The sequence below is a fragment of the Apodemus sylvaticus genome, chromosome 17 (assembly GCF_947179515.1).
Source record: "Apodemus sylvaticus chromosome 17, mApoSyl1.1, whole genome shotgun sequence".
Lineage (NCBI taxonomy): Eukaryota > Metazoa > Chordata > Mammalia > Rodentia > Muridae > Apodemus > Apodemus sylvaticus.
In genome coordinates, this window is record NC_067488.1 from 29,519,701 (window position 1) to 29,591,789 (window position 72,089).

Here is a 72,089-nt window from a genome sequence, read left to right on the forward strand (position 1 = left end):
TCATCAGTGCCAGGTTGTAAGCATTCTGACCATGTGAAATGAGACACTGATTAACTTGTGGACATTTAGTAAAAAATGAGTGTTGGTAAGCTGAATTAGGTGAAAGGGCAAGTGGGAAAATCTCCTTTGAAGGCAGAAGCTTGCCCTGCTCTGCCCCGCCCTTCCTTTCCCTTCCCATCTCTTCCTCTCATTTCTCCCTTTTTCCTTCCCCTTCCTTCCCTTCTTTTGTCCTTATTTTCTCCCTTCATTCCTTTTCTTCCCCCTCCCCTCTTCTCTCCATCTCTCCCTCTTTTCCTTTCTTTTTCCCTTTCTGATTTTTTGTTTTTTTCCTTTTGAGAAAAATCTCAGTCTTTTTCCTTCTGTCCATGTTTCTCTCATTAGTTCCTTTCTTTATTTCTGTGATAGTATATCTGATAAACATAGTTTAGGCAAGAAGTTTGTGGCTCACAATGAAATAATCCACTCCATTGTGGTAGAAAGAAATTTGGTGTTAAGGGCAAACTCTTGACAAGGGCAAGAGTATGGAGTCAGCTTGTCACATTCTATCCACAGTTTAAAAGTAAAGATGGTTGAAAATAGTAAAGAGGTGTTCCTTTGTCTTTTTCTGCTTTCCCCCTTTTATATTTAATGTGAGCAACCAAGCCTTGCTTAGGAAGAGTCTTCCCTCTCAGTTAAATCTCTCCAGAAACCACTTCCCAGTCAAACACAGAAGTGTATCTCCCAGGTGACTCTAAATTTCTGTCAAATTGACACTGACATTTACTTATTAAAGGAAGCTGGACTGATTTTTGACTAGGGGTTTGAGAGGACACAGTCTGTCATGGTATGGAAGGCATAGCACAATCCATGCGTGAGTGATGTAAAAGCTTTCATGCTAATAGGGAAGAATGGACCATGGAAGGAAAGACGCACCAATTCAAGACCTAAATACGCAAGAATGAACATCAAATCCTGAAGCTCTGTGCCCAGCACCTGAGCCTTGTGGAGCTGTCTGTGCTTCAGCAGGCTTTGATAGCTCCATTGCTCCGGCACTACTACCTAAGGCACACATGACATGTATCTTGGACTGACACCACTCTGTACCTGCAACTTCCTTTGGCAGATGTTCCATGTTCCTGGTACTTTCACCATCCTATGGCCTCCATTGCAGCTTAGACTTTACTTTTATAGTCTTATCCGCAGTCTTCTCCAAGGCTCTACTTGAGGTTGGACCATTTGGATAAAGATGTGTAGAATTGTATGAAACCTGGAATAATGTATATGTGTGAGAGTTTGCGAATAGAAATTAGAACTACATGTAGTGTGTGTGTGTATGTGTGTGTGTGTGTGTGTGTGTGTGTGTGATTTTATGAGTTACTGAGGACATATCTTTACTAGAGGATTTGTATGGGGAATATAGGAAGAAAGGCTAGAGGGCTTTGAAAATTGATGTGTTGAGATGTGGGGTCCTGTTCATAGATGCAGAAACTCAGTCATGCTTAGGTTCATACATGGAAGAAAGAGTGGGTGAATAAGATAATATAGAGTAGAACTTAACAAAGTTGTAAAGCTATAGGTACTGTGTAGATCATATACATAGCTCATTTAAGACGGATTCTTCAGAAAATCAGAAGAGGCAGGAATATATGGGTGAATGGCAGAAGGGCAAAAGAAGATAACAAAGAGAAAGAGCATTAGTTGCTAACATTTAGAATATGCATGGGCTTGTTCATGCATGGACATTTACATGTATATAGCATGCACATTTGAAATTTTCTGTCCATACAATGTACAAACTCTTCAACTTTTATTGGCTAATAGTACTTGATAACTAAAAATTTGAAGACCAGTGAACTGATATGCGGTCTTACAGAAATTATAGTTTTCTAGTTTGCTCATATACACCATTTCTCTCCACTTGGTAGATTGTGGTACAGTGGGAATTGATAATGGATCCATGGATGTATACCTTAATGAGTACTGAGGTGCAAAAATTGTACTTCTTATCTGTTTGACATCCCCTAGTCTCTCTTTTCCCTTCTTCCCATCTTCTCCTCATAATTTCTCACCTATCATATTTCTTTCTCTTTATTTTTGCCTATAACCTGATGAGATTAGCAGTACAGTAATGTTCTTCTGTCAGGGCACCCATATGTGGGATACAGTGAGCTGGGAAAAAATTATCACCCCAAGTCTCTCCAGATGCTTGCTCTATATTGTTTCTTTCAGTAATCAAAGGAAATTCCCAGTTCCATGGAGCCCTTTTAGTAGAGTAAATTCAATTCAGATCCATGAGGGACATAACTGTGATATCTGATCCTCTGCCCTTGTCCTTTAGAACCACTGACATTTCTCTGCATGTCAACCTAATTTCCAATGATTTTCCTGCCTGCCTATTTTAGGGTGACTGTCATACTGTTAGAGTCTCACTTGCCAAGTTCATGATGTGAGTTGACATCTATAAAGGCAGCAGTAACCAGTCACTTCCATGGGTAGAGTGTAAGCATCTCACCTTCTTCATCCCTTAAGTAGAACAGATCCAAGGTCTGTTTTGAACACAAAGATTCTCTTATCATACACTGTGGTAGCTGACTTTCTATTGTCCAGGTTTCTTCCAGCCTTGTCACTCTTCTTCCACGGTTTCTATCAAAATGAGCTACCTGCTCTAAGTTCTTTTCTGAAGACTTGCTTCTGTGAGCATTTACCTTTGAAAATGGGGATAGGGTGCTAAATGAATCTCCTTAGATTCCTGTAATATACACATGCCGGAGGAATGCTGTTAAAGGATATAGCCATTCTCATAGGGCAGGAAAACTGAGTTGTGAAATCAAAGTTCTATGTGCAGCAATAAAGACAGTCTATCTTCCTTTGTAATATTTCTCTTAGAATAAATAATGACGTGCATAAGCAACTAGTTGACTCCTTGGAGATTCAAATAGGAGTCAGCAAAGATTTTCAGTATCAAGCCAGGTGGGAAATAGTTCAGACATTAATGGGTCATGGTAGCCTGTTAAACTTCTCAATTCTGTTGCTCGTTTGTGAAACCAAGCATCAATATTGAAAAAGCAGTGATTCTGATAATGTTGTGGTAAGATTTATTGACAAAGAGTGGCAAATTTGGCATGGCCTGTGGTTTCCTCTGTTCCTCTTAGATCTAAACTACCTTCAGCTCTTAAAGTAAGCATTCACCTTACATTTATTTTCACACACCTCTCCCTTGCCTTCCCTTTTCCATCTTTTCCCTCCTTCCCATTCAGCTCCATCCATCCATCCATCCATCCATCCATCCATCCATCCATCCATCCCTCCATCCATCCATCCATCCCTCCATCTCATGTTTCCTGCTTGTACTCAAGGACATATGCCAGGGTTTCTTCCTTTGCCGAGTCTGTGTCAATGTTCCTGAGTGCTGCCATCCACACTCCATTTCCAACGCTTACTCTTTTATGTTAGTGATAACCTCTTATTATTCTTATATTTGCATATTACTTAGAGACAAGCCCCAGAGCCCTATCATTGTAGCATCAATGTAGACAAATTTTAAAGTGGACATTAATTGGCTCCATGACTGAATTTTAAATGTGAATCTGGTACACTTATTTTCCCAAAATATGTTAACAACTGTACTGCACCGAAGTTCTTTCCTGTGAGGGTGTGGTGACATATGTGCTAGTATTTTTGGGGACTGTTTAGGTCCTTATATCTTGTGCCCCCTTTAACTCTCATTAGTGCAATGGAATCTGTAATAAATTGCATGGCCACCTACTTAGTGAGATCCTGGTAAGATATTTATAACTTCTTGCCACTTTCAAGGACTATGATTTATTATCTCCCACTAAAGAAGCCTGGCCTCTTACTTTGCCTCAGTTACCAGCTGGTGAGCTGCTGACATGACTTTCACGTGCTCTCCCTGATGCCCTGCCTATATTTCCCTGGTTTTAAACATGGGAAAAGAAGAGACAGAAAATGGTATTTCTTACATGGTTGTTCAAGGTTCTTTCTTTCTTTCTTTCTTTCTTTCTTTCTTTCTTTCTTTCTTTCTTTCTTTCTTTCTTTCTTTCTTTCTTTCTTTCTTTCCTCTTCTTTTCTTTTTGTTTTTTGTAGTTTTTTGAGACAGGGTTTCTCTGTGTAGCCCTGGTTCTCACGCTGTAGACCAGGCTTGCCCCGAACTCAGAAATCCACCTACCTCTGCCTCCCAAGTGCTGGGATTAAAGGCGTGCGCCATCAAGGTAGTTTCTTATGTCACATTTACATTATTGCTGCTATTGTTCTGGCCTGCAGCTTGTAGGTTCATAACACAAGGTGTATTTGGTTATATTTTAAGTTTTATGTTTGGAGAGGATCCTGGCTGTGGCTTGGCCTCTTTCCTTTCCATTAGCATTGGGGGTTTTGATCATTCTCCCACCTCTTGCTTTCAGAATCTGCAAGCCCAACAGGATTCAAGCCCATACAATATAACACAACATAATAGAGTACAGTACATATAGTAGAGTACAGTACATACAATATGGTAGCTGGTATTCTGCTATATCTGCTCTACCCAGAAAGTGTCATTCCTTACTACCAAGCAAAGGTCTTGATCTGTCTTATATGTTGTGCTTCCTAGAGCTTCACTATTCTCTACATTCCAACATCCATGGATTCAGTCAGATCAGTAGTGCAGATAGTTCTCAGTTCCTAATTGGTAGAGGAGAATGGTGTTGAAGCTGGAGGACTCTGTTTTGTGTAACCTTAGCTCACAGGAAATAGGTTAGTGGCTATAAGTTGACTGTTCTCCTTCATTTTCAAAGTAGTAACAAGAAATAGCTTTTCTTTAAATTCTCTTCTTCCAAAGAAAGAAATTCCAGTTCTTGCGCATAGCTTCTGAATAGAATGATAATGACATGGAAAGGAAGACTGTTATTCTCTTTCCTTGTAACACGTGAGGAAGAACTTAGCAGCTCTTTGCTCTGATTCTTTACTATTGGCTATAAATTAAAAATAGATGAGTCAGCATAGGATGGGACTAGCCTTCTTCAAAAGTCTGTGGATGTTTATTGTCCTTGAAACTTTTTGTCTCACCTACCTATGATCTTTTTTGTTGCTTAATATAATTGAACATCAAGGCAGACTTATGATCAATCCTGGTTAAATTGTATAACTATCTTTTGGACAAGTACAAAGGAGAGAGAGAGAGAGAGAGAGAGAGAGAGAGAGAGAGAGAGAGAGAGAGAGAGAGAGAGAGAGAGAGAGAGAGAGAGAGATGTTTATATATCTGTTACAGCTATGGCTTTATTTTTGTGTCGACAGCAGGGATAATGTTTGTATATTTGAGATCCCTCAATCCCTGCAAGGAAATAAGGCTTTAAGAAGGAATAGGTAACAATATCTCAAAGAAGAAAGAGTAGAAGAAACAGTGACCCGAAGAAGATGGACGGAGAGAAAAGTAGTTCTAGCCATCTACTTGTTGGTACTTCACCTGGCTACAGAGTGGACCAGCAGAGACAAGAAGAGATACCCAGCTAAGCATATCTAAAATGTTTTACCCATAAAATTGTGAGCTAACTGTTGGCTATTGACTTGGCATGGCTTGTTACTTAACAGCAGCCAACTGGCATGTGCTGCTAAAAATAGATTGATATATAACTTATTTTTACTATCACTAACACAGGTGTTAACACACATGCATATACAATGTGACATATGGGCCACATGTTGCTACAGTAAAATATTCTGATACATGCTAGGGTATGTAGATTCTAAGAATAACTTGATTAAAAACTTGACACTGATGAAAAAAATCTGAAGTTCTGTAACGTTCACTGAACATTTGCTCATGGGTGGTAAAGAAAGCATGATCAGAAAATTAAATTCTATTGACACAATTATATGATCCTAAAGGATGATAAAACTGATATTGCTCAGGTTTGGAGTGCTTTAGAGTCACAAAGACTTGGGTGGCTCTCGGTCTTGTCCAACACCTGGATCACAGCACCGTGAGACTCTGAGCAGAAGGCAAAAGTTATAACCAGACTCCTGACTCAAGGAAAGCGTGAAATAAAAACCATGTGTTGTTTTAAGATGCTAATTCTCTGCAATTTATTATGCATCAATAAAAAATGAGTACAGGGAAATGAAAGCTAGTTCAGGGTCATGTGTTTCTGTATTTGAATTAAACTGTAAAGTCCATAGGGGAAAATGCTATTCCTGTCAAGCACAAGCACAATGGTTAATTTCTTGAGGCCTGTGAACAAATAGAGGTGTTGCCAATTATTAGCCCCATGACTTTGGGTCTTGGGTTACTAATATTTAAATAGGAATGGTGATATTTTAGGTATCAGAAGTATTAAATGTGGTTGTTCATGAAATGCTTAATATAGCACATGTCATCTAATAAGCACCCGATAAACATTAGCACTCAATCAGCTGACATCTCTTGTATTTCCCACACTTACAATGTGCACCTATGAAAATACTTCAGTCATGTATATAAAATACAAGGACTGAATGGCTGAGTGGCTTAAAAATGGCACAGAATTGGATAAATGTTGAATTGTTACTTAAGGGACTCCAACACATTTATTGAAAATGTGGCAGCTTTTAAAGTAATCCTGCTGTGGCTTGTGGGATAAACAGCCAGAAGAATGAAGAGCTTAGACAACACCCTTGTCACTCTCCAGCAACAGAGAAAACACATAATGTGCTGTGATGTGGTGACTAGTGCCTTCTGTAGGGACCACATCTGGAAACTGCCAATTCAGGAAGGGCTTTAGGACTCATCTTTGTGTAATATCTTTTCCTATATGTAAACTCTCCCTTTGCCTTTTGTCTGCGCTAACTCCACAGTTAACTACAAACTCATTTTTCTTTCTACCATCTTCTCATTAACACCATTGCCTTAAGAGTCACAGAAAAATATGACTAGAGAACAGCAGATATGCATTATTCACATGAAATATACTTAATTCTTCCTGTATGAGATTTAGGGAGAAGAGAGGGAGACACAAGGAATACTTATGGTCCTGGGTTTAAACTATGAGAAGGTGACTTAAATATGAACCAATGAAGTGATGTCTTTTTAAATAAATATTATGAACTGATGGGCAGCAGTTAGGGTTACTATGGCTTTGACGAAACATCATGACCAAAGCAACTTGTGAAGGAGAGAGTTTATATGGTTCACAGTTCCGTATAAGTGTTCATCATCAAAAGTAATGAGGATAGGAACTCATATACAGGGAAGGAAACTGGTGGCAGGAGCTGATACAAAGGCTATGGGAAAGTGCTTCTTCCTGGTTTTCTCTCATAGTTCTCTCAGGCTGTGTCCTTCTACCACTCAGAACCACTTGTTCAGAGATAGTACCACCCACAATGGGCTGGGCCCTCCCGCATCACTCACTAGTTAAGATAACGCCCTACAGCCAGATTTTATGGAGGCATTTTCTCAGTTTACGTTCCCTCCTCTCTGATGATTCTACTTTGTGCCAAGTTGACATAAAACTAGCCAGTACCATCAGGATATTTTAGAATTATACAGAATATCTCTGAAGCTACGTGAAATTTTTTTTTTAAATAAGGCATATCTTTTCTAATTCCTGACAGGCCTGAGCTTCAGATGTGGGATGATACAGAACCAGGAGTCAAAAGAGCTGAGGTAAAATCTAGTTCTTCCTCTTCAGGCTAAAATGGGCAATTCAGAATATTCCAGGATATAATTACACACATGACTAGTTTTTTTTTTTTTTTTTAACACACCTGAAGATACCAGATATTTTGAGAAATCAAGTAGGAACTGGACTGGAATTTTTTTCCCTATTGGGCAGATTTCATAGTTCTGGGAGATGCGATGTAGGATTATGGGACAGAAAAATAATCAATTATCCTATCTAGCTCTGAGCTTGGTGAGCTACAACAATGGCCCATTAGGCAAGATGTGCCCACTTGTGCAGTAGTGACATGACTGTTATTGGTGTAACCAATTGCTTTCTGATTGTTGTCTAAATCCAGGAACTCATACCTGGCACTGTAAACCTGTGGAAGAGCTGGAGCCTCAGGAAATAAGCCTTCTTGAGGAACTCACCAGTACTATTTTTCTAAAGGAAAATGTGATCAAATTGCCTTTTAAATATTCATGATTGATACTGCTTTCATCTTTTATCACAGAAACTTTTCACTGCAGCGATGGTAATGAGTTTTTCCAGTTAATACAGAGACTCACCACTGGTAAAATAGTTGAGAGTAAGGAACATAGTGAAGTGCTAGATGTAAGTAGTAATAATACCACCCACAATGGGCTAGGCCCTCTCACATCAATCACTAGTTAAGAGAATGCCCTATAGTCAGATTTTAAGGGTTATCTATATAAACCTTTCCATGGTTCAAGGAAAATCATGGAGGAGATAGAAAGAATGGAAGAGCTATAAGATGGGGTGGGAGGTATGTTGCAAAAAGACATCTTTTGGACTTTACAAGACATTATACTCATGAACTCACTGCAGTTGTTTGTCCCTGCATATGACCTGCTGAAGACTGGACTGATCAACATTTTATTGTGTAACAGAAGGATTAATGAGACTCCATCCCACCTTAAGAGACTATTGACAGTCATGGCTAGGGTCTTCAGTGTTATAGCCACTGATGAATTGTCCATGGTGTGGTGAAAACCCTTCCACCCATGCTAACATGTGAAACCTTAATTAAATACATTGATTCACACAGAAAGAAAAGAATGAAAGTAAAGCAGGGTCTTGGGAAGACAGTGTACAGTCTGAGCATGAGGGAAGAGAAAAAGATTGAGAGTGAAAATTAATGCCATTTATAATACACACATATGAAATTCCCAAAGAACAAAAACGTAAAAAAAGAAGATAAGGGATGGAGAAACGAGATTTCTGAAGACTTTATGAGGTTGTCTTTTGTCGGGGTCCAGCCTCGACACAGGATTGGAGTTCTCAACTGGAAGCAGAGCTATCTGGAAGGTGCATAATAAATATACACAGACTACTTTTGGGGTGCAAGCGGACAGGCAAATTTTCAAGGCTTAAAGTTTCTCTCATTCTCTGCTCTCTCTCTCTCTCTCTCGCTCTCTCTTGCTCTCTCTAGCTCTCTCTTGCTCATTCGCTCGCAGCTTAAGGCTGCGCTCTCTGCATTCTCCCGTGCACTCTGCTTTTCTCCTGTGTGCTTTTCTTTTCTTGCACTCTCACGCTCATACACACCCATGTGTTCCCCTTTCGCACGCACACACACACTCTTCACACACATCTCACACACACACCACATGCACTCTCCTCTCACTCACACAAACACTTCACAAACATCTCACACATGTACCACATACACTCTCCCTTCACTCACACACACACACACTCTTCACACACACCTCACATTCTTTCTTCACAAGCTCTTCTCATGCTCTCCGCATTTTCTCTCTCACTTGCTCTTCACATGCTCACCACTTGCTCTCTACATGTTCTCTACATGCTCTCTACATGCTCTCTGCATGCTCTCTGCATGCTCTTTACATGCTCTCTGCATGCTCTCTGCATGCTCTCTACATGCTCTCTACATGCCCTCTTGCCCCAGTCTTTTATTGATACTCCAAAAGTAGATAAAAAAGACATTGTATAATTGTTGCCAAATCAAATTCAAAAAAATAACCATGTCCCACAAAGAATCAAGAATTATAATTGTTCCCCAAAGCTTCAAGCTTCCCTATTCCTTGGCCTACAGCCAAAATAATAATAATTGCAAACTTATCATTATTTAAACTTTAAGTTTAACTTATCATACTTCAGAGCTCAGAGCTCTGAGGCCAGCTACTTGTATTTTCTTGTGAACCCTAATGATAAATGACATGGGCAAAGCTGCCAGGCAGTGGCCAGAAAGAACTACCCTTAACTCCATAGTTCCCTTAGCTTTCCGCTTCTGTACATTGCACACAGTGACTTTCCTAAGAGTCCCAGTGTTTGGACTTAGTTTTACTATTGTAAGGTTTTACATATTCTATATTTGCTTGTCCAGGAACCACTCTCAAATGTTGTACAAAACTTATTTCATAACTTTAATAGTTTTTCTTTCTTTGGGGTCCCAATGTTGGCTCTAATTCATTTTCTAATAATTTCATCAAACTTTCTTTGCAAGTCAAGCATTAATCTGGAACTACCATTGTGTAGCTATTACATTGTTTCTAAGATGAGAACACACAGCATGCACCTGGGCCATTAGGACTGTGCTGTGCCCCATGCCTCAATTTTTAATTGTTTAAGAATCATTACATCAGGGAACATCTAGTTTCATAGAATTCGCCAGAGCAGAAGGAGAAAGAAGTAAGAAAGTCAGATATAATAGAATAATTATGCACACCAAGGCCAGCTGAAAAGCAGTCACACACAAATGAAATCTATACAGGTTGTCCAAGGCTAAGGTTAGGAGAAATGGGAACAACTGTTGTTACAAAGACCTGCTACAGGCTACTGTAATATCTCCATTCAGGCCTATTGCTGGAAGTCCCTTATTTTAGATGGTGGGTCCCCTGGAGGGATGTGTCTCCTGCTTCTCAGGGTCCCAGACACCATCCTTTTGTACAAGGACTTGCCACAGGTTTCTGAGATGTCTCCATCCAGGCCTACTGCAGGCAGTTCCTGTCCTTGTCTGCTGCACCCAGCAGTCTTTTATTAGTTCCCTTCCTGCCTCTGGAATTACTTTTCCTCAATGATGAAATTCTGAGGCTGGTCTCTACAAGCAGTGGAGCACTTCATCATTCTGTGAGGAGGACTCAGGATTGTTTGGGAACACTTTCTAAATTTCACAGTTGGAGAAATTTGACTCACTGAATTTATTTTATAACACAGATTTCCTGATGAAATTTACTTTAGATTATGGTTTTACAAAAATGAACATGTTTAGGAGATTGCTTGGTGGCTGGATTTTCATAGTCTTGACACTTTCTGCTCTGGTTCACAGAAAGTTTACAAATCAGAGATTGTGACCCAGGTGGTATTGAAGGCCAAAGCAGACACACTTAACAGGAAGGCCATAGGATGTAGGATCAGAGGAAGTAGGTTGGAGGCTCTATTTTAGTCCTTAGCAGCCACATTGCCTTTGGTGGCTCCTCACCTTTTTGTTTCTGTTTCCGCAGAATTGGAGATGTTTCTATAACGTCTTCGTTTGTCTATGATCTTGGTTTACCCGCAATCTAATATTAGTTGTTTTCTCATGAGAATTTTAGGTGCCCTGAGGTGGACAGTCATGAATATGACTCACAAACTGCCTTGCATCTAGCCAGCACTGGAAACAGAATTATTAAGGATGCTGCTTCTTTTGGTAGGTGTGTTATTAAACACAAACTCCCAGTGGTCTTCATGGTATAAGTTTGGAGTTAAGAACACTTAGAGAGATGCTGAGATGTAGGATACTTCAAGTATATATATGTGTGTGTGTGTGTGTGTGTGTGTGTGTATTCCTGCTATTGCTTTGCTGACTTATGACATGCATCAAATGATATTCTGACTGTGTTGCCTGGTGAAAAATAAGAATAGATAAACTCCCTTGGGCATCAGAGACAGGACTCTAATAGCTCATGTTTTTGCTGCTATCCAGCTGGTTTGCTTTTAACATTTAGCCTCCTTTTTTTTTTTTTTTTTTTTTTTTTTTTTGCATGGCATTTATATCTTTGACTGAGAGGCAGAAACATTTTTAAAGCTTTGGATGAGGTGTTTCCTGGCCCTTGTTTTTGCATTTAGCAGTTGTAAACAAGCGTTGTGTCTTCTTGCTGATAGTGGCAAAGACACAGTTCTTTTGTCTTTGAAATAGTAAGCTAAAAGCCTGTGATGAAATGTGAATATCCCCATGGAAGGTTGCTGAAATTACTGACTTGTCTTTTCCTTGTTGTCCACTGGACAAAGACATAAAGGACTCTTTAGAATCGGGTCTATTAATTAACAATCACGCATCAAAGGCCTTCTGCCTGTATGTCACCCACTGTGCACTCTTAGTCCTCTGACCATTCCTACATGTGAGGGAATAACTTTGTCTCTATTTTATTTAAGTGAGCTACAGGTATTGGAATTAGACTCAAGCTTTGGTTATGATGTAAAAAATTCAGTCAAGATTGCATTTGTTGAGAGAAGTCAGGATTTGTAGGGTACTTAGGAGATGACACTTTGCAAGAAGAGAACATTCAACTGGTGTACGTGGCAATGTTTTTATGACAAAGAGTTGAAGAAAGGAGAAACTTCAAGTGAAGTGAGTGAATGAATAAACTTCAAGGGACATGGCAATAAGTGCGTGGACCACTGTGACACAGTGTTTCATGGAGTCAGAAAGATTTTCTATAAGTACCCCAATGTTTAGGAACCTTGTATTTGGTCCAGATTTTAAGCTGGCCTTCCCTCTCCTCTCCTCTCCTCTCCTCTCCTCTCCTCTCCTCTCCTCTCCTCTCCTCTCCCCCCCTCCTCTCCTCTCCTCTCCGCTCCCCTCCCCTCCTCTCCTCTACCCTCCCCTCCCCTTCTGTCCCCTCCCCTCCCCTCTTCTCCCCTCCCCTCCCCTGCCCTGCCCTCCCCTCCCCTCCTCTCTCCTGCCCTCCCCTGTCCTCTCCCCTCCCCTCCCCTCCCTTGTCCCCTTCTCCCCTCCCCTGTCCTCTCCCCTCCCCTCCTCTCCTTTCCTCTCCGATCCTCTCCTCTCCTCTCTTCTCCTTTCCTCTTCTATTCTTCTCTTTTTAAATTAATCCCACAGCCTTTGTCTACCCAAGTTAAAGAATACATCTATTCTCCATTTCTATCTGGATTTAACATATTATGATAAATTGATCACATGACATCAGTAAATATATTATCAGGAGTAGGAAGCATTCACTCTAAGCAGCAAACATTTAATCAGTCCTGGACATTTATTGGCATTGTGAATTGGGAGCCACATACAACATTCATAGTTCTGTTTAAAAAAAATATAAAAAGGAGCTCCATAATCTGGTGAGCTGGTGCAGGGGAGCAGGACAACGGAACTCACCTTGTTTGCTCTGTTCACAGGAGTGTGCCAGATACTGCAGGGCTGCTCTCCTGCCCTCGCCCATTGTCTCTCTGTCTCTGTCTCTCTGTCTCTGTCTCTGTCTCTCTCTCTCTCTCTCTCTCTCTCTCTCTCTCTCTCTCTCTCTCTCTCGCTGTGTGTGTGTGTGTGTGTGTGTGTAATTGCAGAGAATAGACAAAAGCATTTGAGGGAAAGGCATATACTTCTTTGACACTAAAACTCCAGGTTACCCCTCTTCTTTCTTCTCTATCTTCCATCCGTCTTTTATGATTCTCTCATGAACAGTTAGCATATTATCTACATATACACAAACATGCACATTATATATGTATTTTATTATATTATGTTACTATATGCATATTATTGAAAGCATAGCTCTCCATAGGGCCCAACAGATGATAGCTTCACTTCCATTGCTTGACAGTGAAGCTACCTTCAGTTCCTGAGCATTCTTTTCCCCATGACCACCCATAAGTGACTGAGCCAGGATGACCTGAAGCACAGCTCACGTCCCCTAAGTTCACCTCTAGCTCCTGTAGGAAGCTTTGTCTCCTTTGCTGATTTCTCTAGGGTTTCAGTCCACATTTCAGCATGTGCAGCAGCCACCTAGAAATGTCTTGTAGAAGCAACTATCAATATTGGAGAATGAGAGTCAGGGGCATAACTTTGGCCTCTTTTCTTTGGTGGCTTTGTTTTCAGTGGCTTCTATACCTCTTCTTTGTGCTTTAGACTGCCTTCATTTCTTGTCTTATTTTATTTATTCCCTTACATCCCCCCCCCATGAGTGATTGCTCCCAGGGTCTCACATACCCTAAGCAAGAATTTTACCTTTGAGCTACATCCCCAATCCTTTAAAAACACCTTTATTGTGAGGTAGGCTCCCTAAGTTGCCCAATCTGGTCTTGAGCTCATTCTGTAGCCCAGTCAGGACTTGCACTTGTAGCTTTCCTGCTTCAGCCTGTATGCAACCAGCCTTTTTCAAGGAGGCCCCTGGAGATCACATGGCTTATATTCTACCTGGGTTACCTCTGCCCTCTCCACCATCCCCTAATTTTCTGGAGACATAAGCAACTGTGGCCCCATCTTTCACTGCTATATCTGCTGCCTTCTATACCTCTTCTTTGCTATATCTGTTGTCCTCAGAAACCTAGATCCTTATACATCTTCTGATACATATATTGCAGAACTGAATTAAAAATTAAAAATAAAAAATGTTTTTCTCACCTGGATCACCAAAGTCATATATTACTTTCCCTCCTTCCCTTCTGTTCAGGCTGCTCAGACAGGGGACTAAAAGGACTTTTAAAGGGACTTTTGACTGGGTGACATTTTTAGCTTCTTGGATATTCTATACATCACACAATCCTATTTGTAGAGATCCCATTTCTTCAGCTTAATTCAGCTTAATTCTGTCATTTTGTGTGAGTGTGCATGCATGCACATACTGCACAAACAAGCAAATAAAAAGTAATTAGAGCAGAATTGATGAACTTGACAGTTTGTTAGCCATTTTCTTTCCTCCTTCAAATCCATTTCCATCTCTCTTTGTCTTTCTTTATGGATGGCATCGGTGGTTGAGTGTAGATATAGATATTGCATTACTCCAAATCCTTGGCTTTCTGGCATGCCTTATGATACACCTAGAATAGAAGAAGCCACTACTTCTTAAAGCATCATTTCTTAGGTACCTGATGATTTCCTAACTGTGATACATAAGATGTTCTATTAGTTACCTTCCCCTGCCAAGTTGACATTGTCTAGAGTTATCTGAGTCTCAGTGGGGGCATTGCTTCAACCAGATTGGCCTGAGGGCGTGTTTATGAGGATGTTTTCTTGATTGCTATCTAATTTAGGAAGATTTAGCCACTGACCCACTGTGGACAGATAGTACATTCCCAGGCACATGACTCTGGGCTATATACAATGCTAGCTGAGCAAGCCAGAAGAAGCAAATTACTTACATTTCAAACTTCCAGGTCTCTGCTTCAGTTCCTACCTCTAGATTCCTTCCTGAGCTCATGGCCTGGCTCCTCCTGATGATGGACTGTAACCTATAAGCTGAAGTCCTCTCTAAGCTGTTAAGGGCCAGAGTTTTATCACAGCAATAAGAAAGCAAACTTGAACAGATGCTTATATAATTCTTATTTAAAACTGTTTTGAGGGTGACATTTATTCCCTCCCATAACCTTGATTTATTCAAATATCAAATTTCCAGCAGTATGTCCTGAGAAAAGCTATGCAGACTTTACATATGTTAAATGGGGGTTTATGGCTTTCTCCATCATGGTTATTGCAATAGGACAAAATTAAAATCACTCTCCTTTTAGTTTCCTCTTTCCTGGTGCTCATGAAAAAAGACCATGGCCAAATGATTTTTAAAAATTAAGAATAAAAATATAATTTTGTACCTCAACTTAGATAAAGGCACCATTTTTGTATGTGTATTTGTAGTATATCTCTTCTTAGCAATTATTTAATGTTAACTTTCTCTTATCTCACTCCACATCAACATTTTCAAACAATGCATTTCTTGTGACCCATTTTCCTTCCAATTGAAAGCCTGTCTTTTTTCACCCTGACACAGAAGTTTGGGAAATCAGACACTTCCCAGTCAGTGTGGAAGGGGGGCCCACTGGGACTAGGTGTCTGCCGCTCCATTCACAATGAAGGTTTAATCATGTGTCTGTCTTTTGTAACAGCAGCCTGCTGACTATAACTTACACCCCAAACTCTGTCTCCATAAATAATCCCTGGCAGTTTCATTACAGCCTGGGGTACCCTGGCTAACACTGGTAGCTAACTTAACTCCAATCAATCTTTCTAATGTCTTGCATGATTTGGTTTCATTAGGAGCCAAGGCCGACACCCCCGTAGCCCCCAACCCCCCACCCCCGTGCCTGCTCAACCACCATGCTGTCTCTTTACTGTGTGAATGAATATGCATTTCAGAAGACCCGAGGCTTCTCTGGGAAGATGGTCCTTCCACGTGTGTCCACATTCTTGTTTTGTACAGAATAAGTGTTACATCTTATGAAAGGACCATTAGAGATTAAAATCTGGGGAGACGTTGCAAATTGTAGAACAAGTAACTATTTGTTAAATTGGGAACAGTGTGGAATATACTGTTGGTGGGATAATTACTGAGTTATCAAACAGGCCTTTCTTCTAGTGACACTGATTAATTCATGGCCCGTGTGAGTCCATTCCGCTCCCTCCACATCTCTCCCTCTGCCTTTCAGGCTTTGTTTAGCTCTTATTTATGCTCCCATGTCTGCTCAAGAGCTGGCCAATTTGAATGACAATGGAACTGCTTTAAACTTCTGCTAAAACCCTTATGAAACGAGCATCTTGGATCATTTTCTGGTGGGGTCTGCTGTGGAAACACAGGTGCCAAGGGAGAGAGGAGAAGAAACTAATATTTCTTGGTGAAGAAACCAAGAACCACTGGGTTCTGCTCAGCAGCATGACCTGCCTGCCCCCCCATCCACCCCAATGCCATTTCCTCATTAAAACAGAGTGAAAAAATGATAGTTAAGTGAAGGTTTCCAGCAAGCAGTTTTGTTTACGTGGCTAGCATTCCCCCAGCAGACACTATCTTGTCTTGTAGAAGTCTCTTGAATGGTCTTTTACTCTTGACTTATTCATGTATAATTACCACAGAAAATTAGGCATCAAGAGCTCCTTCTTTGATCTCAGTCATGCACATATATAAACACATACACATGCACATACACACATACATTCATATTCATATACACAGGTGACAGACACAGACATGCACATGCACGCACGCGCGCGCGCGCGCGCGCGCGCACACACACACACACACACACACACACAGGCACACAGGCACACAGCATTATCCCCAAGCTTTTGGGAGATTTTTGTCATGAAACTCACAGGTGGTACCACTCAGCCCTTTATCTTTTATGATCATGTATTTGGCTTTGCTTATATCATCTGTGTGCCCATGGTCAGCATCAATAAGTGGACTGATATGGAGTCCAAAGAGCCTTCCTTGCTCCAGGGATAACAGAGTGGTAGATGGAGCTTATCTTCCCACCTCCATTCCTTCTGCTCACCATTTGCTTCAGAATCTCAGCAGTGAACTTCTTACAAAGCACTTCCGCATTTGTTCATATCCCTAGTACCTGAGGGTGGCTAACAGGTCCATTGTTTTCTCTCACTTTGCTTATCCCTTTTGTCTGCCCACCGCAATCAAGCCTCTATGTGTATTAATGTTTACTGTATGACATAAATAAAATGTAAGTAAATAAACAACAGAACAACAAACCCTTTCTAGTCCCTCTTCAATCTTAATCAGTGAGCTGTGGCCCTGTGTGCTATATACACATAGGTACCTAGGGATGATAATGAAGAAATAAAGCCACAGACAGAAATAAAGTACACACAGAAAGAGAATACTCAGCACCGTGGATTTACATGGAGAAGATAAGGAGAAACTCCCTGTTAAATATTTACAATTTATATAAGAAGCCTTGGCAAAACTTGGAGATGATCCTAAGAAAATGTTCCTTTTCTACTTTCGCTAATAATCCACATTCTATAAACATGAAAGCAGGTGGAGTAAAGAATAACTCTGCTCTTCTTCAGGGCCAGAGATTCCTCACAAGAGATCAACATTATGGGGGGGAGATTATAAAATTTTTGATTGTTTTGTGGCTAGGACCCTCTTGGCTCTAGGGGAGCCTTCTATCATAGCTTATTTGTACAATCCTGTTATCTTTCTTCAACAAAGCCAGTTCTGGAGGCTGGAATACCAAAAAGTGATGACAATGAGGAACTGTTCCTGTTTTCCAGCGTGGAGCTTCAGGGTGTGAGGTTTTTTTTTTTTTTTTTTTTTTTTTTTTTTTATCACATTCTTGGAGGTGAGCAAGGTGTCAGAAGCATGTTTTCTTTCTCTTGACCTCAAATTTCTTGCCAAATTGGAGTTCTGTCTGGTAAGTCTTACTGCAGACTTGATTGAACTGCCTAAGAGCTAAAGAATGTGGAAGGGTTAGGGAGGGTACCAGGTCAAAGGTGCAGTACAACGGGTTGGTCAGGACATCCATACTGTACCTTCCTATTCTTATCTGCCTTGTAATATAATCTCTTTGGGCAAGGGAAACATTTCTTAATGATGCATTTGGCCATAATTTCTTAGGCACAATGCCAGCAGCCCTAGCAAAAGAAAAGTTTCACTGAATCAGCAGTCATAAAATGTAAAGTTTTGTATGTTAAAAGACACAGTTATCTGGTGAAAACATAGACTCTGAAGAGTTAGAAAATACTCATAAATCCTGTACTTGATAAAGAATAAATATTAGCATTATCTGAAGAATGGTCACCCAATCAAAAGGTAGACAAGTATCCAGTTAAAAACTTTGAAAAGGACTTGACCAGGGTACACAGATGTTGGAGAAGCACATGATGTATGCTAACATTATCAGCCTTGGGGAGTATAAACCAAGTACCTTTTCATATCTAGCAGGAGGCTGTTGTCAAAAAAACAGAAACAAAAATAAAATAAACGTAGAAGTTAAAATGTCTTGGCATTGATGTAGAGAAACTAAATCCTTATTTACTGCTAGGATACATTAAGATAGTATAAACTATGGAAGACAGTTTGTGGTTCTTCAGAAATCTAAATATTATTGTGTAATCCAATTATTTATTTCCTCAGTATTTAACTAAGTGAAGTAAAGCAGGTGTTCAGGCAGATATCTCACATTCATAGCAGCACTATCTGTTACAGCTAAAAGTTGGAAGTGACTAAAATATTTATGAATGGACATATAGATAAACAAAATGTGATATCTATATCACATGGACTATTACTCAGCCTTCAAAAAGGAAGAAGATGCTGCCACAATCCACTTAAATTGTGCGCCAGTTACAGAATGAGGAGGAAGTGAGAGCCAGGCGAGTCTAGACTGTGAGAAGTCTTAGATGCTTTTGCTTTATGTTTTTAACCCCCTACCCTTGACCTGAGTGGCTACCACAATGACACCAATGACAATCAGCCTGGGCCTGAATGAATCTACAGACAGGGAGCAGGCTTGGGCCCAAACCCAGCAAAAAAGCCACAATCTGCACCCAGAGTTCCAGAAAGAAGCATGAAGGTGAACTCTGCTTGTGTCACATGATTTTCAGTAACACACAGTTGACTGACTGGGCTCCATCATTATGGCTAAAACCATAATCTGGGGGCCAGCTGTTCTGAAGCAGTGTTGTGTGGAAGGCTAATCCTGTAAGACTGGAAGGTATGCTAATGGTCAGTGAACTGTGCCGCCCTAGAGGCAGGTATACCTCTTCCTGTCTGCTGCATTTGATCTATAGCGACTCTGATCTCAGACTTTCCACACTGTGTCCACTTCCCTGCCTCTCCCCCCCTTTCTCCACTTTTTATTTTGTGTGTGTGAGTTTCAACTGTGTTTACATGGCTCTGGAACACTGGCAACCCCGAACCAGAGATTTTATTACGTTTCTTTAAACAAGTCTACTGTTAAGCCCCTAGGTAAGAGAAAATGGCACTTGTCTGAGTGCCCACTGTCCTTCACAGTGTCCTGTGTCTAGTCTTATGTAAACTCATCTCCCTTGTCCTCAACATGAATGTATTATTGACTACTTTCTCAACTTAGAAGTTATCAGAACTATAGTGTGGAGAAAAATCACATTGTTTAAGACAAGATTGGACCATGATGATAAAGGTTGATGCTTCCAGACCACTGTGTATTCTCATTAAGATTCATTAATAGTAGTAAACTCTTAGTAGTTAAAGTTTTCTTGAAGCACATAAAATGATCAATCAAATCAAAATTTAGTGATTGTGCAGTTTATATCCCAAATGAACAAACGTTTCCCCAAAAGTAGATTTCTGGGAGAAGTGTCTATGGATAAGCTAGCTCTAAACTGCGTACTTTTTTCTCATAGTTTGTTCATCGTTTCTCCTTTTGTGAATTACCCACCTCCCCATTCACCCAATTCTATGTTCTTTTTCTCTTTCTGTAGAAAGCGAACAATCTGGAAAACAAGCGAACAAAAACAAATCAGAATTTAAAAGAAAAAAAAACCCACGAGAAACATACTAAAAAACCTCATAAAAACACAAAGTTGGAAGCCATAATATAAAAGCAAAAGACCAATAAAAAAGAAAAAAATGATCAAAGTAACAGGAGACAAAAAAAATCTACAAAAAGGAAGACATTGAGTTCATTTTTTATATTGGCCATTTATTGCTAGTCATGGGGTCTACCTGAAGGGTGGCTAATATACACAATGAGAATCCTTTGGAGAAAAGTATTTTTTTATCTTTCCAAGCTGATGTCAACTGCAGTGAGCTTCTTAGTTAGGGGTGAGAGCTCATGTCCATTTACCCATCTCAGTACTGGGACTCTGTCTGGCTTGAACCTGTTCAGGCTCTGTGCATAACTAATGTGAAGTTGTCCCTAATCTTGAGTTTTACTAAATGGGTGTTTATTCTTAACCTTTGCCTTTTAAGGGAATTTTGCATGTCTAGGACTCAGAGAAGAGGGAATTTAGAGACCCATGAATCTTCATTTGCTGGCCTTGGGTATGCAATGTTGACCTCTTATTTTTCCACTCCTCAGGAAACCTGCTGAGACACTGCTAATAGCCCTTAGCTCTTCACTGCTGAGCTGTCTTTCCTATGCAGACATTAGTTCCCAGGAATGACTTTGCTCCTCAGTTGGCCACTTTCATCACTCATCCAGTGACCAGCAATTAATATTCATTGTGAAATCACAGGGCTCTTAGTCTCCTCAGTCCTTTATTAAGCAAGTATTTTTTGTCATCAAGAGCCTCAGACCTGGTATTCAACATCCACCATATATGCCATCTTATTTGAAATCACTTATTTTTAAGTCATTTATTTTTTACCTTTTAGAACACACACACACACACACACATACACACACACACACCCTTGAATCTAGTGTTCTCAGCTATAATACTGCTTCAATTATTTTTGTCTGTTTTAATTTTTGATGTTCCACTTTAATAATTTATTCTAGTACTAGGTTTTAATGCTGGTCAAGTAATTTTAATTGGCTTCAACTTACAGATTGAAAAATACTGTGGAACTTCAAAACAAAGTTAAACTTTATGTTTGCATGCAGCATTCTTAGAAGAGAGCTATGTAATCAATTCCTATGAAAATCTGCCACATTATAGTACACAGAAGTATCTTTTATTTTTTTTAAATCTGACTTGACTATTTACCGTGTGTATGGCCTTTCTAATGAACACTTTGTAGGCAGGAAATTCAAGTCTAGATAACTTTCCAGCCGAAAGTGAACAAGTGGCCGAGTGTGGGCGGAATCCAGGAGGACATTTTGTATATCTCACACCCTATTTTCCTATGATATGTGCATCCCTGGCTCTAAGGTGACCAAGTGCTCTGAAACAAAAACAAGACACATTCCCGGTAAGAAAAACAGAGTATGTGAAATGAAAATTGTTTGACAAATAAATAGTATGTGGGACACACATGTGCGTATCTTTTCTATGGGCTCTAGACTTGCATGGCTCTCTTAAAAGATGGATCTAAAGATGGTCTGTCCTTGACAAAGTTGATTATCTGGTCTTTTCCCTCCTCACATCTGAATCTCTGGTGGAGTGACCAAAACACTGAATGTGGTAACATTTCATAGTCTTCTGTAATAAAAACAGAATGCCAAGTTGTGTTAAATATTAAGAATGCTGATCATAATCCCAGTACTTGGTATTTGTTTGACCCCACAACCCTTTCTATCACCATGTGACAATAACTCTGAACTTCACTGAAAGACTTATAGCCAATCAAATGATGCTGCTCACTGATGCATCGCCGTATTAGATGTGCTACATTTGGTTTAACTAATTAATTTAATATCAGATAGGGAAATAGACATACTGAAAATGTTCACCGGAAGTCTTCATGAGAGTATAAAGCTATGTTAGGAAATCCCAAAGCTTAAGGAAGAGATCCTTCATGACAAAGAAGATCCTGTCATTCTCTCCTAAATCCTCTAGGGGAAACCCTGGTAAGACATTTCTCCACTTTCTATTCCCAATCGTCCTTTTACCTTAGTGTTTTATGTTGGTGACATGGGTTCAAGGCCTCCCCTATGTTGTATTCTTAGAGAAGGGAACTCTTCTCACAGATTGATAGTGTCTGAATCTATATAGGGACTGTGTCTAATTCATCTCACCATCCCCAAGCCGATTTCCCAGAGCTGACGATGAGAATCAACAAAGACAGTACTTCCTTTGCAGAAAGAGCACCATGCCCTCTCTCTGGCTATAGAATGATGGGTGAGAGTGATCTGTGTTGGTCATTGTCACATTGCAATGTGGGGCATTAGCGGCAGGGTGACTATGTGAGGCAAGGTGGAAGATGGTATTGCTCCTTATAATAGGTCACAGCAACCACAATCTCAGGGGGATGTTGAACTGTTCTGCTGTCATTGATCCTTAATCTCTAAACTGCTTTCAGACACATCTAGAGCTGTCAAGGCTGTGCATGTAAATGAACCAGTCTTCCTCCACTTGGAAAATCTCTAGTCCAACAAGGATAACATTCGCAGAAGGTTATTTATATAGAGTTTTTGAGAGAAGGTCTCTATGTATCCCTGACTTTCCTAGAACTTACTGTATAAACCAGTAATTTGCCTTCTAATTTATGATACTCCCCCTTCCTATGCATTCTAAATACTGGGATTATATGCAAGAGCCACACCATACCTGGTCCCAGAGGTCTTTAAAAGTTAAGATGAAAGAAACTTATGAAGTGACTTCTATATGAGTCAAAGATATGTCTGATGTGTTTATGAATATGAGCTTCTTAGTCAAGATATTCCAGAAATAAAGTGAGCAAGGCTCAGAAAAGAGATGAGGTGGGATTAAAATCTTATACCTATAGAATAGGGGCAACTCAGGTCTGTCTAATGGAGTCTTATGCTCTTTCCACTTCTTACTTCTAGAGAGCTATCCTGTAAAATTCCACTCCAGACTCTTGATTAAATCGCCATGGAAACTTACCCTTGACTTTTATGATCCAAGGGAACATGATAAATGGCTAGAAAGAAATAACAAATCATCTTTAATCATCTCTAAAGCTGTAAGCTGCTCCAATGACTTTCTTGGTGGAAGCAGCAATTGGAGGACAGGATAAAACCTGGCAGAGTAACATCAGTAAGGATAACAAAGCAGAAAAGTTAGTGACTATATGAGGAATGCCAGCAGAGCCTGGAGAGAGAGGCAGTGGTGTATGCTTAGTGAGAGGCATTAACATTTCATGTTGGGTCTCCTTATCAGTCTAGACACCTTGAGGCCATTTAGAGACATTTTCAGGTTATCAGCTTGGCGATCTTTTCCTGGAGGAAAGGCATTTGGGGATTCCCAAAGCAGGATGGAAGCTCCCCTCTAAATAACGGACTATCAAGTTTATTGCCCCTTATTGTTTCAGAGATGTCTCTGTGTGTGAGTGAGCATCTGCACAAGCATACATGTGTCTATGTCTGTCTGTCTGTCTCTCTTTCTGTCTTTCTTTTCTTCTTTCTTACCCCAGCTGTAGGTCAATTCCCTTATAGCTTCAGAGATTCTATACCTCCATCCTACCAGTGTGTGGCCGAGTGAGAATATCTCCTTTATGACATTTCTTTTACAACATGTCATGAAATCACACTTCATGATTATTTAAATTGAAGATGTATGCACTATTTTACAATATTTGTTTAATGATCATCTCCTTGTAAGTTTGTAACTACAGTACAGCATTGGACAAAAAAACTATTGAATAAATAAATGAGCGACATCCAACCTGATCTCTTACTCCTCCTATGAAGTGAGGTTATTTCCTCTGTGTTGTTCTTGCCTTCAGCTTTGCCCTTGACTTGCATAGATGGGAGGGATCTTAGGGAGCCTTTCTTCTAAAACACTCATGATTCAAAAGACAGTTGTGGCTCTATCTATCTGAGCAGCAGCATTTTAAAAAGCGTTATTATTATTATTATATTATTATTGTCATTTTTTCTGGGAGCTCTTTCAGAGTATTGTGATCTCTCTTTCCTCTGTGTCCTGGTATTCAACTTTTTACCTTCTCTTTTATAACAATCTTTTCCTTTTATTTACCCCTCTTTCCTCCCCTCATCCATTTTTGTCGTTTTTATTGCTGTTTTTCCCTAGCCACAGGGAACAAATTTCATGTCCTGCAGGAATCTCCTATGTATGTTTACAGTTGGAATATGTATGAAAATCCAGACTTTTTCTATCACATTAGCCTTCCATTTTAAGGTACAGCATTTGAAATGATTAATGAATATACTAGAAATTAAACTTATGTGCAGATCCTTGCTGTACCAATCTTAACTCACCCTGGTTCCCTAGGCCAGAACTTAATGCACAATAGTCTGGCAATGAATGAATTCTCAATCAGTGAATTTATATCTCCTCCATAAGAATAAAATGTCCTTGCTCCTGTTAGACTGATAAATATTCAAAAGTCTGACTGCAGATAAAGGTAGAACTTGCTTGATGTGGTAAATGTGTTTCTAAAGAATTAAATTGAATTACTTTTAAATGTGCTAAGAAGATTGCTATTTAAAGGCCTCATTTAGTGGATCTTTTCATGAAGCAGAGAATGTGATTACAAAAGTAAGCATTGCTTAGTCCTATCAGCCTCTAAGGCTGCTAAAGCCAACAGAGCTTGAGAGGGGTTGAGTATATCTGCTGGTGTTGAGGGACAAGTGCGGAGCAGTTCTCACTGGCTTTAGGGGAAGATGAAACGCAAGGTGGGGATATAAGCCTAACTTCTATGGAACTTAGAAGACAGATTCTGACTTCTGACTACAGAGCTATCTCATGGACATCACTCTTCTGAAACACCACCTTCTTTTGCTTGAGGAAATCTAGTATCGATACATTGTCCCTGAAATTACTGTGTGAAAGAATGTCAGGAGTGGGAGGGATTCTAATACAACTCTTATCGTATGACTAAGGAAAAGAAGGTCCAGGCAGTAAGGAACCTGGCCAAAGTAGAAAAAAAAAAACTATTGATAAACTAGACTACAAACAGACCTTAGGACTCAGATCAGGACTCTGTCTATTTGTGGACTGATTTTCTTGTAATGAAGTCAACCAATTCCAAGATTCAGATCCACTTATTATATAAGGCATCTGAGATGACAATGTAAGCTATAAAATCAAAAGATCTGTAATTCAGTATAAGGCCATATATTAAATTTTAGTGACTTTATATTACCTCTGGGTATCTCAGTTTCCTTAACTTAAAAACAAATATAAACATGGTAGAATCAACTTTAAAATGTGGGTATCTTTCTTATGAAAGGATGCCCATGGGAAACGTGCATGAGAGCCAGGGATTAAGAGACTCATTAGTAATGTCATTACATTCATGATGATGAAAATAATGAATGAGGTTGGGTTAGAATCCCCTTGAAATCTTGACTTTCTGTCACATAATAATTTTATCCATACTAGGTTTCTGCAAGGCAAAATAGCATGTAGTTTCAAAAAGGTGATTCCAAATAGATGTACTCAGAGGTCAGAATCTCCCTTCCAAGATGATGATGATGATGATGATGGTGGTGGTGGTGGTGGTCCTGCTGCTGCTGCTGAATATAATGGTAGATTCTTTTATATTTCCTTTGCTATTCCTCCCTTTCTTAGATAAAAGGGCTGCATGTTTTTTTCTCACCTCTGAAAATAGCCATGAGTAAATATTGTTTGGCACTTAATTCAAAATCAAAAAACAACACTGAAATAACTCTCTAGAAAGAGGCTGTTTTAACACTTGAATATACTAGAGAGGGAAAGTGCTACTTTTAAACTTCTTAAGACTTAAGTTGATGCTCATGTTCCCAATCCAATTGCGATGATGTCTAGCTTCTGCATTAGAAAAATTACTGAAGAGATTTGTTTGTTAGCACTCCCAGTTACCTTCTCACCTTTGTCTTAATAGTAAACAAACTTTAAGGCCCAGAATTTACAGCTGACAAAGAAGGAAAAGGAGGAGGAGGAAGAGAAGGAGGAGGGGAAGGAGAAGGAGGAGGAGAGTAGGAAGGGAAAGAGGAGAAGGAGAAGGAAGGAGAAGGAGGAAGAAGAGAAGGAGAGGGAAGAAGGGGAAAAGAGGAGGAGGAAAAAGAAGATAAAGGAGGAGGAGGATGAAGGAGGAGGAGGGGAAGAAGAAGAAGGAGAAGAAGAAGGAGAAGGAGGAGAAGGAGAAGGAAAAGGAGGAGAAGGAGAGGAGGAGGAGGAGGAGGAGGAGGAGGAGGAGGAGGAGGAGGAGGAGGAGGAGGAGGAAGCCATTTAACTTAAATCCAGTTCCCAGCAAAGGTGAAGGAAGCATTCCGTAAATTTCAGTGCTCCTAAGGCTGATTTCCAACTTATGTTTGGTTCTCTCTTTCTGCTACCCTTGAATAGATGTAGGACAGAGGACAGGAAGCCTTGAAATGAGCTAGCCCCTACATGCTATATAGTGAGCACACTTTTAAGACTGCTGTTTCTTATGTAAAAATTTCATTTGATTTCTATGAATTTGAAAAGATGTCTTCAGTTGGTTGTTTCCCTATAGAACATTACATCTCATAGTATGGACTGGATGGAAATGCCCTGCATCACAAGATCATATTTGATATATTTGATCATATTTCATATTTTATCTCGTCTATTGTCATTTTGAAGAGCACTAGAGTTCATTGACATCATCAATAATAACTGAGATACATTTTCTCCTGGTATCTGGAATATGGCATGAAGAATTAGATGATTCAGTGACTCATATGCTACCCATCAACAATGTGTCTGTCTTTATAACTGTTCTCTTGCTCTGGAGAAACACCATGACATGACAACTTATAAAAAAAAGCCTTTAATATGTGACTTGCTTAGAGTATCAGAGGCTGAGCCCATAACCATCATGATGGGGAATAATGGACCAAGCAGGCAAGCCTGGTGCTGAAAGCCCCTGTCTTATCTGTAAGTCAGATGCAGAGAGAGAAGGGGAGGGAAGGAGGGAGGGAGAAGGAAAGAGAAGGAGAGATGTAGAGAGAGTCTGAAGACTGGACCTAATGAGGGTTTTGAAACTTCAAAGCCACACCCACTGACATGCATCCTTCAACAACACCATACCTCTGAAACCTTTCTTATCAGCTCTACCAACTGGAGATACACTATGGAAATATGTGAGCCTATACGGGTATTCTCATTCAAACCACCACAGTGTCCTGGGATGAGGAAGGCTTAACTAACCATGTCCCTGCTCACTAAGTCCAGCCAATGGCACCACCCCTGCCTGACTTCAGGCACCTTCCATCTTTTTCCTGTGTTGTACTTCCTTCACTCTGCATCTGAGATCAGGGCTCATCCCTAGGCTGTCTTCTAGTTGGTGTTATGGATGCCACATTTTTGTGAATTGAGCATCCTCAAGGAAGCAGGGGGAGGGAAAATGGGATAGGGGGTCTCCGGAGGGGAAATTGGGAAAGGGGATATCATTTGAAATGTAAATAAAATATCCAATCAAAAAAGAAAAGAAAGCAAAATGGAATATGCAGAAATGCAGACATTCTAAGAGAGAGAAGTCTCCAAGGCATGGAACAAGAGGATGGCTACCACACACACACACACACACACACACACACACACACACACACACACACCAGGCAACCTCTCGATGCCTAGGCTTGTGCTAAGTTCCCAGGAAAGGAGCAACAGGAAATTTCCAGACTATTATCTTTCTCTACCCCTTCTCTTCTCTCCTTTCCTTGAGTGGACCTAGTAGGTCTCTTTCTCTTTAGACAGTCTTCTGAAATCCACATGTAAAACTCTCCTAAGGAGCATTTCTTTGGTAAGCCCATTTCATTGCCCGTCTTTCTTTATTTCCAGGAAAATCTGCAATCACTCCTTAAAGGATATGCTCACAAACTAGAACCACAGAGATTTGCTTGGCATCCTCAGGCTGGCTAAATCATTCACCAGTTTTGTCTTCTTTCTATTGCAGGTCATCCTGTGTTAGAACTTTCTATAAAGTCATCCTCAGGCCTTTCACGTGTGCACATGATTCACACTAATTGGGAAATAATTTTTGTCTTTTCATTGCACATTCTTCACACAAGGAAGTGATTGAGGAACAAGTATCTATCCCAATAATGAGATTTCAGCCCAGGTTAATGGATCTTGTCTTCTCAGGAAACTCTTCCTATCTGGTCCATTTTCATGGACCCATGTGCCCAACACCATATTAGCATACCTCAAAGTGCTTGCTAGATGCAATAAACAAGTGGACTCTGCTGAGGGGTTAAGAAGACTATACACAAGGGTTATTTTTTAGTAAACTTTACTTATTTGTAAAACAATTTTTTGTATATAGTCAGTAAAACAACATACTCAGCAAGAGGAAGTATATGACACATGGTACTATATCGCATCAGGACAATGAAACTTGTGAAACTGTTTACAAGACAATGGAGCTCCATCATTGCTGATATTGGGTGTGTCAGTAAGAATTAGATGTACTGGCATATATCCACTGTTTGTATAATTTTTCTGGCATCTTCTTTTTTGGTCATGTATGACTGCATAGCTATAGTGATATATCTGGAGAGACTATCTCAGTGGGTTGATGAAGGCAGGAAAAGTATTATAAGCCAAAGCATATAACATTTCTTCAGGTGGTATTACACTTTGACTACTGTCCTCTTTTGGACAAAGTTGGATCCCAGGAGAAAAGTTTTAAAAAGTACAAATTACAATTCCAGGCTAAAAGCTTGTCTCTGGAGCTCAGACTGATGGAGAGGTATCAGTCCTGGGAAGTAGTAGAACCATATCAAACAGTTCTGTCTCCGACAAAGCCGTGTTAGTGCTGCTTCCTGCTCATGAACTCTCTATGTGTGGCTTTCTCCATTCCCAGGTGCCCTTCAGACTATTTCCAAGTGATGTTTCTGAAATGTAATTCCAGTAGCCATGGCCTTTCTCACCACCAGTTGCTCGCTGCTTCTAAGCTGCAGCTTTGTGGCCTTAGCCTTGCCTATACCACTTCAGCTCATAAAGGGGCAGGGCTCTTCCCATCTCTGCACCTTTGGAAAAATCCGTCTTCTGGGTGGGAGCTATTCCTCCTCTCCTCACTCTCTTCTTTCATGTCTGTGTAATCCAACTGACTCACCTTCCAGTGTCGCTAAAACAGGAGCTTCCCCAAGCAGTCACCCCTCATGTCTCTCCTTGCAAGCATCTCTGCCTATGGATTTGTCCTTTCCCCAGTTTATAGACCTTGTTTATTTGTGTGTCTCTCTGCATGTTTGTCAGACACTCTGTAGCCTGGCTCATAGTGGGTGATGGTAATGCGTAATGACTGTGTCAGCTCAGGTAAGTAAATGTGTCTAGGCTGTAGAATGAGCTGATTTATCCTGTTGAAAAGTAAAGAAACACATTGGTTCCCCCAAGAGGAAATCTTTTTGAGGCATTCCTAAATACCAAGAATTTTGCATTCAGGTTATGAATAAGATCTAGGATATGTGGTAGGTTTGTTGCTGGTGTTATTTTTGTGCTTACAAAATGTGCGGCTTCATGGAGTTGATCTATTTGACTGGATTAGAATAATTACATCTTACTTAGCTAAAACCAGAAGGCAGCAAATAATTGTTTTACAGTGAATATTAGCATCCTCTTCCTTAAAAAGTCATGAGAAGAGAGCACATAAAGTATCAATGTCCTTCAGGCAACATTTTAGGGAAGATTCTGGTACTTTTACATCAATCACTCCAACTCAGAGTTTAGTGGTCCCTGCTCTCTCTCCCCCCCTTCCTATCTGATATATAGATAAAAATATGGATACAGGACAGACAATAATAAGACATTTCTGTCCCATGTCCTTTGCCTAAAGATGTCAACTTTCCTGATTCCAGCTTTCTCCTCACAGCTTGGGTTCCTTTAGCTGTGTGCTTGGGTTTTAGTATGGAACCTTTCCCCTCTTCTAGATGTGTCTTATTGGGTAAGGTTGATGTATTGACACAAATTAGTACCTACTGCTTTCTTCCTCTGAGGGGGAACATACAGTGTAGGGATTTGGACACACTGGTAAATCATGTATGGTCAGCATATGGTCAGTATACCTGACTCAGTGAAGCAGTACATGGAAGTCCTGATCATACCTGTATTAGTTTGGGTTCTCTAGAGTCACAGAATGTATGGATAGTCTTTATATAGTTAGGGAATTTGTCAATGACTTACAGTCTATAGTCCAACTCCCCAACAATGGTCAGCAGCATCTGTGGATGGAAGTCCAAGGATCTAGCAGTTTCTCAGTGCCATGCGGCAAGAAGGCAAGGAAGAGTGAGAGAGAGGGTCTTCCTTCTTCCAATGTCCTTATATATCTCCAGCAGAGGCTGTAGCCCAGATTAAAGGCTGTAGGTCTCCAACAGAGGGTGTGGCCCAGATTAAAGATGTGTGCATCCATGCCTTTAATCCCAAATGATCTTGAACTCGGAGATCTCCTTGTCTTAGCCACTATGCTTCAAGGTCTCCATGCCAAGATCCAGATCAGAAACTTATATCTCTGAGCCTCCAAATTAGGATCATAGGTGAGCCTTCCAAGACTAGACTGTAGTTCATTCCAGATATAGTCAAGTTGACAACCAGGAATAGCCACTACAATACACCATGTACATGTAGAAGTGCCCGTATGAATATGGAGTAAGAAGTTGGTAATGGGAATGAGCAGGGGTGTAACTGGGTGTTCATGTGAACATAGGTATTTTTGTTCCATTCTGGCTGTTAAATGAAAGTTTTCATCCTAGCCTGGCCAATTCATAAGAGTATACTTTGAATACTTGCTAAAACTCTTGGCAAACATTTCTCAAGCTATTCTACCATCATTAAACATTTCTCAAGATTTATTTTTGATATGTTATCTTATGAAAACAATAGGTGAGGTCCTTTTGCTCCACCCCTAGAAAATATGAGTAAACAGGGAGAAAGGCTTGTGAGTGGCAGATTTCAAATTCTCTTGGTTGTGCTTGGCAGCAAGAGGCAGGTGGGGGCAGCAGCATTAGGCTATACACCCACCTATTGTTACTGCCTGGGCTAGCTGGTTTTGCATCAACTTGACACAGGCTGAAAGAAGGGAGCTTCGATTGGGAAAATGCCTCTATACTATTGGTCTGTAGGGCATTTCCTCATTAGTCATTGATGGGGGCGGGCCTAGCCCATTGTGGGTGGTGCTATCCTTCAGCTGGAGGTTCTGGATTATATAAAACAGTAGGATGATGAGCAGCCATGATGACCAAGCCAGTAAGAAGCACTCCTCCATGGTCTCTACATCAGCTCCTGCCTCCAGGTTCTTTCCCTATTTGAGTTCACGTCTTGACTCCCCTTGGAAATGTAAGTTACATAGACCCTTTCGTCCTCAAGTTACTTTGGCTGTGATGTTTCATCATAGCAATGATAACTCTAAGGCAGTTGGTACCAGGATGGCAGAGTACTGCTGTGATGAATTTGATCATGTTGTTTTGGGGAGGACTATAGAAAGACTTTGGGAGGTTGGGCTAGAAAAGCCATTGAGTATTGAAATCTCAGTGAGCTACTCTGTAGGAGCTTGGAAGTTGAGAACAGTAGAGAAGATGGAGGCCTGGCTTGTGAAGTTGCAGAGGAAAGCAAAGACTCTACTGGATCCATTGTCTGAAGAATCTGTGATGTCTGGACAGCTGGGGCTGAAGAATTGTCTGTGATTAAAAAGAGACCAGAGCTGCTAGGGTTATTACTTTTGTTTTGCTGGGACAATAGATGCTGATCGGCCAAGGCTTAAGAATCAACCTTGATTAAGAAGAGACTAATTGAGATGAGATCTACTGGAAAGTATTTTCTAGGGGTGAGGACATGGAAACTCTGTTCCAGAAGCAGCCAAAGTTGTACCTTGTGCTGGTAGCTAAACTTGGAAGTGTAAGAGTCACCCAGGTGGTTCTTGTTTTGAAGGTATGAAGGGGTCATGGACAGCAGCTGCAGCTTGGCACTGTGTGGCAGGGCTATAGTCCCCAAAGAGAATCTAGGAGAGGCTATTGGTAAAAGTTCAACCCAGTTGCAGCATAGGACCCTAGCAGTTTGTGAAGTGGCAGTACCATGGGATGACCATCAAGAACAGCAACAGCTGTGGAGCAGAGTCAGCTGTAGTCTAGAAGACAAGCTGTGAGTGCTGAAAAGGGAAGAGCTGGAGACATAACCCTGAGTCCTTTGGAGGAGCCCAGAGGAATATAAGTGAATCTCATATAACTGGGCTTTACACTGGAGTTTGGGTTTGCTTTGTTAAAATTGTGCATATGTCCTGGTTCTTTCCTCTTGAAAATAGAAAGTATTTGATTTAATTTTGATTTTACAGGAGCCCATTATTGAGAGACTCTAAATTTTCAAAAACTTCAAAAACCCCTTTTCCATGTTTCATCATTGACCCTAAATAAGACACAGGCATTATGCAGCTCTGGAGTTTCAGGGTCGATAATCTTAGACTTTTTGTAGCTCTTATACAGTCTGATGAGGCCAGGGTTCCCGGGGACATGAGAACTGCTGATGTGGCAGTTTCCAGGTAGCTCTAGATACATAGATTGCTCAACAGCTGCCAGTAGCCAGTGTTACAGCTTTGAGCTCTTGGCCCCAAATCTTGATAGTTCTTTAGAACCCTTCCAGTGATAGGACCCACGGTTTCTCTTCTCTGACTTCTGAGCATCCTTCATCCTTCTGTAGTTTCAATTCCTCTCTTACTATTTTATGTTTCAGCTGCCATTCCTCCTGCCCTCAGCACTCTGAAGCTAGGGCAAGAAGTTTCTTTCTCAGTTGTCCCAAAGCCAGCAATCTCTCTCCCTTTACAAACCAGCTCTGCTTTTATGAGCTCTGATGTTGCAACTCCAGGGAAGCCATCGATGGAGAATCTTTCACTGTGTGACCTCAACAACCTCATTTTATACTTCAGAAGGGTCACAGCCACTGAGGCTTGGGTTCAAATCAAGCATAGTTTTACTTGCTCAGTCATCCCTAGATGAAGTAGTCTCTTGTCTAACTATGAAGAGAAAGTGCTCTCTTACTGTCTAAAATATCCAAGGTTACAAAGTCATCTTGAGATCTTAAGGCCTGTCTCTAATAGCCCCGCCTGAGGCTTGGGCTCAGCCCTTCCCTTTAGAAGCTGGGCAAAGTGTAAAATCATTGAACTTCTTTCTCAAAGCATCTGTGGAGTGTTTCAGGTGGGTTGCATTGGTACAGGAACATTCCATCTGGCTTTTTGACCATCAATCTGTGTGTTCAAGGCAGCTGGAGGAGCAAAGGGAGTATCCAATAACTGCTAACTGGAAAGTCAAATTACTTCATCCCTCACAGTCTTTACTTATTAAAGGAAAGTGAACATCAGAAAACATGCACACAATAAGAACAGAAAGAGCTTTATTAGCGCCAATAGTGGTTTTAACAGTTTAACAGTATGAGCACTGTGTTAGCCATTTGTCCATCAACCCAGGGAAAGACATATTCACCCATCTGTCCCACAAGTAATACACAGGAGCATTTGGAACATGCCTTTCAAAAGTTAGACATTTTTCCTTGAAAAAAATGTAGACAAACTGAAGAAGTGTGTATGCTCTCTGCTCTGTAGCTGAGAGCTGTCATTCCAGGTTATTGCTAAAGGCAGGCTCCAAAGCCTTCAAACAAATGGATCATTTTGTGCCCTCTGCTCATTGGCTTATTCTAAGTGCTTAACTTAAAGTATAAAATCCTTTCCTTGGGTTGTGTATCAGCTAGGATTCTACAGAGAAATAAATACACAGGAATGCATATATGCCCAATCACATGCAGAAGCAAGGAGAAATATTTTCAGGACCTGTTTATATGCTTATGGATCCTTGGCAAGTCTGATATTTGTAGTTCCACTGGCAATCAGGGGTGAGCCAACATTGTAATTCAGGTTTAAAGGCTATCTTCAGCAGATTACTCTCTTGCTCATGGAAGGTCAGATTTTTGTTCTGTTTTGTCTTCACCTGATTAAATGGGACTCAGTCACATTATGGAGGGCAAATTGCTTCCCTCGTAGGGCACATGTTTATGTGTTAATCTCCTCTAAAAGTCTTCTTAGGAGAATATCCAGAACACTTTTGGCTACATGTTGAAATGAAGACTCAGCCCTGTAATATTAGAGGTACTAAGTAACTCAGTATCTCAGTTCCTTCCAAAATAAATAGATGACAGATAGATAGGTAGATAGGTCCATAGCTAGATAAGCTGAATTTGATATCTTTAAAAACATTCTCTATTCATTAATACACCTCATGTGACTGGATTCTGGGACAAAGTTTGTTTCTGTATTTATACCTTTTTTAAAAAAATTCGATATATTTTTTATTTACATTTCAAATGATTTCTGGCTCCCCACTCCCCAAAAGTACCATAAGCCCTCTTACCGCCCCCTATTCCCCCATCCACCCCTTCCTACTTCCCTGTCTGGTATTCCCCTATACTGCTACACTGAGTCTTTCCAGAACCAGGGGCCACCCCTCCGTTCCACTTGGACATCATTTAATATGTGAATTATGTCTTGTGTATTCCACGTTTCTAGGTTAATATCCACTTATCAGTGAGTGCATACCATGATTGATCTTTTGAGACTGGGTTGCCTCACTTAGTATGATGTTCTCCAGTTTCATCCATTTGTCTAAGAATTTCATGAATTCATTGTTTCTGATGGCTGAATTGTGTAAATATACCACATTTTTTGTGTCCATTCCTCCTTGAGGGAAACCTGGATTCTTTACAGCTTCTGACTATTACAAACAGGGCTGCTATGAACATAGTGGAGAATGTGCCCTTATTGCATGTCGAGGAATCCTCTGGATATATGCCCAGGAGTGGTATAGCAGGGTCCTCTGGAAGTGTCATGCCCAGATTTCCGAGGAACCACCAGACTGATTTCCAAAGTTGTTGTACCATCTTGCAATCCCACCAGCACTGGAGGAGTGTTCTTCCACTTTCTCCACATCCTCTCCAACACCTGCTGTCTCCTGAGTTTTTAACCTTAGCCATTCTGACTGGTGTGAGGTGAAATTTCAGGGTTGTTTTGATTTGCATTTCCCTAGTGACTAATGATGTTGAACATTTCTTTTTTCTTCTTTTTTTTAATTATATGCTTTTATTTTCTATATTCTTTGTTTACATTCCAAATGATTTCCCCTTTCCCAGTTTCCCCCCTCCGCATATGTCCTATAAACCTTCTTCTCTCCACCCATTCTCCAATCACCTCTCTCCTTTTTCTCTGTCCTGATACTCCTCCCCTCTTATGCTAGATCAAGCCTTTCCAGGATCAGGACCCTCTCCTTACTTCTTCATGGGAGTCATTTGTTATGCTAATTGTTCCTTGGGTATTCAGAGCTTCTGGGCTAATTAATATCCACTTATCAGAGATTGCATTCCATGAGTATTCTTTTGTGATTGGGTTACCTCACTTAGGATGATATTTTCCAGATCCAACCATTTGCCTAAAAATTTCGCGAATTCATTGTTTTTAATTGCTGAGTAGTATTCCATTGTGTAAGTATACCACATTTTCTGTATCCATTCCTCCATTGAGGGACATCTGGGTTCTTTCCAGCTTCTGGCTATTATAAATAAGGCTGTTAGGAACATAATGGAGCATGTGTCTTTATTGCATGCTGGGGAATTCTTTGGGTATATGTTCAGGAAAGGTATAGCAGGGTCCTCTGGAAGTATCATGTCCAGTTTTCTGAGGAACCGCCAGACTGATTTCCAAAGTGGTTGTACCATCTTACAACCCCACCAGCAGTGGAGGGGTGTTCCTCTTTCTCCACATCCTCGCCAACACCTGCTGTCTCAGGAGTTTTTGACCTTAGCCTTTCTGACTGGTGTGAGGTGAAATCTCAGGGTTGTTTTGATATGCATTTCCCTAATGACTAATGATGTTGAGCATTTCTTAAGGTGCTTCTCAGTCATCCCAAGTTCTTGATATGAAAATTCTTTGTTTAGCTCTGTACCCCACATTTTAATAGGGTTATTTCGTTCTCTGGGGTCTACCTTCTTGAGTTCTTTGTATATATTAGATATTAGCCCTCTGTAGGATTTAGAGTTGGTGAAAATCCTTTCCCAATCTGTTGGTTGACGTTTTGTCCTTTTGACAGTGTCCTTTGCCTTACAGAAACTTTGTAATTTTATGAGGTCCCATTTGTCAATTCTTGATCTTAGAGCATAAGCTATTGGTGTTCTGTTCAGGAACTTTTCCCCTGTGCCCAGGTCCTCAAGGGTCTTTCCCAGTTCCTTTTCTATTAGTTTCAGTGTGTCAGGTTTTATGTGGAGGTCCTTGATCCACTTGGAGTTGAGCTTAGTACAAGGAGATGGATCAATTCGCATTCTTCTGCATGCTGACCTCCAGTTGAACCAGCAACATTTGTTGAAAAGGCTATCTTTTTTTTCCAGTGGATGCTTTCAGCTCCTTTGTCGAAGATCAAGTGACCATAGGTGTGTGGGTTCATTTCTGTGTCTTCAATACTATTCCATTGATCCACTTGCCTGACATTGTACCAGTACCATTTTTTAATTTTTAATTTTAATCACTATTGCTCTGTAGTAATGTATGAGGTCTGGGATACTGATTCCCCCCCCCCCCAAATCTTTTACTGTTGAGAATAGTTTTAGCTATCCTGGGTTTTTTGTTATTTCAGATGAATTTGAGAATTGTTCTTTCTAACTCTATGAAGAACTGAGTTGGGATTTTGATAGGGATTGTATTGAATCTGTAGATTGCTTTTGGCAAGATGGTCATTTTAACTCTATTAATCCTGCCAATTCATGAACATGGAAGATTTTTCCATTTTCTGAGGTCTTCTTTGATTTCCTTCTTCAGAGATCTGAGGTTCTTGTCGTATAGGCCTTTTACTTGTTTGGTTAAAGTCACCCCAAGATACTTTATGCTGTTTGTGGCTATTGTGAAGGGTGTCATTTCCATAATTTCTTTCTCAGTCTGCTTCTCCTTTGAGTATAGAGAGGCTACTGATTTGCTTGAGTTGATTTTTTAACCAGCCACTTTGCTGAAGTTGTTTATCAGCTGTAGGAGTTCTCTGGTACAGTTTTTTGGGTATACTATCATATCATCTTCAAATAGTGATAGTTTGACTTCTTTCCAATTTGTATCCCTTTGACCTCCTTATGTTGTCTGATTGCTCTAGGTAGGACTTCAAGAACTATATTGAAAAGATATGGAGAGAAAGGGCAGCCTTGTCTAGTCCCTGATTTTAGTGGGATTGCTTCAAGTTTCTCTCCATTTAGTTTGATGTTGGCTACCGGTTTGCTGTATATTGCTTTTACTATGTTTAAATATGGGCCTTGAATTACTGTTTTTTCCAAGACTTTTAGCATGAAAGGATGCTGAATTTTGTCAAATGCTTTTTCAGCATCTAATGAAATGATCATGTGTTTTTTTTTTCTTTGAGTTTGTTTATGTAATGGATAGCATTGATGGATTTCAGTATATTGAGCCATCCCTGCATCCCTGGGATGAAGCCTACTTGATCATGGTAGATGATCGTTTTGATGTGTTCTTGGATTCGGTGGGCAAGAATTTTATGGAATATTTTTGCTTAGATATTCATAAGGGATATTGGCTTGAAATTCTCTTTCTTTGTTGGACCTTTGTGTGGTTTTGGTATCAGCATAATTGTGGCTTCATAGAAGGAGTTGGGTAGTGTTCCTTCTGTTTCTATTTGGTGGAATAGTTTGAAGAGTATTGGTGTTAAGTCTTCTTTGAAAGTCTGATAGAATTCCACACTAAAACCATCTGGTCCTGTGGTTTTTTTGTTGGAAGGCTTTCTATGACCTCTTCTATATCTTTAGGGGTTATGGGTCTGATTAGATGATCTATTTGATCCTGATTTAATTTTGGTATTTGGTATCTGTAAGAAATTGTCCATTTCCTCCAGAGTCTCCAGTTGTGTTGAGTACAAGCTTTTGTAGTAGGACCTGATGATTTTTTAATTTCTTCAGTTTCTGTTGTTATATATCCCTTTTCATTTCTAATTTTGATAATTTGGATACTGCCTCTGTGCCCTTTGGTTAGTCTGGCTAAGGGTTTATCTATCTTGTTGATTTTTTTTCAAAGAACCAGCTCCTGGTTTTGTTAATTCTTTGTATGGTTCTCTTAGTTTCTGCTTGATTGATTTCAGCTCTGAGTTTGATGATTTCCTCTCTTCTTATCCTGGGTGAATTAGCTTCTTTTTGTTCCAGGGCTTTCAGTTGTTCCGTTAAGCTTCTAGTGTATGCTCTCTCCAATTTCTTCTTGGAGGCACGCAAAGCTACGAGTTTTCCTCTTAGCACTGCTTTCATTGTGTTCCATAAATTTGGGTATGTTGTGCCTTCATTTTCGTTAATTTCTAAAAAGTCTTTGATTTCTTTCTTTATTTCTTCCTTAACCAAGGTATCATTGAATAGAGTATTTTTCAGTTTCCATGTGTATGTGGGCTTTCTGTTGTTTTTGTTGTTATTAAAGACCACATTTACTCCATAATGATCTGATAGGAGGCATGGGATTATTTTGATCTTCTTATATTTGTTGAGGTCTGTCTTTTGAGCAAGTATATGATCGATTTTGGAGAAGGTACCATGAGGTGCTGAAAAAAAGGTATATTCTTTTGCTTTAGGATGAAAAGCTCTCTATATATCTGTTAAATCCAATTGATCCAAAGCTTCAATTAGTTTTACTGTCTCCCTGTTTAGTTTCTGTTTTCCTGATTGGTCCATTGAGGAGAGTTGGGTGTTGAAGTCCCCCACAAGTATTGTGTTAGGTGCAATGTGTGCTTTGAGCTTTAGTAAAGTTTCTTTTACTAAAGAATGAGGGTGCCATTAGATCTTCAGGATTGAGAGTTCTTCTTGGTGGATTTTTCCTTTGACCAGCAAGAAGTGTCCTTCCATGTCTCTTTTGATGATATTAGGTTGAAAGTCAATTTTATCTGATATTAGAATGGCAATTCCAGCTTGTTTCCTGAGACCATTTGCTTGTAGAATTGTCTTCCAGCCTTTTACTCTAAGGTAGTTTTTGTCTTTGACCCGGAGGTGTGTTTCCTGTATGCACAAAAATGTAGGGTCCTGTTTACGTATTCAGTCTGTTAATCTATGTCTTTTTATTTGGGAATTGAGTCTGTTGATGTTAAGAGATAGTAAAGAGTAGTGATTATTGCTTCCATTTTTGATGTTAATTTTATACTTGTGTGGTTATCTTCTTTTGGGTTAGATGAAAGAAGGTTATTATTCTGCTTTTTCCGGGGTTTAGTTTCCCTCTATTATCCTTTGTAGGGCTGGGTTTGTGGAATGGTATTGTGTAAATTTGGTTTTGTCATGGAATATCTTGGTTTCTCCATTTATAGTGATTGAGAGTTTCGCTGGGCATAGTAGTCTTGGCTAGCATTTGTGTTCTCTTAGAGTCTGCCTGAGCTCTGCCCAGGATCTTCTAGCTTTCATGGTTTCTGGTGAGAAGTCTGGTACAATTTTAATAGGTCTTCCTTTATATGTTACTTGCCCTTTTTCTCTTACTGCCTTTATTACTCTTTCTTTGTTTAGTACATTTGGGGTTTTGATTATTATGTGACAGGATGTATTTCTGTTCTGGTCCAGTCTGTTTGGAGTTCTGTAGGCTTCTTGTATATTCATGGGCATCTCTCTCTTTAGGTTAGGGAAGTTTTCTTCTATAATTTTGTTGATGATATTTGTTGGCCCTTTCAGTTGTAAATCTTCACTCTCATAAATGCCTATAATCCTTAGATTTGGCTTTCTCATGGTGTCCTGGATTTCCTGGATGTTTTGGGTTACAAGCTTTTTGCATTTTGCATTTTCTTTGACTGTTGAGTCCATGGTTTCTATGTTATCTTCGGCATCTGAGATTCTTTCTTCTGCCTCTTGTATTCTGTTGTTTATATTTGCATCTAAGGCCCTTGATTTCTTCCCAAGGTTTTCTATCTCCAAAGTTGTCTCCCTTTGCGATTTCTTAGTTGTTTTTACTTCTGTTTTTAGATCCTGGATGTTTTTGCTTGTTTGTGTTTTCCTGTAATTCTTTGACAGATCTTTGTTTCCTCTTTCATGACTTCTGCCTGTGGATCAAATTTCTCCTGTACTTCTTTAAGTGATTTTTGCATTTCTTCCTTATTGATTAGTGTCTTTTGATCCATATTCTCCTGAATTTCTTTAAGTGATTTTTGTGTTTCCCTTGTAAGGGCTTCTAACTTTTGATCATTTTTCTCCTGAATTTCTTTAAGAGATTTATTTATGTCCTTTATGTGTTCTTCTAACAGCATCATGACCAGTGATTTTAAATCTAATTCTTGTTTTTCTGGTGTGTTGGGGTATCCAGGACTTGCTGTTGTTGGAGAATTTGGTTCATATGCTGCCAAAATACCTTGGTTTCTTTTAGTAATATTCCTACGTTTACCTTTAGCCATCTAGTTCTCACTGGTGTTAGATGGTCTTATTGTCACTGGTTGGTGCTTCAACCTCCTGTGAACCTTTAAGGCTATTTAGGTGACACTGGATGCCTGTGTTTCCTCTGGCCCAGATTGTTGATGTGCTGCCTTCCTCTTTTGTGCCATTGGAACCCTGCTGAGTCTTGCCCCAAAGGAATGTCATACTTGGGTTGTCTCAGTGAACCAGGTGCTCCCTGACTGCTCTGTCATGGAGCTAAGATAGAGGTGGAGAGTCACTCCCTCTGCTGATCCTCATGTAGGACACAGGCCCCATGACAGGCTGGCTGGTAGATGAACCGCCTATATGCTCAGATCCTGGGCACAGACAGACCCCTGGCAGTTTGTGCCCCCAGAGATCTTAAACACTGGATATCTCAGTACCTCATGCTGCTTTTCTGCCCAGGCAGGCAGGGAAGATGGCAGTGGGGAGTCACCCCTCTGATGATCTCTATGTAGGACACAGGCTCCACACCAGGCCGGCTGGCAGATGAACCGCCTATGTGCTCAGGTTCTGGGCACAGGCAGAGTCCTGGCGGTTTGTGCCCCCAGAGCTCTTAAACTCAGGATTTCTCAGTACCTGGTGCTGCTTTTCTGCCCCGGGAGGCAGGGAAGATGGCGGCGGGGAGTCTACTTATACCTTTGATGCCTGATATTTGACATATGAATTCAATGCAAACCATTAATGGTTTAGGGTGCAGCGTGAAAATCCATTTGGCTTGGAAAGAAGCTAATACATTCCTCCTTTTCCTTCCCAATGTCAATGGGTAACATTTCCTGTAATAAATGAACAATATACCCAATTTTAGATACTTTGTAACATTGGGGTTATCATTATTATTACTGGACTTGAATATAAGTCATTAATTTTCACCTGATTGAGTGGCCTCTTGGGCTTTGAAACCAGGCTGTTATATCTCAGGGTCCTGCCAAAATATGGTTTTCGTGAAGCAGTGGTTTGGAGAGCACCTTTCCAGGTATGCCACACATTTTTTTTTCTCTCTCTGTCTTGCAGTTTAAGAGGTCCATAATGTGACAAATTTCAGACTATGTGCTATCTATTAAAGTACATACATGGTGACTCTCCTAGAAAAGGAAAGTGACCAGCTAGCAACCCCAATCTAGGCAGTGCTGATTTTTTTTTTTTGTACTAGATAGTTCTTTTCACATGTTGCTCTACGTCTATCAGCATTTCTGGTATCAGATGCTGATGGAGACAACCCATTCTTTCCATAGTTGAGATAAAGTTTCTTGGGAAGACAACACTGGGCTTTCCCAACCCACAAAGAACCTTTGAATTAATGGATAGTTGATTTATGAACGTCCCATAGAGCCAAGTGTATGACCCAATCCCTGCACATGCATGGTAGCTGAGAAACATCAGCAGGACCTGCTTCGGTCCTCTGTGGCCCTATGTTCTATGACCTGTGCTGAAAGAAACTGCAGGAAACTCTCTCTCTTTTCTGGTGCTTGAATGATTCTAGCTCACCAATAGTAAAAATAAATTCTAAACTACTGAGCTAGAGGACAGATTGGTTTATTTGTTTTTGACATTATTGATACTATTGAAATGCTGCTGACTTATAAGGAGGAAATTTGAGAGTCCCTGTCTAAAACAATACTAGAATAGGTATCATAGGGATGTGCTATGTAATAATAATGTTATATTATTTGTTAGCTACTTTAAATTCTTTTCCTCTTATGTTATTTAAAAGGAAAGTAAATTTATTTAGAAAACAATGATACAATTTAGAATTGAAGCATACAGTGGAAAAATGAACAAGGCTTTCAGTGTTTCCAAATTCCTGGCATGTTTGAAATTTAGGGACAAGAAATTAGAATTCTTAGAAATTAATGATATTTTAAACATACTTCTAAGAAGCCTCGCCATCTATAATTTGAATAGTTCAAAATAGTGTAACATGTAGACAGGATAAGGACAGTTACAAAAGAAAATGCTTACTAATGTTCACATACATCGTGTATTTTGTATATGTCCTAAGGATGTTCTTCCAAGGTCAGATGTCTCCAATGTAAAAGGAGTCCTTAAATAAGCATTATCCACACAGGATTTCATGAGGGGCTATTACCTTACTGGAAGACCCAAGTTTTGAACTATATTTTCATTAAATAGTCCTATACTATGTAGTTCTTAGTAAGCACTACTAAATTACTGTTTTTTGTGGTTTATCATGTCATTCAAAAATACTCATTAGAGCTGGGCATAGTCTTGTTTGCCTTTAATTACAGTTCTTGGGATGCAGATATGGGAATCCCTCTGTAAGTTCAAGGAGCCTGATCTACATAGTGAATTCCAGGACAACCAGAGCTAAATAGGGAGGCCCTGCATCAAAATAACAATAAGAACAAAAATATCTATTTAGAACATTTCCTTGCATCTTAACTACATATTTATATGAATATGTAAAAATATAAGTACACATGTGTGTGTGTGTGTGTGTTATTTATCTTTTTTGTAAGGAAGCACATCCTTTTCTAAGTTATATAAATTTCAGAACTTTTAGAAATTTGAAGCTGAATTTGAGATATCTAAGTGAGTTCTGAGAGAAATCACTTGAATATTTAAAGAAGCCATTTCTGACTAGAGCTCCTGTAAACAACCCTCTCTCTGGCCACCTGCTTCATCACTGAGGTGAAAGAGGTTGCTCTCATTTTACATCAATAAAGTAGGCATGCATACACAGGACAACTACAGAAGCCTAATCTTGTCCCTGCATCTCAGGGAAGAGCTGGATTGTATCCGACTCTCAGATGAAAACTTAAGAGAGATGGGCTAGCTGGCTGCTCTGGCCACTGCAGAAAAGAAGAAGAGGTGACTGTAATAGGTTACTAGAATGCTTATTCAGACAGAAATGTAGAATATTTCTGCTGAGCCAGATGTGTGTTGCCCACAAGTGAGAAATCACAGGAAGTTCTTTTCAGTTATGTTCAGGAGGGGACATGATGATGACTCTTAAAAATAATCCCACCAACAACAAAAAACAAAAACAAAAACAAACAAACAAACAAACAAAAACATCTGTATGTAATATTCTGAAATGCCAAGCCCTAAAAGGCTGCCAGAAGCCAAGGAAATTTGCCACTACAAAGAGTCCTGCTCAACCCAGAGAACTCCAAAGCACCCACAGGGATGTCACCACTGTCACACAGTGCCAACCTTTAAAAGGCAGCCAGATTCAGGTGTATGTAATAAAGTTAGGAGAGAGATAGAGGTGCAGACCTTCACTTCTCTTCCTGACCCAGCCCCTCCATACAAAAATAGCTAGGTGGCGAGGAGAAAATACAGAAAGAAAATGAAAGACATATCTTTTTGCATTGGTAGACAACTAGCCTGTTCTCAGGTAGAAGTTACCTGAGAAACAATGTCACTTCCTAAAAATGGCCAGCTCATAAAGCTATCCCTTCTGGCTGATAATCTTGATTTCAAAATGGTACCTGTCTTAACTGATAAGGCTAGTTAACTGTGTCTTCACTGTTCACCTTGGAGACATGTTCGATGCCAAATTTCTGTTCTCTTTCTAGGACTTTTGGTACATTAAAGTGGGCTGTGCCCATGTGATAAGGTTTTGATGGAGACCGTACTGAACTTCTCTTAAGTCTTCTGATTATCAAACTTCCACCTGCATGGTCAAAACTAATGGTGATGCAAAGGCCACAAATCAAAGTTTGTGTCTAATTGCTCAAGACTTTGCCCACAGGGTCTTTCCCCTTTGCTAATTTTGTTTGTATCTTTTTTTCCAAAATAAATCACAACCTCAAAAGCCATCATGGGCTCAATCTTGTAGACTGCTCTGGCAATTTGTCAAAATTATGGATATTTTCAGGAACCCCCCCCTAATAAAGGTCCAAGCTGTGGGTTGTAGAGAAAACAGTCTTACCATTTTACAAATGCAGGAAGCTGTGATTATTTCAGCATGTGATATTATTTTTGGCTTAAAGTGTATGGGAAAGCCACGAGACTAATCTTTCTTATTCAGGCACAGCACAATCACATCAGTCAATGAGTGTAATGAGTCTAATTGGGGGTCAGAGAAAGTAAAAATAAACATACATTCTGATGACATTCCATGAGGCATAATTTCTTTGCACAACAGTACCATTTATATCCTTCTACTGGTTTCTCATAGTAACCACTGGAGACAGGAAGGGCAAAGATTTGTTTGTTTGTTTTCCTGTTTATGAAAATAAACCAAAAAATAAAATCCCACAAAACTCACTTTGGATAAGAGCTAAAGGCTGAGTTGTGTCTTCTGATCCTGGGACCTGTCTGGACTTTCTTATTTTGCCTTGGTGATTTGTTCCTTAACACAGACTGATAGGCTCAACTGAAAAATCCATCTTTGTGTTCTCAGAATAAAAATGCCTTCATTACACCACAGATTTGTGCTTTATTTCCATCACTTGTATGTCCTTCGAGACATTTGACTTGTTGGAAGGGGGAGTTTTTGTTTAAATGAAGTATTTTTTTTCACATAATGATCTTGGAGCAAACTAACCCAGGAGGATATTTAGCTCATGTCTCTATTCTTTTAGGTCCAAAAGAGCTCTAACAGTGTCCTGGGTACACCTCTTTCTTTACTTCATAGTATTTCAATCAAGTATTTGTTTTCTTGCTTGCAGTAAGCACCAAGCCTAGTTGTTTATCTTATGTCCTTTCGAACACACTGAATTTTAAGTGTTTTTGAGATCCATTTAAGTAAGAATCAGCTTTTCTCTAGCTCTAACAATCTTTTTCTTAGGCTTTATATTTTTTCCTTCATTGTGTCTGTTGACTGTCTCTAACTCACTCTCAGATCTTTCATGTTGAATATCTAATGTAAGACCCATTGTGTGCAAAGACAAGAATTTAAAGTTTTAATGTGTGTGGTGTATGCGTGTGTGTGTGTGTGTGTGTGTGTGTGTGTGTGTGTGTGTGTGTGTGAGTGAGAGAGAAAGAGGAGTGTGGAAGAGAAGGAGGGAGAGAGACAGAGGGAGAGAGACAGAGGGAGAGAGACAGACAGACAGACAGATAGTGAGGGGGGTTTCTTTATAGATGGTTAATCTTGGAAGCCTGTTGGCAACATTACAATGATGGTTACATAAGTACATCCTTTTCAAACTACAAAGTTGTATAATTAAATACATAATGTTTTCTATGTCAAGCATACCTTATTCATATAAAAAGGATTCAATGTTACTAATGGTCCATACTACAGAGATATTAGAATAAGGGGTTGTAGACATATTCTTTATCTTTGTAAAATTAGTGTGTCCAAGATACATAGATTGGCTAGATGGACTGTATGGTCATTTTCCCCTTGTGAACATATAACAAACATCTTTTAATGCTATTATTCCACATTCTAATAAAATCTTGGTCTTGGATATACATCCAGGCATTATATATCTTCATACAGCATTCTCTCACCTAGAGGCTGTCTAGATCCTACTTACAGGCTATTGCAGACCTGCTTCAAAAAAAGACTTTTACTAGAGACTGTTGGAGTGTATCAAGAAGACATGTTATCAATGTCTTCATCATCAATGTCAAATGTTATCAATCTAGCATAGTTTGTGAAATTACTTTTTATTTTATTTTTGAGACCAGCTCTCATGCTTCCATGGTTTGTCTCAAACTCCCTATGAAACCATTGATGATATTTAACTACTGACTCTTCTGCTTCACATTTCCTAAGTTGTGGGGTTTACAGCTGTGCACCCTCACACCCGGTTATTATTGTGTTTAAGTATTTACCAATGAATGTTTGAATGAGACTAAATATGCTTAGAGACTACTGCTTATAAAAGCTGGGCAGTTGGTAATAGGTGGGGAAAATAAGATTATATTATAGTTTAACCAGTAGAAGGATATAAATGGTACTGTTGTGCAATGAAATTATGCCCCATGGAATGTCATCAGATAATATAAATATTATATTATTATTTATTATATTATATTGTAGTTTGAAAAGGATGTACTTATGTAACCATCATTGTAATGTTGCAAACAGGCTTCCAAGATTAACCATCTATAAAGACTTATACTACTATACTGCCCCCAAATTTACATGTAAACATGACCTGCCCAGGAAATAGGTAACTTCCTGGAATGCTGGGAGCTGTAGTTCTTAGGAAACTACAAAGTCTTGTGGGAAAGTATAGTAGCCTATATGTTTGTCCTATATGCCCCTGGACACATGGCTCAAGGCCATTCTCAGGTGTGAAATTCTGGAGACTGGTCCTGATCAAAGTCCATCTCTTGGTCAGTATTTACTATTTAATAAATTTTTGCTTTACATTTGCTCCAAAATGGTAGAGTTGGTTTTGTTTTTTGTTTTTTGTTTCCGTTTTTTTTTTTTTCCTGGAGAATTTCAGAATTAACACTACTAACCAAATCTCACCACTGGAAATCACTCATCAACTACAATGCAATCCTGAGTAATCCCTTTGCTTACTGCCAGTGAAGTTATGTCCCACATACTCATTTCAAGGAGTCAAAAATCCTTGCAGTTCAAGTACATGAAAATAATCACAAACATTTGCCAAAAGATTAATAAAAGAACCAACTGTTGGAGTTATGTGATATAGACTGTCATGTGACTTATGAACTTTAAAATCAGTTAACATAGTTATTTCTCAGCATAAAAATAGACATGTCTTCTTGTTATTTAGTAAGTCTGATTCCAAGACCTGCATGGATACCAAAATATACTGAGAGTCAAGTCTATGTGATAAAATGATATATCAAACATATTTCCATAGAATCTACAAGGCCTATCTATATCTTTTTTTAAAGATTTATTTTTACATTTTTGCATGAGTACATGAGTATGGTACATGTGTACAAGTGGACAAGTGGGTATGGAGATTTAAAGAGGACTTCAGATCTGTAAATGCTGGGAAGGAATCTCAGGTCTTTGGGAAGAGCACTGTGCACTGTTTCTATATATTTTGAATCATCTCCAAGTTACTCATATTGTCTAAAACAATGTAAATGCCTTGCAGGGAGTTGTTGCACTTTATTATGTAGGAAATAATTATTAGAAAAAGTCTTGTAGATGTTCAGAATAGACATATTTTCTGAATGTTTTGATTGCTTGTTGTTAAGTTCATGAATGTGAGACCTCCAGATCTGAAAGGGAATTCTGCTTTTTATCCATGTAGCAACTATCATTCAAATAACTTATATTCTAAATACGCAGTTTTGTGTTGGTGTTTAGAATTTAATACTTCATACCTATGTAAATATTATTATAAATTGTTGTTATATGTTGTATTCAGGTCATAAACATGCCTAAGTATAATCAAAACAGAAATACTATTGCTGTAAAAACAAATCAGTTTATTTAAAAAAAATCAGTAAAAGGCTCTAGCGACTTACTAAATAACAAGAAAACATGTAAGTCTGTTTTTATATTTCAGTAAGTTTTACATATTTTTATTAATTTTGTTATTGCACAGAGTAATGGGGTTTATTATGATATTTTCTTATATGTATATCATTATATTAGCTCAAAATATTTTAGACTTAATGAAGAAATATAATTTCATTGTCTGAATAACTGAATTCATTTAGTTGAACAATGACCTTGGAGAAAAACAGAGAATAATATTACTAAGGCATATTTCTTTGCAAATAGAACTCCTCATTAGTTGAATGAAATGTGAAGAAAGAAAGAAAAAATTGAAGAGGAATGAGAATAGTTAGCAGTGACTGAGTGAACTTGGCTGTGACTGAACTCAAGCCTTGTAAGGAGGTTTGTAACACCTTGTAAGGATGGAAGAGGAGAAACAAACAAAACTAAAAACCAAATATGCAACAAAACCTTCTGACTGAATAGACTTGACTCTTGTCAGTGAAGTGAAATGTGCTAGTTGAAGATAGCTGATCGCTCTAAAACATAGCGCACCTGGCCATTGGGACACAATGTTTTTTCCCCCTTTGAAGCCCAATTCCATAGCTTGGGTCTATAATCTAGAGACTTTTAGAATAACTGTGGTATTGATAGTATAACTTCTCTGCTCTCCAAACCACCATTTCATCCCCAGGGTTCTCAACTTTTAGAGTAATTTTAACTTTAAAACAAACCCTAGCTGATGTAATCATCTGGGGGGGCAACAAACATCCAATATAATAAAACCAACAAAACAAGGTCTTTACAAACCTAACGTTAGAATGGATATATTTGTTTCCCAAAGCATCATTGTCCTGTGGAGAGGAAGAAGCAACTCTATGACTGACTACTGGTTTTCCACCAGACATTCCACTAGAGATGTGATCAATGCTTCTTTACTTAAGAATTCTATGACAAAGGCATTGCTTTGCTCTGCCTTGTGAACAAGGGACCAGAGTATCATGCATGTGTTCTCTGGAGCACAGAAAGGATCTCTGAGTGAATGGTGCATCTTGACTCCAAACCTCAGGTTCTGTGCCATTAGCAGGCTGCTCCCTGATGCATTAAGTCATTTAGTTTATAACCTATAAGGTATCACAGCTATGGGAGGAACAGATTTGTCAAATTTAACCTTAGAAGGTGAGAGAATCAGTCAGTTTTTAGATTTGGCATGTTGAATCATGAAAGGGAGGGCAATTACTGATCATGATGTCTGGTTCTGTTACCAGACAAGACTTCCATCCAAATGTCTCAAATATCAAATAAAGAGGCTGACCCTATCAGAAGCTGGGCTGGGAATAAGTTCTGTTCTTACCTGCCCATAATACCCAGGGTTATTGATATCAAAGCCACCCTACAACTGGTGCTACAGCATCTCAGCTGCACAGTTCATGTGATGATGTAACTTATAACAAAGATAATTCTTCACACACCACCCACCCTTTAGGAAACTAACATTCAGAGCAACAGACCAAACACATCTCATGTTTGTAGCTAGACAGCTTTTACCTAACTTCACAAAGAAAATCTCATTACATATACCAATGGCAACTAAGTTTTATTTCTGTGTATTTCTGGGTTCACTTCTGAGAATACAAAAGAAAGGGACAGAGATAGACAGGCAGACAGACAGGTGATAGATAGATAGATAGATAGATAGATAGATAGATAGATAGATGATAAATAGACAAGATAGATAGATATTAGGTTCATTCTCTTTCATCAAGCATAGCAATTATAGAAAATCCAATCCAAAAGTTAATAACAATTCATTGCTACAAGCCTATATTAAATAGTGCTCGTTCTCTCAGCAAAGGTGCATTAACACCTATTCTATGCAAATCCCTCTGAGGGTACAAATATGAATAGAATAGGGATTGCACCTTTGAGAGTTCCAACTGAAAAGGAGATGGAAAAATTTACCCAAATGGCTCTAATCGTCTGTCCAAATGAAATCAGCATCATGGTAGAAGTAGAAATAAAACAGTGGCCTGTGTGGTAAACTTCGAGTTTAAAAGACAGTGCATAGCTTTAGGCCTTTAAACTCTTCAAATCAGAAGCCTGCCAAGGCCATCATTGAATAGATATTATGCTAAAGATTAAGTTTTTATGTGTAAAATTATCCGGACAATGTCTATTTGATCATCCGAGACTTAAAGAGTATAGTGCATGCAGATTGCTTAACAGACATCTAGGAAGTATTGTTATTATGAAGAATAAGGCTATTGTTGTAAGCTTAGATGATCAGGAAAATGCTCCCAACACAAATGGGCATTTGAAAGCTGGTTGAAAGAAATGACAGCATCAAACCAGAAAGGATGGTTGACTGTGGTCACATTCATACAAGAAGGTATCTGACAGAGAATGTGGAAATGATGGACAGAGTGAGTATGAAGATATGACTACAGAGATGTTAGGGATGACCGTAGACCAGGGAATCTATGAATTCACACAGAGCCACAGGTCAAAACAAGCCTATGTAGAATACTGAGCTCTAAATGGAACATATATGTTGCAGCCCCGCCTCACAAGTCTCAGGGATCATTGAGTTATTGAGAAAAAGAAGACAGGAAGAATGAAGTAATTAGACATTGCGGATGATTACCAGACAACTGTCTTCTAGACACATAACAGGGCAGTGAATATATGAAGTCACAGCAGGTGTGACAGCATGCATGACTCCTGGGCAAGTTTGAGCCAGCCCAAATCACAGCATGGGGTGAGGGAGATGGGCATGAAGTCTCTTACCCAGCCAACGAGTTATGGAATTTGATAGCCTCTGAGAGAACTGGCTTTGTTTAAGAGTGAAGTCCATGGTAATTTGGCCACACTTGATGGAAGACCACACATCCAAAATTTGGTCTTGATAAGTCTAATAAAAATAAAGGGAAAAAGTTACATAGAGGTTGATGGGTCTGGATCATGGAAGAGTTGGGGAAGGGGGTTAATATGATCAAAACAAATTTCTCAAAGGATTCAAAAAATATTTTTAAGCAACTTGTCACCTGTTGTATAATTATGACAAAAGATGAGTTTTTCTATCTTCATATGGTTAGTTATAAAACAAACAAAAGTAGAATAACGTGAACACAACATACAGGTTTTGAATGTTCATAAACAGCTTTGTTTGAAAATAGTACACACATTTATTTTCACATTGCCTGCAGCTGTTGCAGACTGACAGGGGGCTGGATGGAGTATCTGCAGCAGAGACCAGAGCATGTGATCCTCAAGTCAAAAAAACCTTCACCCTTTCAGTCTTTACAGACAAAGCTTGCCAGTCACTGGTTGAGAATGTCCTTTGCAGGCAATGGGGTTACAAAGAAGGATTTTGAGTAGGAAGGCATGGACAGAGATGTTTACAAAATTAAACTTGCAGCTGAATTCCTGACAGGAAGATCAAGAGTCTGTAGCACCTCAGATGAAAGAGAAAAGACTAGCTAAGAGTGGGAACAGAGGGATTTTTACAGGGAAATGATGTCAGCTCCTCAACTGCTGGTGGGGTTGCAAATTGGTACAACCACTCTGGAAATCAGTCTGGCGGTTCCTCCGAAAACTGGGCACCTCACTTCCAGAAGATCCCGCTATACCACTCCTGGGCATATACCCAGAGGATTCCCCACCATGTAATAAGGATACATGCTCTACTATGTTCATAGCAGCCCTATTTATAATTGCCAGATGGTGGAAAGAACCCAGGTGTCCCTCAACAGAAGAGTGGATGCAAAAAATGTGGTATATCTACACAATGGAGTACTATTCAGCCATTAGAAACAATGAATTCATGAAATTCTTAGGCAAATGGATGGAGCTAGAGAACATCATACTAAGTGAGGTAACCCAGACTCAAAAGGTGAATCATGGTATGCACTCACTAATAAGTGGTTATTAACCTAGAAAACTGGAATACCCAAAACATAATCCACACATCAAATGAGGTACAAGAAGAAAGGAGGAGTGGCCCCTGGTTCTGGAAAGACTCAGTGAAACAGTATTCAGCAAAACCAGAACGGGGTAGTGGGAAGGGGTGGGTGGGAGGACAGAGGAAGAGAAGGGGACTTACGGGACTTTCGGGGAGTGGGGGGGCTAGAAAAGGGGAAATCATTTGAAATGTAAATAAATTATATCGAATAAAAAAATTAAAAAAAAAAAGAGTGGGAACAGAGGGATTTTTACAGGGAAATGTAACTTCATTTGGGCATTTTAATTCAATTACATTTTTCTTTTTATTATACACAGTATTGGTTTTCATGAGGATTTTTTCTTTGAGATAGGCTTTTTTCCCCCTTTAGCCCAAAGATGTCCTTGAACTTCTAATCTTCCAGCCTCTACCTATCAAATGTTGAAATGAGATGTAAGTACCCACTGTGCTCAGTTTACAATTTTGGGCATTGGATACAGTGTTTTATGCATGCTAGGTAAGCCCTCTTCCAACTGAACCCTATCCTTAGCCTCATCATGATACTTTCAGAGAAGAATATAATCTATCTTGACCATATCACTCCCATCACTCTTTACCCTTACTAATATATGTCAATAAAAATGAATATAAATAAAAATTTATATTATATAGGATCTTTCATTCATTAAAGATTTGCTGAGCATCTCCTGAGGGTAGGAGGGAAGGAAGGGTTTCATTGTTTGTGTTGCTTGCTTGTTTTTCTGCTCTGTGCTCAGAGCTGGACTTGGTCCTAATGGGTTTAGTGGCCCAGCTGAGAATATCAGAGGCAGGAACCAGGGGTTGGGGGAATATTCCAAAATATGAATTTCCTGGGGATTTTCCAAAATGTGAATTTCCTGACTTATTTCCTTCTGTATAGCAAACTAAAGCTGATTTATGGACAGCCCTGCTGTCTCAGACAGCCACGCCCCGTCTTTCCTCCCATGGAACAAAATCTCTTTGTGTAGATAGGATGTTTATCTCTACAGCACTGGACTGAGCATAGATGTGGAGTAAATATTTTGGAATCAAAATCTGAACTTAAGGGAGGCCAGTACCTAGCCAGCTTCCCTTTGTCCCAGTGTTAAATATTTTAGACACCAGATACCAAGGCAGCATTATTTACAGACCATTATCAGTGGCAGCCAGAAGAAATTAGAGAAGCCTTATCAGGCCCAGGCGCTTTGTTTATGACTAGTCATTTGAGAAGTTATAATTGCTTTCTGTATTTCTGGCAGGATCTAAGTGTTGTTTTCCAATGAACAAATATCAATAATGCCAAGTTGGTCTAAATGGCATATCAATATGTATTATTATACAGATATTTTTATTGTGTGTTCCTAGCTCAGTTGACTCATTTAAGGCAACTGGTTTCGTTATGAATGACATTGAATGTGTTGGATATTTCTGATTTCCTGAACTTCAAATGTTGATTCAATTGTTCTACGTCTTCTGTTCTCTATTCTAGGTGATTTGATATTCTTTTTGTTATTGATGTTGCTGAGCATATAGGTTGTCATGGACATTTTGGGTATACAAACTTACTGTATTTTGGAGGAATTTTAGAATGGCCTGGTCATATGGGAAGTGGTTCCCTTGCAGAAATTAGTCTGTTGCTTCATCAGTTATTTAACTGATTCAGTACTGGCCCTGCAACTGTCAGCCATTCAACTAATAACAAATGAAATGACCTTATTGTTTGCCTACCCAGCCTCCATCTCTCCCTTCCTCCTCCGGGAAGGCCCAATTGTCTTTTCCCACATACATCTTTACCTATTCAATTTATAAAACAGATTTTTTAATTGCATTTAGTGCTCTAATGCATGATATACAGGAGCAACTCAACTAAGACTTTGTACAAGTTTAACCCATTTTTCTTGAAGGTGAGGAGATGTCACCCATGTTTAGAAGAGGTGATTTTTCCTCATACTGGGCAGAAACAATGACACATTAGGCTCATATAGTCACTGTCGCCATCTTGTGTGAACCCTGAATGATGCAGAAAGAGGATGGCTCTGCTATTGACAGCGAAGAGAACTGGGTTCTTGCCTGACATCTGGAGGAGGTGGGACACTGCCTGCTTTGCATCTACAGGGTCTGAGTAGCAACTTTTTTATATCCTTTGTAACCAAATGAGACTATGGGATTTAAAGTGCCTCAAAACTTAGCTTGCTCGGGCTGTGGTAGGTGTCTCTTAAGGTTTGGTAAGATTTCAAATGAATGTTCAGTTACTTTAAATACTCTACATTATGGCTTCTGTATTAGTCAATATAATTTTAGACTCAAATAGGCATTTTATCTTCTTTGGCAATTTGCCTTTTGCTTTGCTTTTCTATTAGTTTCGAGGTAAGCTTACACACTTTTACTTGATTAGAGAATAATGGAGTTAGCATCAAGTTTCAGAAATAAACATATTCCTTTCTTTCTGAGCCATTACCCCTTTTTAACTCTCTCCTATTATTTAAGCTGAGATAGAAATCTGGGCAAGGAGGCAATATGGCTTGTCCAGGGAAAAGGAAATAGCAGTGGGAAAAGGCAGGTTTTACACTTTGTTGTCTGCCAGTGAGAATATTTTCATTTATCATCGTTGATAAATAAAACTCATTTAGCATTCATTTGATAAGCCCTGAAGTTGAAAGCTAGGATCCAGGTTTACCTGATTTTGCTCTGTTTGTTCATGTTTTGCTTGTTTCCCTACTTATAGGGAAAGAAGTTAACAATCTAATGCTCCAGGATCAGTGCTATTCCTCTGCACATTGGTTCTTCTTTTCTGAATTTGCCAAATGCATACTTTATTATTCAGGATATGTTAATCTGTCATCACCAATGCCTCTCTTTATGTTTAAGCTGTTGTATTTTTTCATTAATCTTTTTTTATTAGCTCACATCTGGAGTCAACTGTGGGTACATGATCCTAATGATCTTATTAGGCTTACGGGTGCAGTTGTCAGGGCCCAGGTGGCATGGCCCCTTATAATGTATTTAATTGCTTTTGTTAAATTATATACGTCTTTTAGACCTTTCATTCAGTATGTTCCTTTTGTTACATGATTGTGCCACTTGCTCCAAGCCTGCCTTACTCTGGGGTTACTTAGAGTACCCTGGGGAGTCATAAAGGAAAATGAGGTAGAAATTGAGGTTGGGGGTGCTGCCTGGTAGATGCCACTGTAGAATGTATCTTAACCCTATTTTTGTGATACTATCATTAGAAAATTGGAAGAGGTTCAAATATGAAGCCTATCTTTCAGTCTGGACATGAAATTATTATTTTACAGATATGTGCTCCTGAACCCAGCTTTTACAATGATTCCTATCTAAAAGGAATGCAGGGACAAAAATGGAGCAGATACTGAAAAAAATGGCCAACCAGTGACTGGCCCAACTTGGGATTCATCCAGTATGTGAGTACTAATCCCTGATACTATTACTGATACTGTGTTGTGCTTGAGGATAGGAGCCTAGTGTGGCTGTCCTCTAAGAGACGTTATCAGTAACTGACTGAGCCAGATGTCGATACTCATAGCCAAGCGTTGGACTAAGGTTGGGGACCTCATGGGAGAATTAACAGAAGGATTGAAGGAAATGAAGGGGATGCAAATCACATAGGAAGAACAAGTATCAATTCCCAGGCTATTCCCAGAGAGAGAGAGAGAGAGACATCAAAGAGCACACAGGGGCTGGTCCGAGGCCCCAGGCTCATATGTAGCAGAGGGTGGCCTTATCTAGCTTCAGTGGGAGAGGATGGGGCTAATCTTGTAGAGATGTGGTATCCCAGGGTAGGGGTATACACAGGGAGAGACATTCTCTCAGAGGCAAAGGGATCGGGGTATGGAGGGAAGAACTCTGCAAAGGGGGACAGGAGGGGCAACATTTGGGATATAAATAAATAAAGTAATTCATATAAAAAATAAATCCTAGTCAAATATTTCTCTTCCTATGCCAAAAAGGAAAGAAAATATAGAGGACAATGCATGTGTAGAATCTCGTTGCACATCTTCTTTTTCTGCATCTCATTTACACCTCGCTTTACTGTACGTAGATCCTCACCTCTTAACAGCACTTCTTCCACGTGTCTGAACCTAAAGCTAGTAAGTAATGAGATGAATAACATAAGGTAACCAATCATGTCTCCTCTGGATTAACCACCCTGTTTATCCCTCCTCACCCACTTAATTGCTCACCTGCTGTTGCTGATTTTTTACTTCATTTGTGCTACTGTAACATAGTAACTAAGACTGAGTGACTTACAAAGGGTGTGACTTTGTTTCTTACAATTCTGAAGTTTGGGAAGTTGTAGGTCTAGTCTCTGACATTTAGGGAGGACATCTTCACACTGCAAGTGAAAGGACAAGAAAGAAAAAAGCTCCTTCTTGTGTGTCTTTGTCAGGTTATTCATTCCCTTAATGGCTAAGAAACTATCATGTTCTGATTGTCTCTTAAATGGCCAAAGTCTTAATATGTTGATAGCTCTTGAATTTTAGTGAGGAATCTTTTAAATCACAGCACCTGGAAAGACAAAGACTGAACAAATTAGTGTGTAATTTAACTAATGAGATGCACACCCACCCCTTGCTATTCATAGATATAACCCAAGGGATATATCCCATGCCCCAGTCATGCACTATGTAGATTAAGTAACTTACTATTTAAATATTCCCTATCTCCAATTTTCTTCTTAGGTTGCATTTCATACCTCTCTCCCTTCATTGACTTTGGAATAGAAAAATCTTCCTTTCTATACTGGTAGTGGATAGGCATGGAGAAGAAAGCTAAACATTGTCTTCAGGGGGCCAAAGGAAAGATGATCCAGTTTTCATCCAGTGGAAGACATGGGAAGAGTTTCTCTACTGTTAACAAGATGGCCACAGTGCTGAGCATAGGGAGACAGGCAGATAAGAATGGCTAAAGAGCCAAGTAGGCAGGGCTAAATTTTCAATCTCCTTAATGCCAAGAGTATCCTTATGTCTTGTGTCTAAGCCTCATGATATTCATGTGCACATGATGATATTCCTTTCCATCATTTGTGGCAGGGTACTTTAGTTTTCTGTTGTTGTAGCACATACCAGAATTAACCACGCAATATGCAGGAGAGATTTAGCTTGGCTCAAGTTTTCTGAGGTTTCTGTCCATGATTGGTTGACTCTGTTGCTTTTGGTTCTTAAGGAAAGCAGCAGCCTGTAAAACATCAAAGTGTCTAGACCTATTGCCTTTGAATTTGTTTTTCTTATGTAAGCATTTATTGAATGCTTTCTATGTGCCAGGTACAGGATGATATTCTAATGATTGAGCATAAGCAGACATAAGCCCATAGTCTCATTGTCTTATGAGAGGTCCAAGTGGCAGTGTGAAAGCTACAAAAAAAGGAAGAGTGCTTTTTGTTTTGTTTTGTTTTTATTTAATGGCAAGTGCTAGCAATCAAAACCAAGCAGCCTGAAGGTATAGACTGTAAGAAATTGTGATTTTGCTTTTACATTGTAAATGGTTAAGCTAAACATAGCATGAAAATAACATTAATATAAAAATTATGAAATTACATATACCACAGGACTACAAAATCATGATGGAAAACTATGAGGAAAATAATACATAGTCATAGAAAACATTAAAGTGTAAGCCTCCTCAAGTCATTAACAGAATTTTCAATTTTTTTGATAATTGCATGGATATATTCTGTCTTTAATTCACATCTGAATGGTTTCACAAATAGTTTATATTCACATAAGCTTTCATTTATGGCATACACTATCGCAGCTGCATAAAAGATCAATGTATTTCTTCCATATTGACATTTGCCTTTTCCTATAGGACATGGGGTTTCCATGCCTTGTGGGCACTCCTAGTGTTTTCCTTTGCAATCATGTCAAACTTGGAGCAAAGATGTACGTATAAGGGAAAGGGGATATCCCCAAAGCATCTACATCTCTAGCTTGAAGTCCCTTGAAGTCACCTTGAATTATTTAATGTATATTTGCAATACATAGAATATTCTATATACCCCAAACTCAATGATTAAATCAGAATTAACAATGATGCATGAAAGCTTGCTCATCTTTAGATTATTAAAAATGGAAACTTTCCTAGTTGTCCCAATGATGTCTTTTAGTCAAAATCATCCACTTATGATTACACCTATTTGTCATGACTGTTGAATTTCCTAGATGCTAGAGCAGTTTCCATTTGTATAACCAAACTTCACAACAACCCCACCATTGTTAATCTTTGTATCAGCATATGTCATTTCTGGTTGATGAAATATTTATTTATGATTAAATTGATATTATTACCTTTTTAAAGAATATTACAGAAGTAATGTGGTTCTTCCTGTATTGGCGCCCATGGCATTGATTTGTCTGTTTGACTTTGATGAAGGGATTCAGATATTGTCCACCAGTCTCCTCACTGCAATGTTACATTATTCTTCTTTGTTGATTATAAATGTATAAAAAGTTCGATACTAATATCCCATTGCCAATCAACCTTTAGTCATTAACACACTACTAATCAATACAGCCATATACCTTTATAAGATCCTATGTTCTCTTTTATCTAATGAGCCTAATATGTTGCTCTCAATATTTTAATGTTACAATTGTGCCCCATACAACCAAGGGAACTTTCCATACTCACTTTATTTAGGATCTTCCCACCATTCCCTGAATTCCTCTGCACTTCTTGGTTCATGTCATTTCAGAGCCTTCTTCTTTATTGCAACTTTTCTCTGTGTGTACTATCCAACACACACATCTTCTAAACAGCAGCTTCTTAGGAATCCTTAGGGGAGAATGGTAATTAACAATGATGCTGTGGTAATCCCTATTGAGATGTTATTGCTCTCTGTGACCATTCAGCAGAGAGAGGTCTGGTGATAGATTTAATTGCAGCTGAAGGAGACAGAACATCTTGGTTTCATCTGAAGAAACCCAGGGTCCAAGAGTTAAGAGAACAATCCATCTTAGACAGCATTAATAGCAAGTACTGACGACCACTTAGAAGCTGGAATAGGCAGTTGAGGGTATATGATACAGAACACAATGACCTGTTCATCACTCTGTCATGCCACTATAATGAAGAAACCATAGAATTTTGATTCTTGTAGCTCTGTGAGGTCATGACGATATATCTGCTGATTATTTCTACCTGTCAAGAATAAGAAAAGTGGCAAAACTTAGAAACTAAGCAAAAAAAAATACACTCAGAAAATCTACATTTATACCCACAGAGAAAGCAGAATATATAGCTAACCAATAGCCTAGACAAAAGAAAGAACTGCACATTTCTTTCTCAAAAGTTAAATACTAACAAGAAAAGTTCTAAATCCAGATGTCCATATGTTATTCTCTGTCTCTATGGGTTCCCAATGTTTTCAAAACATGTGCAGACCAGAGAATATATATTATTAGATTTTCTTGTACAAGATTATAGTTTTTATTCATTCTCTAATTCATTGACTCAAATATATATATGACACTTTTTATCTGCTGCTAATAAATAAGCTTCCTATATACGAATACATTTATATATCAATATAGAATATATATTGTATATTCATAACCATTACTTAAATACTTATAATTATTCACATAGTAAATAACATTTATATAATGCTATTCATGTGTTTGCACAATAACTTTACTTTAATTGTTATAATTTAAGCTATATTTATGGTTGACACAAAAGTGCTAGTCCCATACATAAGAGTTGGTATATTTTTATGATTTCTTTATTACAAACAAGGGAACTGAAATTCAGGCACTGTCAATAAAATCTGGGAATCAAACTATTACTCATGACAAAATTTAATCTGTTTTATTGTAATGAAGTTAACAGCTGAGTCTTTATCTAAAGCTAATATGGTTTAGTATTGAATAAAATACTAAGGCTGTCTGATACTAAATTGCATGTCCTTTAATCCAGAAGTGGCCTTCAAGTCCCTGGGTTGGCCTGCTGTGTAATTCTAATTGTCTAGCCCTCAGTCTTTTGCTTTTATTCTTTTCTCTCTTCTAACAGCTTAGTTAATATTCTAATTTCTAAGAAGTGGAAGACAGATTTCATTTCGGTTAGTAAAGCAATATAGAGTTTGAAATGATTGAAGGGATATCCAATATCCTTTTTAGAAATTTTAAGAAGAAAAAAAAATCACTTAGGCAGTGTCTGTATTAAAAAGGTGAAACTTGCTTTTTTTTTTCTTTTTTTTTATTATTATAATTCGATATAATTTATTTACATTTCAAATGATTTCACCTTTTCTAGCCCCCCCACTCCCCGAAAGTCCCGCAAACCCCCTTCTCTTCCCCTGTCCTCCCACCCACCCCTTCCCATTTCCCTGTTCTGGTTTTGCTGAATACTGTTTCACTGAGTCTTTCCAGAACCAGGGGCCACTCCTCCTTTCTTCTTGTACCTCATTTGATGTGTGGATTATGTTTTGGGTATTCCAGTTTTCTAGGTTAATATCCACTTATTAGTGAGTGCATACCATGATTCACCTTTTGAGTCTGGTTTACCTCACTTAGTATGATATTCTCTAGCTCCATCCATTTGCCTAAGAATTTCATGAATTCATTGTTTCTAATGGCTGAATAGTACTCCATTGTGTAGATATACCACATTTTTTGCATCCACTCTTCTGTTGAGGGATACCTGGGTTCTTTCCAGCATCTGGCAATTACAAATAGGGCTGCTATGAATATAGTAGAACATGTATCCTTATTACATGGTGGGGAGTCTTCTGGGTATATGCCCAGGAGTGGTATAGCAGGATCTTCTGGAAGTAAGGTGCCCAGTTTTCGGAGGAACCGCCAGACTGATTTCCAGAGTGGTTGTACCAATTTGCAACCCCACCAGCAGTGGAGGAGTGTTCCTCTTTCTCCACACCCTCTCCAACACCTGCTGTCTCCTGAATTTTTAATCTTAGCCATTCTGACTGGTGTAAGATGAAATCTTAGGGTTGTTTTGATTTGCATTTCCCTAATGACTAATGAAGTTGAGCATTTTTTAAGATGCTTCTCCGCGATCCGAAGTTCTTCAGGTGAGAATTCTTTGTTTAACTCTGTACCCCATTTTTTAATAGGGTTGTTTGGTTTTCTGGAGTCTAACTTCTTGAGTTCTTTATATATATTGGATATTAGCCCTCTATCTGATGTAGGATTGGTGAAGATCTTTTCCCAATTTGTTGGTTGCCGATTTGTCCTCTTGATGGTGTCCTTTGCCTTACAGAAACTTTGTAATTTTATGAGGTCCCATTTGTCAATTCTTGCTCTTAGAACATACGCTATTGGTGTTCTGTTCAGAAACTTTCTCCCTGTACCGATGTCCTCAAGGGTCTTCCCCAGTTTCTTTTCTATTAGCTTTAGAGTGTCTGGCTTTATGTGGAGGTCCTTGATCCATTTGGATTTGAGCTTAGTACAAGGAGACAAGGATGGATCAATTCGCATTCTTCTGCATGCTGACCTCCAGTTGAACCAGCACGATTTGTTGAAAAGGCTATCTTTTTTCCATTGGATGTTTTCAGCCTCTTTGTCGAGGATCAAGTGGCCATAGGTGTGTGGGTTCATTTCTGGATCTTCAATCCTGTTCCATTGATCCTCCTGCCTGTCACTGTACCAATACCATGCAGTTTTTAACACTATTGCTCTGTAGTATTGCTTGAGATCAGGGATACTGATTCCCCCAGATTTCCTTTTGTTGCTGAGAATAGTTTTAGCTATCCTGGTTTTTTTGTTGTTCCAGATGAATTTGATAATTGCTCTTTCTAACTCTGTGAAGAATTGAGTTGGGATTTTGATGGGTATTGCATTGAATCTGTATAGTGCTTTAGGCAAAATGGCCATTTTAACTATATTGATTCTACCGATCCATGAACATGGGAGGTTTTCCCATTTTTTGAGGTCTTCTTCCATTTCCTTCTTCAGAGTCTTGAAGTTCTTGTCATACAGATCTTTCACATGTTTGGTAAGAGTCACCCCAAGATACTTTATACTGTTTGTGGCTATTGTGAAGGGGGTCATTTCCCTAATTTCTTTCTCAGCCTGCTTATCCTTTGAGTATAGGAAGGCCACTGATTTGCTTGAGTTGATTTTATAACCTGCCACTTTGCTGAAGTTGTTTATCAGCTGTAGGAGCTCTCTAGTGGAGTTCTTTGGGTCACTTAGGTAGACGATCATGTCGTCTGCAAATAATGATAGTTTGACTTCTTCCTTTCCAGTTTGTATCCCTTTGACCTCCTTAGGTTGTCGAATTGCCCGAGCTAGTACCTCAAGTACAATATTGAAAAGATAAGGAGAAAGGGGGCAGCCTTGTCTGGTCCCTGATTTCAGTGGGATTGCTTCAAGTTTCTCTCCATTTAGTTTGATGCTGGCTACCGGTTTGCTGTATATTGCTTTTACTATGTTTAGGTATGGGCCTTGAATTCCTGTTCTCTCCAAGACTTTAAGCATGAAGGGATGCTGAATTTTGTCAAGTGCTTTTTCAGCATCCAATGAAATGACCATGTGGTTTTGTTCTTTGAGTTTGTTTATGTAGTGGATTGTATTGATGGATTTCCGTATATTGAACCAACCCTGCATTCCCGGGATAAAGCCTACTTGATCATGGTGGATGATCGTTTTGATGTGTTCTTGGATTCGGTTGGCAAGAATTTTATTGAGTATTTTTGCATCAATGTTCATAAGGAAAATTGGTCTGAAGTTCTCTTTCTTTGTTGGATCTTTGTGTGGCTTTGGTATCAGCGTAATTGTGGCTTCGTAGAAGGAATTGGGTAGTGTTCCTTCTGTTTCTATTTTGTGGAATAGTTTGAAGAGTATTGGTGTTAACTCTTCTTTGAAGGTCTGGTAGAATTCTGCACTGAAGCTATCTGGTCCTGTGCTTTTTTTGGTTGGAAGACTTTCTATGACTCCTTCTATTTCTTTAGGCATTATGGGACTGTTTAGATGGTCTAGTTGGTCCTGATTTAATTTTGGTATTTGGTATCTGTCAAGGAAATTGTCCATTTCCTCCAGATTCTCCAGTTGTGTTGAGTATAGGCTCTTGTAGTAGGATCTGATGATTTTTTGGATTTCCTCAGTTTCTGTTGTTATATCTCCCTTTTCATTTCTAAGTTTGTTAATTTGGATACTTTCTCTGTGCCCTTTGGTCATTCTGGCTAAGGGTTTATCTATCTTGTTGATTTTCTCAAAGAACCAGCTCCTGGTATTGTTGATTTTTTGTATGGTTCTCTTTGTTTCTACTTGATTGATCCCTGAGTTTGATGATTTCCTGCCTTCTACTCCTCCTGGGCGAAATAGCTTCTTTTTGTTCTAGGGCTTTCAGGTGTGTCATTAAGCTGGTAATGTATGCTCTCTCCATTTTCTTTTTGGAGGCACTCAGGGCTATGAGTTTTCCTCTTAGCACTGCTTTCATTGTGTCCCATAGATTTGGGTATGTTGTGTTTTCATTTTCATCGTGTTCTAAAAAGTCTTTAATTTCTTTCTTTATTTCTTCCTTGACCAAGGTATCATTGAGTAGAGTATTGTTCAGTTTCCACGTGTATGTGGGCTTTCTGTTGTTTCTGTTGCTATTGAAGACCACTTTTACTCCATAGTGATCAGATAGGAGGCATGGGATTAGTTCGATCTTCTTATATTTGTTGAGGTCTGTCTTGTGACCAATTATATGGTCGATTTTGGAGAAGGTACCATGAGGTGCTGAGAAAAAGGTATATTCTTTTGTTTTAGGATAGAATGTTCTATATATATCTGTTAAATCTAATTGGTCCAAAGCTTCAATTAGTTTCTTTGTGTCCCTGTTTAGTTTCTGTTTTCCTGATCGGTCCATTGAGGAAAGTGCAGTGTTGAAGTCACCCACAATTATTGTGTTAGGGGCAATGTGTGCTTTTAGTTTTAATAAAGTTTCTTTTACGAAAGAGGGTGCCCTTGCATTTGGGGCATAGATGTTCAGGATTGACAGTTCTTCTTTTTGTATTTTTCCTTTGACCAGCAAGAAGTGTCCCTCAGGGTCTCTTTTGATGACTTTGGGTTGAAAGTCAATTTTATCTGATATTAAAATGGCTAATCCAGCTTGTTTCCTGAGACCATTTGCTTGTAAAATTGTCTTCCAGCCTTTTACTCTAAGGTAGTGTTTGTCTTTGACCCTGAGGTGTGTTTCCTGTAAGCAGCAAAATGTAGGGTCCTGTTTACGTATCCACTCAGTTAGTCTGTGTCTTTTTATTGGGGCATTAAGTCCATTGATGTTAAGAGATATTAAGGAATAGTGATTGTTACTTCCTATCATTTTTGACATTATTTTTTAAATTTGAATGCTTAACTTCTTTTGGGTTTGATGAAAGGTTATTATCTTGCTTTTTCCAGGGTGAAGTTTCCCTCCTTGTATTGGTGTTGTCCTCCTATTATCCTTTTTAGGGCCGGGTTTGTGGATAGATATTGGGTAAACTTGGTTTTGTCATGAAATATCTTAGTTTCTCCATCTATGGTGATTGAGAGTTTTGCTGGATATAGTAGTTTTGGTTGGCATTTGTGTTCTCTTAGAGTCTGCATGAGATCTTCCCAGGACCTTCTAGCCTTCATAGTCTCAGGTGAAAAGTCTGCTGTGATTCTGATAGGTCTTCCTTTATATGTTACTTGGCCTTTTTCTCTTACTGCCTTTAGTATTCTTTCTTTGTTTAGAACATTTGGTGTTTTGATTATTATGTGACGGGAAGTATTTCTGTTCTGGTCCAGTCTGTTTGGAGTTCTGTAGGCTTCTTGTATATTCATGGGCATCTCTCTCTTTAGGTTAGGGAAGTTTTCTTCCATAATTTTATTGAAGATGTTTGCTGGCCCTTTAAGTTGTAAATCTTCACTCTCATCTATGCCTATAATCCTTAGGTTTGGTCTTCTCATTGTGTCCTGGATTTCCTGGATATTTTGGGTTACAAGCTTTTTGCATTTTGCATTTTCTTTAACTGTTGAGTCCATGGTTTCTATGGAATCTTCAGCATCTGAGATTCTTTCTTCTATCTCTTGTATTCTGTTGTTGATATTTGCATCTCTGTCCCCTGATTTCTTCCCAAGGCTTTCTATCTCCAAAGTTGTCTCCCTTTGAGTTTTCTTAGTTGTTTCTACTTCTGATTTTAGATCCTGGATGGTTTTGCTTAGCTCCTTCACTTGCATGTTTGTGTTTTCCTGTAATTCTTTAAGAGATTTTTGTGTTTCGTCTTTCATGACCTCAGCCTGTTGACCAAAGTTCTCCTGTATTTCTTTAAGAGCTTTTTGTGTTTCGTCTTTCATGACCTCAGCCTGTTGACCAAAGTTCTCCTGTATTTCTTTAAGTGTTTTTTGCATTTCCTCCTTGTTGGCTTTTGTATTCTCCTGGATTTCTTTCAATGATTTTTGTGTTTCCCTTGCAAGGGCTTCTAACTTTTGATCCATTTTCTCCTGAATTTCTTTAAGTATGTCCTTCATGTGTTCCTGTACCAGCATCATGACCAGTGATTTTAAATCCAAATCTTGTTTTACTGGTGTGATGGGGTATCCAGGACATGTTGGTAGAGGAGAATTGGGTTCAGATGTTGCCATATTGCCTTGATTTCTGTTAGTGACGTTCCTGCGTTTGCCTTTTGCCATCTAGTTCTCACTGGTGTTAGTTTGTCTTGTCAGTGCTGGACTCACCAGTGCAAGCTGCCCCTTCCCAGTTGGCCTCTGGTGCACAGCTTACCTCCTGCACTGCTTGTAGACAGTGTGCTGCTGCCCAGGCTGTTCTGATCCCAAAGCAGGCACCCGAAGGCTCCTGCTGGGGCCCGCTGGATTCACTGGAGCACACTGACTTCTCCCAGCTGGCCGCCCGGAAGCCCAGCTAGCCACTTGCAGGACTTGGAGATGTAATGCTGCCGCCCAGACTGATCTGGATCTGGAAGCGGAGAGAGTGGAGCTAAGGGCTTCTGCCTGAGGCCTTGCCCCAGATTGTGTCTGTGGACCAGATGGAGCCTGTGTGCACCCCCAGGGAGTGCCGATGGTGTATGCTACTGTGACCTCCCCTGTGTTCCGCTCACTCCGCTGGGCAGCCGATCCGCCAACCGGGCTGTCGCACTCAAGGTTAGCCTGGCCACCCAGTCCCTGAGTCCAGGCAAAAGCCTGGGAGGCCAAGGTCCAAGCAAAGTTCCCCTAGGGCTATGACTGTTAATTGGGTCTGCCAGGTGACTAGGATGGCGGGCGTGTGCGCCCGTGCTCCCTGAAAGCGCCGGGAGAGTCTGCTTTGCTAACAATCACCTGGGCGGGTTGACTCACAGATGGCCCACCAAGCCTGGGTGCAGGCCAACGCCCGTCGGGCTCAGACCACCGCGGTGTTGGCCTCGGATTATGTTTGTGTACCTCAGTCTGTCCGATCCCTGGAGTACGGAACCAAGATGGATGCACCTCTCCTGACTGGTGGGAGGCCAAGTTCTGAAGTGGCCTCCGTGCAGGAAAGGCGCCGCACAACTGCAGCTGCTTGCTGCCCGGCTGGCCAGCGAAAGTCAGTGGTCGTGGGCGCAGGGCCTAACTGGTCCCTGTGACGCCTTGGTTCCACTGCTGATGGCCCTTCAGCTGGAGCAGCCACTGCTGCCGCTGCCGCCGCCGCCGCTGCCGCTGCCCTTGCTTTTTTTTAATATAAAGTTCACCATGTTTAAGAAGGATAGTATTTGCCAATTAAAATATCAATTTCCTCATGACTGGGAATCATTTTCCAAAGACATGTCTCAGTGATTGGCCTAGTATGAACATGGACACTCAGAAAATGATGGGGAATGGCCATATCAGAATTTTGTTGCATTCCTATATAAAGTGATAAGTAAAATAGACTTAAAATTTTGCAGTCTCACCCAACCCCCTCCAAACACAATACATTATATTCTTAAGAAGAATCATAGCCAGAGATCATGCATAAATAAAGGTGTGTCCTGTGTTCAAATAAAACTTTATTTACATAAACTGCAAAGCCAGACTTAGTCCACAGGCCAGAGTTTGTTGACCGTTGATAAGATTAGAATATTCTTTTTCATCTGGACATGGCATGCTGGTATGGAAGGATGACTGAATGCTTCTCTCCTCATGGGAGAGAACAGTGCATTCTGTTGTTCTAGAGACTATCTTGAGAGAGGATAATGAGAGGCCTCATCAGGTGAACTGATATAATGCTGACTATCATAGAGCGAATAGGGGCTGTGGAATTCTATTCTTTGATGTTTACCAGATATGGAGGTTGAATATATATTATACAAGTAACATAATATTAGAAAGGAAATACAAAACGCAAAGCCAATTCCACAGAGTGGTGACAAAGAATACCATAAGTGCGCTGCACTAACAGCTTTATTTGCAAGGCACACACGTTTTAACCACTTTTTGATACAGCCTGCCAATCAAACAAAGCTGAACGCCTTGAATGCCTAAAGGGTTCCTAAAACTTGAAGGTTTCAGAGAACAAATGATCCTAAAGAGCTATTGTATACCATGGGTTTGATCAAGGAGTCATTTATATTTCAGAAATGCAACTGCGAGAATTAGACCAGTAAAGAGCAGAATTTTAAGAGATTTAGTCTTGTATGCTATCAAGACTGCAATGGAGAACAGAGTGAAATGTCTTATTTTTAAAATATGACTGCATCTTATGGATTCTTTGGTGGTGACAAGAAACAAGTCACATCGATAAGTCAATAGTCTTTGGTTTAATACTGGCCCTGAGTGTCATGGAACCTGGTCACACCTGTATCTCTGCATCATCAGCATTTCAGTTCTTTCTTCCACTTGTTCTTAGAAATCTGAATATTTCTTTTTTTAATATTTTTATTTTCTATATTCTTTGTTTATATTCCAAATGATTTCCCCTTTCCCAGATCTTCCCTCCCCATATGTCCCATAAACCTTCTTCTCTCCATCCATTCTCCAATCACCTCCCTCCTTTTTCTCTGTCCTTATATTCCCCTCCAAAGCTAGATCAATCCTTTCCAGGATCAGTACCCTCTCCATACTTCTTCATGGGTCATTTGCTATGCGATTTGTGCCTCGGGTATTCAGAGCTTCTGGGCTAATTAATATCCACTTATCAGAGATTGCATTCCATGTGTATTCTATTGTGATTGGGTTGCCTCACTTAGGATGATATTTTCCAGATCAAGCCATTTTCCTAAAAATTTTGTGAATTCATTGTTTCTAATTGCTGAGTAGTATTCCATTGTGTAAATATACTACATTTTCTGTATCTATTCCTCCTTTGAGGGACATCTGGGTTCTTTCCAGCTTCTGGCTATTATAAATAAGGCTGCTATGAACATAAAGGAGCATGTGCCTTTATTGCATGCTGGGGAATCCTTTGGATATATGCCCAGGAGTGGTATAGCAGGGTCCTCCGGAAGTGTCATGTCCAGTTTTCTGGGGAACCGCCAGACTGATTTCCAAAGTGGTTGTACCATCTTACAGCCCCACCAGCAGTGGAGGAGTTTTCCTCTTTCTCCACATCCTCACCAATACCTGCTGTCTCCTGAGTTTTTGACCTTAGCCATTCTGACGGGTGTAAGGTGAAATCTCAGGGTTGTTTAGATTTATTTGTTTAGTGCTCAACTAATGATGTTGAGTACTTCTTAAGGTGTCTCTCGGCCATCCAAATTTCTTCAGGTGAAAATTCCTTGCTTATATTTGTACCCCATTTTTAATAGGGTTATTTGGTTCCCTGGGGTCTAACTTCTTGAGTTCTTTGTATATATTGGATATTAGCCCTCTATCAGATGTAGGGTTGGTGAATATCCTTTCCCAATTTGATGGTTCCTGTTTTGTCTTTTAACAGTGTCCTTTGCCTTGCAGAAACTTTGTAATTTTATGAGATCCCATTTGTCAATTCTTGATATTAGAGCATAAGCTATTGGTGATCTGTTCAGGAACTTTTCCCCTGTGCCCATGTCCTCAAGGGTCTTCCCCAGTTTCTTTTCTATTAGTTTCGATGTGTCTGGTTTTACATGGAGGTCCTTGATCCACTTGGAGTGAAGTTTAATACATGGAGATAAGAATGGATCAATTTGCATTCTTCTGCATGTTGACCTCCAATGGAACCAGAACCATTTGTTGAAAAGCCTATCTTTTTTCCACTGGATGTTTTTGGCTCCCTTGTCGAAGATCAAGTGACCATAGATGTGTGGATTCATTTCTGGATCTTCAATTCTATTCCATTGGTCCACTTGTCTGTCACTGTGCCAATACCATGCAGTTTTTAACACTATTGCTCTGTAGTATTGCTTGAAGTCAGGGATACTGATTCCCCCAGAATTTCTTTTGTTGTTGAGAATAGTTTTGGCTATCCTGGGTTTTTTGTTATTCCAGATGAATTTGAGAATTGCTTTTTCTAACTCTGTGAAGAACTGAGTTGGGATTTTGATGGGGATTGCATTGAATCTGTAGATCACTATTGGCAAGATGGCCATTTTAACTATATTAATCCTGCCAGTTCACGAGCATGGCAGTTTTTTCCATTTTCTGAGGTCTTCTTAGGTTTCCTTCTTCAGAGTCCTGAAGTTCTTGTCGTATAGATCTTTCACTTGTTTGGTTAGAGTCACACCAAGATACTTTATATTGTTTGTGGCTTTTGTGAAGGGTGTCATTTCCCTAACATCTTTCTCAGCCTGCTTATCCTTTGAGTACAGGAAGGCAACTGATTTGCTTGAGTTGATTTTATAACCAGCAATTTTGCAGAAATTGTTTATCAGCTGTAGGAGTTCTCTGGTAGAGGTTTTCGGGTCATTTAAGTAGACTATCATGTCACCTGCAAATAGTGATAATTTGACTTCTTCCTTTCCAATTTGTATCTCCTTGTCCTCCTTATGTAGTCTAATTGCTCTAGCTAGAACTTCAAGTACTGTATTGAAAAGATATGGAGAGAGAGGACAGCTTTGTCTAGTCCCTGATTTTAGTGGGATTGCTTCAAGTTTCTCTTCGTTTAGTTTGATGTTGGCAACCGGTTTGCTGTATATTGCTTTAACGATGTTTAGGTATGTGCCTTTAATTCCCGTTCTTTCCAAGACTTTTAGCATGAAAGGATGCTGAATTTTGTCAAATGCCTATTCTGCATCTAATGAGATGATCATATGGTTTTTTTCTTTGAGTTTGTTTATGTTGTGGATAGCATTGATGGATTTCCTTATATTGAACCATCCCTGCATCCCGGGGATTAAGCCTACTTGATCATGGTGGATGATTATTTTGATGTGTTCTTGGATTTGGTTGGCAAGAATTTTATTAAGTATTTTTGCATCAATATTCATAAGGGAAATTGGCCTGAAATTCCCTTTCTTTGTTGGATCTTTCTGTGGTTTTGGTATCAGCGTAATTGTGGCTTCATAGAACGAGTTGGGTAGAGTTCCTTCTGTTTCTATTTTGTGGAATAGTTTGAAGAGTATTGGTGTTAGATCTTCTATGAAGGTCTGATAGAATTCTGCACTGAAGCCATCTGGTCCCGTGCTTTTTTTGTTTGGGAGACTTCCTATGACCCTTTTTATTTCTTCAGGTGTTATGGGACTGTTTAGATGATATATTTGATCCTGACTTAGTTTTGGTGTTGGATATCTGTCTAGGAAACTGTCCATTTCCTCCAGATTCTCAAGTTGAATTGAGTATAGGCTTTTGTAGTAGGATCTAATGATTTTTTGAATTTCCTCAGTTTCTGTTGTTATATCTCCCTTTTCATTTCAAAGTTTGTTAATCTGTATACTGTCTCGGTGCCCTTTGGTTAGTCTGGCTAAGAGTTTATCTATCTTGTTGATTTTCTCAAAGAACCAGCTCCTGGTTTTGTTGATTCTTTGTATGGTTCTCTTTGTTTCTACTTGATTGATTTCAGCCCCGAGTTTGATGATTTCCTGCCTTCTACTCCTCCTGGGTGAAATCGTTTCTTTTTGTTCCTGGGCTTTCAGGTGTGTCATTAAGCTGGTAGTGTATGCTCTCTCCATTTTCTTTTTGGAGGCACCCAGGGCTATGAGTTTTCCTCTTAGCACTGCTTTCATTGTGTCCCATAAATTTGTGTATGTTGTGTCTTTATTTTCATTAAATTCTAAAAAGTCTTTAATTTCTTTCTTTATGTCTTCCTTGACCAAGGTATCATTGAGTAGAATATTGTTCAGTTTCCATGTGTATGTGGGTTTTCTGTTGTTTTTGTTGCTATTGAAGACCACTTTTACTCCATAGTGATCTGATAGGAGGCAGGGGATTAGTTCGATCTTCTTATATTTCTTGAGGTCTGTCTTGTGACCAATTATATGGTCGATTTTGAAGAAGGTACCATGATGTGCTGAGAAAAAGGTATATTCTTTTGCTTTAGGATAAAATGTTCTATATATATCTGTTAAATCTAATTGGTCCAAAGCTTCAATTAGTTTCACTGTGTCCCTGTTCAATTTCTGTTTTCCTGATCGGTCCATTGAGGAAAGTGCAGTGTTGAAGTCACCCACAATTATTGTGTTAGGTGCAATGTGTGCTTTGAGCTTTAATAAAGTTTCTTTTATGAATGAGGGTGCCCTTGCATTTGGAGCATAGATGTTCAGGATTGAGAGTTTTTCTTGTTGTATTTTTCCTTTGACCATCAAGAAATGTCCCTCAGAGTCTCTTTTGATGACTTTGGGTTGAAAGTCAATTTTATCTGATATTAGAATGGCTACTCCAGCTTGTTTCCTGAGACCATTTGCTTGTAAAATTGTCTTCCAGCCTTTTACTCTAAGGTAGTGTTTGCCTTTGACACTGAGGTGTGTTTCCTGTATACAGCAAAATGTAGGGTCCTGTTTACATATCCAGTCGGTTAGTCTATGTCTTTTTATTGGGGCATTCAGCCCATTGATGTTAAGAGATATTAAGGAATAGTGATTATTACTTCCTGTCATTTTTGATGTTATTTTTAAAATTTGATTGGTTACCTTCTTTTGGGTTTGATGAAAGAAGGTTACTATCTTGCTTTTTCCAGGGTGAAGTTTCCCTCCTTGTATTGGTGTTTTCCTCCTATTATCCTTTGTAGGGCTGGGTTTGTGGATAGATATTGGGTAAACTTGGTTTTGTCATGGAATATCTTAATTTCTCCATCTATGGTGACTGAGAGTTATGCTGGGTATAGTAGTTTTGGCTGGCATTTGTGTTCTCTTAGAGTCTGCATGAGATCTGCCCAGGATCTTCTAGCTTTCATAGTCTCAGGTGAGAATTCTGTTGTGATTCTGATAGGTCTTACTTTATATGTTACTTGGGCTTTTTCTCTTACTGCTTTAATATTCTTTCTTTGTTTAGTACATTTGGTGTTTTGATTATTATG